Source organism: Peromyscus californicus, unplaced genomic scaffold (assembly GCF_007827085.1).
Source record: "Peromyscus californicus insignis strain IS unplaced genomic scaffold, ASM782708v3 Scaffold_4__1_contigs__length_199733344, whole genome shotgun sequence".
Lineage (NCBI taxonomy): Eukaryota > Metazoa > Chordata > Mammalia > Rodentia > Cricetidae > Peromyscus > Peromyscus californicus.
In genome coordinates, this window is record NW_026294562.1 from 168279890 (window position 1) to 168351978 (window position 72089).

The 72089-nt window shown below is 45.4% G+C and overlaps 2 protein-coding genes across 3 annotated transcripts in view; one reads left to right on the forward strand and one right to left on the reverse strand.

The window, feature by feature from the left end:
• Window positions 1-19658: 19658 nt before the first annotated feature.
• On the forward strand, window positions 19659-48735 carry LOC128124057 (MHC class I-like protein MILL1). Its single transcript, XM_052760292.1, has 5 exons — window positions 19659-19955; window positions 43131-43394; window positions 43617-43889; window positions 45517-45795; window positions 48641-48735. The coding sequence occupies exons 1-5, from the start codon at window positions 19859-19861 to the stop codon at window positions 48733-48735; spliced, it is 1008 nt and encodes a 335-aa protein (XP_052616252.1). The 5' UTR covers window positions 19659-19858.
• A 19317-nt stretch (window positions 48736-68052) lies between these two features.
• The window catches only part of LOC128125601 (carcinoembryonic antigen-related cell adhesion molecule 3-like), a 12728-nt gene continuing 8691 nt past the window's right edge, over window positions 68053-72089 (reverse strand). Inside the window, exons 5-7 of one of the 2 annotated variants that reach the window (XM_052763184.1) lie at window positions 72045-72089; window positions 69366-69713; window positions 68053-68336 (exon numbers count right to left, since the gene is read on the reverse strand). The exon at window positions 72045-72089 is cut by the window's right edge and continues 300 nt beyond it. In XM_052763184.1, the coding sequence (XP_052619144.1) occupies window positions 68053-68336; window positions 69366-69713; window positions 72045-72089 (677 nt within the window). The remainder of the gene's footprint in view (window positions 68337-69365; window positions 69714-72044) is intronic. The other variant, XM_052763185.1, reaches the window with a different exon arrangement.

Below are 72089 nucleotides of genomic sequence, written 5' to 3' on the forward strand. Positions count from 1 at the left end.
AACTTGCCCCTATGCTAGGAAGCTTCCTTTTGACCTAGCTCTTCAACCTATTTTGGGCAGAGAACATGGGACATTGTATCCACTTCTGGAACTACTTCAAGCTGGCATTGGGATATTGTAGTCAGGGCCCCCAAAACACTTAAAGAGTAGTCAAAGGCTGGACGATGGGCCATTTGTCAGAAGCATGTGGCTATCTGACACATCTGTAGAGACAAGGAACAATCACATTGACTGGGTTGGTCCATGTCAGCTTTTAGCAAGTCATAGTCATCCAGAGCAGTGTAGTCAACAACTGAAGCTTGGAGATGTCTGCCAGTCAAGTGGGAACCTGTTGAGACAAATTTAAGCTAAGAACAGAAGTTAAAATTTATGAATTTATTTGGAATTTTTAGGCCTATATTTTTAGTAATTGGAAAGAGCAGGAGTCCCAAGACCAGGAGGGAGAAAAAAATATCATCTTTAGGAATAGACAAGTGGGGAAAATTTAAGCTCTACTTTTCTGGGGTTCTTCTGACCTCTATGAAGTGGACCCAAGTTTTATGACTCTTTTAATCCTCTGAGACCTATATTAATTATATTACAAAATAACATAAAAGTTTTAGATACATTAGTATTACCAATCTACACTGAAATCCATATTGTAGACAAAGCAGCTGATGAGTATCTGTAAAACAGCAGAGGTGGATTCACATCTTTGAGTCCCTGCAATAACTGTAGATTTGGGTTAAAAGCATGTGCACTTTCCTTCTGTCCAGAGAGTCAAGTATAAATTGGACAGAGTTTTTTTGCCTGATGAATAGCACTTTTAACTTTATATTTGGCTGACAATCAAAATAAATCTAAAATATTGAGCTTGTGACCGAACAGTAAGTAGTCATTGCTTAACCAGCTTATCGGAACTCTATTAAATATTAAGCTCTGAACTGTTATATCATAGAAGGGGAGAGCAATACAAAACATTTTTCATAATCTAAATCATTTATTTATATCTTTACAACTTGTATTTATATTTTGAATCATTTTCTGAGATTCTCAAAGCTTATAAGCTTTTATATCTTTAACCCTTTATGATCTATTTAAACTTTTATATCTTAGGACATTTTCTTTAAAATGAGCTAAGCTGGTTATAGCCTTGTGGAAGATTCTGGTTGTCTAATTCTGTCAAGCTGACAAAGTTATAGCTATCCTAGCTGACAGTATGATCAATAAATTTGAGTGCAGACCAAGCAGTTTCTGATTCTATAAATGACAGGGACTAGTCCATATCCAAGTCTCCATAGTGTTGGAGGCATATGTATCAGAACAGCATTAATCTTCTTTGGCCATCAGGCCCATAACGCAGAGTTTATCCTGTGAAAGATGGACACAAGGAAGACTGATCTTATTATGTCTAGGCAAATAGAGTGCAATCAGTTCTCCAGTGTCCTGCCTGCTGCTTGTCCACAGTCTGGGCCACATCCTGGTGGTAGGTGTTGCATTAGGGCATGTTGCCCTGGTGTCAGCATTGCCATAATCCAGGTGGAGACATTATGGTGTCCCATACATATTTCTTTGGAGACCTTGGGTTACAGCTAGGATCTGGGAGTCTGATACAATAAGCTTTTAGATCAACATTTTAAATACCATATTCTATAGACCTCTAAAGTATGAGGGCTGTCCAGGTATATCTGAATAGATAAACTTTGTTTCTAGTTACTTGTTTTAAGCTCAATGCTGAAAACATATGCAAGAGATTGAGTAAAGGTTATCCCTGTAATTAATTATATCACTACTTAGCATGACTACAATTAAAGAACTTGATTAATTATAAGGTGACTGACTATTTATTTATGTTCTCTAACAGTCTATAATAAGTAGCCTTAAAAATAATCTTGAATTGAGGTTCTTCTAGTATCAATAGGGGTTCAGGAAAGAAACCAGAACAAAATAGCCATATGTTAATGGAAGGGTCCTAAGTTCCTTTTAGTATCAATATAAAACACTTATATGACTCAGTTTATCCAAATAGCTTAAGCTTAACAAAGTTATCAAAGACAAAGAGGCTAGACATATATTCTTTTCTGGGGGGGGGGGGAGCTGAGGATCGAACCCAGGGCCTTGCACTTAGCTACCACTGAGCTAAATCCCCAACCCTAGACATATATTCTTAAGCCTGAATAGACTCTGAGTAAGGAGAAACATTCTCCAAGTCACTGGTTCTCAACTTGCCCAATATTTCATAACTGCAGTTTTGCCATTGTTATGAATCTCAATGCAAACATCTGACATACAGGTAGTCCTAGGCTACCCCTGTGAAAAGGTTTTTCAACCCCAAATGGTGGTGACTCATGGAGTCAGAAGCTGTTCCAAGCCCTTTGTCTAGATCATTGTCTTGCTGCATCATAAGAAATGAACATCGCAGTTTCTGTTGACTGTCACCTAGGTGACTCTTAAATTACAAAGTTTAGCTGCCAGAGCAAGGTACATTCTTGTGTATAAAAGCACTGAGGTGCAGCTTTAATATTTATTAAATACCTTATTTATTAAACACATATAGCCATCTATTTAGATTCTCTAGAAGCTTGCTGTTGAACACTTGGCATAAGTACTTACATGTAAATCTCTAAGTTAGCTTTTGTCAACCTGAATAGATCTTATAACCTTAGTAAAAGACATTTGCCAGCCATATGGCTGCCTACATCATGATGAGGTCACCAGTCAAGATGGAGGGAAGACATATGGTTGCTGTTTAAAACATGTTTTTTTTAACAATAATTACTTGAACACATATGCACAGTTGGATCCAATTTACATACACATACATACAGTTGAAGCTGGCTTACATTCACACATAGAGTTAAATCCAAGTCACATACATGCCCCCCCACACATCCATTTTTAACATAAACAGTTTGCAGATAGCTACAATAATTTAAACAAGAACAGAAATACATGCATATATCATAGCAAAAATAACTCTAAATGTGCATCAACACTTGTGCCGAAGTGAAGAATCTATTGTGTCTGAATGATCAAAAGAGCTCTGGCTATAGCATTATAACACAGCTACAGTAGCTTAGTGACCATAGGCAATGGCACTCCATTCTGCCCCTGGAGCCAAACCTCAGTCAGGTTTAGCAGGCAGACCCAGGGCAGGTCTTGGGAGACCCACCCATCAGCATGGGAGATGGAGTGCAGCATGGGAACAAAAGATTGTTGTTAACCCCAGATTTTCAAGTGCATGAGAGCGGCAGACGGGAAGGGACTACATGAAGGGTTCTCCATCTACCCAGAGTCCAGCAGTGCTCATGGATCAGGTGTGCTGTGAGGTATGTGAGGCCCCCACTGGCTCCTCTCTGCTCCATGCCACACTGCAAAGTCTCCACCCTGCAGCTCCCCATGTGGGAGCCAGCCTTGAACCTGCTATACCTGGTCTCTGCAGTGCTCATGGCCCACCGTAGCTCCCAGCTGCTCAGCAGCACCCCGGGTTCCCACAGCAACCCTTGGGCCACCTGAGTCACCACCCACTCAATTGCTGCACCACAACAGTGTGCTCCCCTGCCTGCCTCCACTGTCTGTGCCACAGTCAGAGAATAAGGAAGCAATGGGGATAGGAGTACTCTTAGTCTGTCCCAGTTCAACCAAAGGGTCTCTCTGTCCCTTCTGCTGGCCATCTGGCCCTAAAGGCTGTCCACTGGAGTCACAATGCACACACAAGCCCAGGTAAAAAAACATGCATACTCATGGCCACGTTTCACACACATTCACACATTCATATAGGCAGTACATTCCAACAGAAAGGCAATTTTCCCAGGGAAACAATGTCAGCTGATCACAAACAGATGTGGGGCTCTCCACCTAACTATAGATCTGAGGACCTCTGTCTTCAATCAACCAGATGTGAAGGTCTCTGCCCCTGTACCAAGGTCTGGAATATCGTTCAGTCCTTTGTGATCATGGTCCTCTGGCATGTCTGCCCCTTAACCATTTCTGATCACAATCACCAAATTTAGGCATGCCACAGAAACAAAACCAAACAGACATACAGTGAAGACAGACACTTAGAGACACACTTACCAGCTGATCAGGGACCCTCTGGTCCAGAGTCTGTCCATGGGGTCATGGGCAGTCCAGGCCAATGAACCTAATGTTGTACCTGTGTGGCAAAACCCTCAGAGACCACTAAGGAGCCAGTCTCTGATGTAAGCACATAAGAGTCTTTTCATTGTCAGGTTCAAACCTGGACCACCACCTGGGGGATGAAGGGAAATGCAGCAGCAACAGTGGACTCAGGCGTAGGAGAGTTTTTAAGGGATAAACTGCCAGCCAGGAATTACATGCCATGGCATTTTGGGATTGGGTGAAGGGATATGGGGCAGGGTGATTTTTTTGAAAATATTGGTCTAGACAAATGTGGGAAACCACATTTGAAACTAATTGGCTGCTTCTAGGGTATCAGTTCAAGTTTCATTGTCATGGCACATTTCTGAGGTTCTTCCTAGAACTCAGTGTAGCCCCTGGGCACCAGGTGGTCTAAGACAGTAGCCCTCCCCTAAGATGAAATCTGCAAAGTCAAGTCTAGGCCTGCATATTGCCTTCAAATAAACCAAAAAACAAAACAGTACAACATATGATGAAGTGTTTCTTTGCACAAGTAATCCCACAAAACAAACAAGCAAGCCAACAAAAGTCTTGTGTTTACACCTATTCTGTGAATCCTAAGGGTCTTTCCTGAAACTGGAGAATTCAGGATTGGGCTGACGTGAAGGTGGTGAAAGCCCTTAAAACTCCCAAGGTGTGGAATATGAGAAGCCTAGAAACTGCCCCACCCCTGCCTTGATGTAGAAATTACAGCTCAAGGTCCCAGAATCTTTACTACTGCTGCTCCTTTCTGCCCCCTGCTCTTCTGCAGCAGAAACAGAACCATGGTGACTGGGGTTTTAGGTAAGGAGGTCAGGATAATGTAAGTAAATTAGTTGCAACTCTGTGGGGTTGGTCCCGGGTTTCAACACCAACAATTTCAGTAAATTTGTTGCAACAACTCTGGGGAAAGGTGTCCTGACTACCTGGGGAGTCAGGCAACACCTTGAGCTGATTAGGACAGTTCTGATGGCTGAAACTGCAAAGAGACAGTTCAGCCCTGGAGGGTGAGGTATCCTGGACACCTTGAGCTGCTCAGAACAACAGCTCTGTGTACCATTGTGGGTAGCCATTCCAGCTTTCATCTGGAAGTTCCAAACCCCATTGAGGCTTCGGTAACTGTCACGGCTACAAGGCAGGGCCAAGAGAGGGCCCTAAAGACCCGAGATCCGGATGTGCTACCCTCTCTTGGTTCCTGGACCCTGGACACTGGAGATAGACAGAACAGAGTTCTCCAGAGAACACTGTCGGACTGCGCTACATCTTTCCCAGACCCTGCAACCTACCTATACCTTCATTTGTAAGTTAGCCACTAAATAAACCTCCCTTTTAACTACGTGGAATGGCCTTAATAATTTTACCAATAGCTCTGCCCTGAAGGTGTCCCGGACACATGGAACTGTTCAGCACAGTTCTGATGGCTGGAACTGCAAAGAAGCAGCCCAAACCTCGAAAGGGAAATTTTTCTGATTTCTAGAGAGAGTGAGGTCTGGAACTGCTTCAGCAGGGAAGGTATCCTGACTGTTCGGGAAAGTCAAGGTATATCTGGTGTGATGGGGGATGGTCTCCCCGCATGATATAGCAATCCTGTTCTTCTCCTGAAGAGCCACTACAGCTTAGCTTTGCACACACACACACACACACACACACACACACACACACACACACCACACCACACCACACCCCCAGGCCCTATGACCTTCCATGCCATGGGATTTGGAGTGGGTTTATGGTGTACCACATATAGAATCCCTTCTGTGGAGTGGACCTCCAATCCAATCAGAGAGCATGTTGGTTACCGAATACCATCTGTGCCATTATTGCTCATCTTTACTGGCAGGTTGATTCTTGCGGGATGAAAGAATATATTATAGAGATTCAGCTGTGTATTAAAGCTATACTTTGACCAGCCAAGGGTCTGTCAAAAGGCAAGCCATTTATTATGGAGTATTTGGTGTTATCCAGTTTTTAATATTTCAGCTGTCTTCTGCTATGAAATTCTTGAGTGCCCAAATGCTGTAGACCATTTGACAAACAGCTAGCTTCTCAGACACTGTTCCACTAGGTACTAACTCCCCTGCTGAGCCTAGGAGACTTTCAGGCTCCTAAATGCACAGCTTTGTTTCTTGGGCAAATGAAGCTCAAACCATCCCCTTCCTTCATGCCTAGAGGCATGGCAGAGAGATTGATTGAGGACTATAGGGCGTTTTACATAACCAGGTGTGCTGTGGGATGGTCTGTAGAGAGCTGTACATGGCCGCGCCGCAAAGATGGCGCCGGCATCCGGCTTTCGCCTTCCCCATGACAGGTGCTCCTTATTTGGCTAAGGCTAGGATCTGGCTTGCTTCCGCACACCTGGACCTAATCTGGCTTGCTTGCGTATGTCTGACCCTATCGGCATTGTCCTCGTGGCACTACGGGGTTGATTGCCCAGTGGCTATAAAGGGCGTGAGCTGGCTTTCCCCAGGGTCAGAGAGAGAGAGAAGATGGCTTTCCCTGGGGTCAGAAGATTGTCTCAAGGTTCCTGAATAAACTGCTTGGAGAAGAGCCTGGTGTTGCATCTTCCTTGCTGGTCGAGGCGGACATGAGAAGTGGTGGCCCATATGGGGAACCTTTAAGGCTCAGAACTCTTCGCAGTCAGGGCAGTGCACTGGTAAGTCCCCAGGTAAGGTGGGGATCCGCGACAAAAGCGGGAAAATTAAGTAGAGCCGCAACAAAAGCGGATGGGAAGGTTAAGTGGAGCCGCGACAAAAGCGGATGGGAAAATTAAAGAAAGTGAAAGCAAGTGAAGGCAAAAGTGCTGCTAGTATCATGGGCGCAACTTCTTCGCACCCAATTTTTCTGGCTCTTAACGAGCTGCTACTTTCAAAGAAATTAGTGCAGGTGGAGGTCAAGCAGCTTGGGATGTAGACATGCTGCTGGGACAAGGCCAATTTGCCAATCAACAAAATGGATATCCACAGCAGGTTTATGACCAGATAAATCAACTAGCAACAAGGGCATGGAAGTCCCTACCTAATAAAGGGGAAGTGAGCGGCAACCTTACTAAGATCCTTCAGGGACCTATGGAACCTTTTTCAGATTTTGTGGCCCGCATGGTCGAGGCTGCAGGCAGAATCTTTGGGGACCCAGATGCCGCGATGCCGATTATAAAGCAGCTAGTTTATGAACAATGTACCAAAGAATGCAAGGCTGCGATCACCCCTTATAAGGACAAAGGTCTAGAAGTATGGATGAAAGTGTGCAGAGAATTAGGGGGACCTCTAACTAACGCAGGCCTCGTGGCTGCAGTTATGCAACTTAGTAACAAGAAAGGAGGGAACACTGGGGCATGTTTTCGGTGTGGAAAAATGGGCCATCTCAAACGTAGCTGCCCTCAAGGAGAAGGTAACTTCTATAGTTTCATTAAAGAGTATAAATAAGTAGATGTTAATATGTTATATGTGAGTTTGTAAAAATGTGTAAATGTTGAGTGTGAGTTTAGGCTTAAGCACATGTTATATGTGAGTTTGTGAAAAGGTGTAAATGTTGATTGTGAATCTAAGCTTAATGTATATGGTGAAAAAAACCTGAGATACAGAAGTTAGTGTCCTAGCAGACTGCAAAGCAGGCAGTCTGAGCGGTTTTCAAAGGCAGAAGCCACTAAGAATGGTGGACACCAGAACCAGCACAACAAGGTATCCACAGCTGAGATCTGTGGAAAAATCAATGCAACACAGAAAAACCTGAGCTAACAGCAAAAACGGTGTGGTTTAAAATTACTGACTCTGCAGATGGGAGTACAATTAGTGGAGTCTGATTTTAAAGGCCCTTTGAAGCCAGGCACGGTGGGTTTATTGATAGGAAGATCCTCCACCACCATAAGAGGTCTTAATCCATACAGCCCTATGAAGGGCATGGTGAAGTGGAAAGATATCCTCACGGGTAGTTGGCATGGCCCCGATCCCATGCTGACATGGGCACGAGGTTCTGTTTGTGTTTTCCCACAGGACCGGCTAGACCCTATCTGGGTACCTGAACGATTGGTGCGACAGGCCCCTCAGACGGAGAGATGTGATGACACCCCAGAGGCTGATGTGCCTAGCGGGAGCAGCTGAGGATCGACTACTCTGGGCTCTTATAAAAGCCTGGCCATACCCTTTACCCATAACATCACATTCTAGTGTATTGCTTTATTTTTGAGTTGACTTGCTGCAGGAACAGAACTCAGATCCTGCGCAATGAGATCATTGTGGTCAACTCCACCCATGTGCACCTGGCCTATCACATTTTTAAAGGAGTGGGCGGGATTAGGTGCCTTGGCAGGCCTACTGGTGCTTGTCTCCCTGATGTGCCTGTGGTGCATTGTTTGTTTAAGGGTTTCTCAGCAGCGCAATGCAGCCATGATTATCCAAGCCTTTATAGCCATAGAGGCTGGACAGTCTCCCCAGGCCTGGCTGGCTGCATTAAAAGCTTGATCGCTCAGGATGCGAGGCTAGTGCACTGCACTTGGGTCTAGCTGTATTGCAAAACCCAAGAAAAGCAAGTCTAATTGCATGTGGATTGATGCCCTAATTCCCACCTCTGCAAAAAAGGGTATCGGACAGGTCAAGTGTTCTCTGGGTGGATGACACCTGGACTAACACCAGTACAATGTCCAAGTTGTATTTTGGCAGAGATTACACTTCTGCTTTTGCCTGCTGCTTAAAACAATAAAGGGGGAACTGTAGAGAGCCGTGCACAGCTGTGCCACAAAGATGGCGCCAGCATCTGGCTTCTGCCTTCCCGATGGCAGGTGCTCCTTATTTGGCTAAGGCTAGGATCTGGCTTGCTTCCGCACACCTGGACCTAATCTGGCTTGCTTGCGTATGTCTGACCCTATCGGCATTGTCCACGTGGCACCACGGGGTTGATTGCCCAGTGGCTATAAAGGGCGTGAGCTGGCTTTCCCCAGGGTCAGAGAGAGAGAGAAGATGGCTTTCCCTGGGGTCAGAAGATTGTCTCAAGGTTCCTGAATAAACTGTTTGGAGAAGAGCCTGGTGTTGTGTCTTCCTTGCTGGTCGAGGCGGATGTGACAATGGTCTGTATGTCAAATGTGTTGCTCTGATTGGTTAATAAATAAAACACTGATTGGCAAGTATCCAGGCAGGAAGTATAGGCGGGACTAACAGAGAGGAGAATTCAGAGAACAGGAAGGCAGAGGGAGACATTGCCAGCCTCCTCCATGACAAGGAAGATGTAATGTACCAGTAAGCCACAAGCCACGTGGCAAAGTATAGATTAATAGAAATGGGTTAATTTAAGACATAAGAACAGTTAATAAGAAGCCTGAGCCATTAGGCCAAACAGTTTAAATAATATAAGCGTCTATGTGTTTATTTTCTAAGTGGGCTGTCAGACTGCTGGGGATTGGCGGAACCCGGAGAGAAAACTCTCTAGCTACACAGGTGCAGTAAGGACTGGAGCAGAATTCCAGAGGGGGACAAAATTCCAGAACTGGCCAGAGAGAGGAGAGGGAGAGTGAAGGGTAAGGCAGGAACAGAGGACACAGAACCGCATGGCCAGAGAAAAGAGGAAGACAGAGGTTGAGTAGAGGGTAAAGCAAATCTCTTGTAGAGTTTATCAGGGCCAGGGGTAAGGAGCCAGGAAGGATACAGATGGAGGACCATGAAACAGAGAAAGTAGACGAGGTCAAAAGTATAGGAGCTTACTAAAACTATGAGGACAGGAAAACTGGGCACAGAGAGGAACTGATTATAAGGACAGAGCTGAAACTGGGTAGATAGAATTGACTTAGAAGAATAAAGTGAATGGACTAAAGAACTCATTGTGCTTAGATATCCCTCAGATTAGTATCTGTGGCCGCTTGTAGCATCTGTTCTGGGCCCTGATAGAAATCTCCTAAAGACAGGCACTTGGGAGGAATTCGTTAGTTGATATCATAGGTGGATCCATAGATGGGTAAGACTTTTCTCCCCAACAACCTGCATAGCATCTTCTGGCACTATGAAAGCTACCAGGTAGAAGGAGGCTTCAAACACAGCTCCATCTCCATGGCTCTGTACCATGTGACTATGATGTGTGATGCCTTTGGCAATCAAGTGTTATCACCTAGTTCTTTGGGCAACCAAGAGCAAGGACAAGAGCCTGTGTTGTTTCTTGAGTCCATAGGGGCTCCCTGATCAACCAATCATGAGCAATCCTACTCCTGGCCCTGGAGTTTTTGTTCTATAACCCATCACTTCCAGGAGAGCTTTTTCCAGCCATGTAGGGTACCTCCCTTCCAACTTTTAAGTTTGTTTACAAGACTGTAGGTTTATATGGAGCTTTTTCTTCTTTTCTCTTTCTCATTTTTATCATTTTTTAATGATAAAAATGTATGACAGTCACATTAATTCACTCACCTAACTCCTTCTAGATCCGTCACAACTTCCCATTTACCTACATTATGGACTAAGGGATTAATGGTTCTAACATCCAAAGGCAGTAGATGACTATAAAGGAACAGTCTTTTTTTGGACACAGAGGGGCACTTCCACATAAGGACTCAAGCCAGACAAAATCCCAACATGGAAAGAGTAGGCATGCAGTCCCAACCATAGCTCAGAAGATAATGTCAACTGATAGTTGCTATGAGAGGGAGAGCCAATTTTATTTAAGGGTACAGCACCTAGTGGATAGACCATTGGCGTCCAATGTGGTGGCAAGAGTTTCCACCTAAAAACTGAGAAAAAGGATTCTAAAACGGAGCTAAAAACAGTTCCTAATTGTCTCTCTCAAATGAGCGGCAGCTGCTGGTTTGAGCTACTGGCGGGTTCCTAGCGTGTGCGCTCGACCTGCCACCATATGGCAGGAATGAGGCCTCTGCAAGTGGCACATTAAGCTGCATTGTGGATTTAGCCTTTGCTAGTACAAAACAAAAAAAAAAAAAGGTTTCTGGGCTACACGCTGCTTGGATAAAAGCATAGACCCATGATAACTCCCAGAGCTGGCGGAAAACTACAGTACCGCCGCCGCCATGTTGGGAAGCTGAGGTGGGCGGAGCCAGCAGCCACAGCTGCTGCAGCTTAAAGCAACAGATTCACAATAAGACAGATTCAGATGTAATAGTTTAAAATGTGTGTAAAAATATACGTAGGCTTAAAAGAGACAAAAAAGGTGATATATACAGTATAGAAACAAATACATAGTTTTAAAAAATAAAGTCTTTAAAGAGACAGTAAAATTAATATAAAAAATAAGCCACGTGAAGATGAATATTACACAGAGAATCTGGATTGTGTTGTCTTTGGGATTCTTAACTACAGAGAGATATTTGATTGTAAAGGAAGCTGAGTTAAACCAATATGCATATTTTAAAGGTACCTTGACTTCAAAATTTGGATATAAGGATATGTTGCTTTGGAAAGGAGATTCTGCTTTTGTTTCCACAGAAAGCCAGAGGCTATGGATTTGTTCCAGATTAAGATACATCAGGTTTGACCAACCAAGACCCCCTGAAAGGTCTCCGATGACACCATGGCCCAGATGATCCAACATCCAGAACCGTTTCAAGGCAACTGGCTCAGACGAATACACCCTCATGGACTACTCCATAATCCTAAAATGTTCTTTGTGTCCCCATAAGATACAGCGCCCCCCTCCAGCAGGAAGTAGTAAGAGAAGCTACGCCCAAATTCCCAAATATACCAAGCTGACTTTGGAGATGTGTAAAGGTTAAAACCTTCCTTTTTAAGAAAAGAAAACGGGAAGTGCTGTGGGATGGTCTGTATGTCAAATGTGTTGCTGATTGGTCAATGAATAAATCACTGATTGGCAGTGGCCAGGCAGGAAGTATAGGCGGGACTAACAGAGAGGAAAATTGAGAGAACAGGAAGCTGGAGAGGGAGACACTGCCAGCCGCCATCAGGACAAGGAAGATATAAAGTACCGGTAAGCCACAAGCCACGTGGCAAGGTATAGAATAATAGAAATGGATTCATTTAAGCTGTAAGAACAGTTAGCAAGAAGCCTGCCACGGCCATACACTTTGAAACCAATATAAGTCTCTGTGTTTACTTGGTCGGGTCTGAGTGGCTGTGGGACTGGCAGGTGAGAGAGATTTGTCCTGACTGTGGGCCAGGCAGGAAAATTCCAACAACAGACCATATCCTTTTTAATACCCTCTTACCCTCACATCTGCCCCCCCATTTTCTCTATCTCCCCACCCTTTCCTTCTTAATCCTTACCACTATCTGTATCCCCTCTATGTTTTGTAGACATATATAAACAAGTAAATGTATAAATACAACCACTTCAGTTTGTTTAGTGTTGCTTGCACGTTTCTAGGGCTGACCACTTGGTGCTGAATAACCAATTAGGCATCTCATCCCTGGGGAAGTCTAATTCTCCATCTCTCAGCAGTCATCAACTGCTTGTAGCTCTTCATCTAGGGGTTGGGTCCTAGGAAATTTCTCCTATATGTGTTGAGAACAACTGTGGGTGTCCTTGTTCAGGTCTTGTTTGGAGAGCCACTTTGTTGAGCTTTCATGGGTGCAGGTTCCATGTTGTGTCTAGAAGATACAGTCTCACAGCAGACTTCCTGAATCTCTTACAATATTTCCACCCCCTCTTCTGTACCCCAGGGAGGAAGGGGAGCCAAGGCCTCCTTGGTCCAGGCTTTTGGTTTTTTTTGATTGCCACCACTCTTCCTCTATAATCCCTGGTCTTTGTCATACTGGAAGCCTAGGGTACAGCATTGTCCACCAGTCCAATCCCAAGGGCTAGAAAGAAAATCAATGGTTATTCCTTGAGTAGGAGCTCTGTTCTATGAAGCCATCAGTATTGCATTTAGATAATTGAGTTTCCTCCCCTCAGGGGCCACCAAGGTATTCAGTCAGCCTGGACAAGGATAAGAAGCAGATGTGCTCTACAGCATAGCACAGAGGATTCTTTCAAACTACGGGTTGGGAAGGAGGCTAAACTGCTGGGCAGCACCTGTTCTGTGCTTGAGGCTTATTAGATAAGGCCAGATACATGCTGAATATTTTCCATCCATATTGGCATATTTCTTTAAATCAGAAAGGTGTAGTGTTTGGCTACACCCTAATCACAGGACCCAGCATGCCTGTGGCTGCAGAATTCCAGGATATCAGCAGCATCAACCACCTGCCTGTGGCTCACAGCTGACTCTGTGCCTACAATCACCAGTCATCAGCTGCAATCACAGAACAAGTGGACAGTACATCATGACCTGGATTGTACAAACACTGTGATAGCACACTGTGAGCTGTCAGTCTCAGGGGGGCAGTTCTCTCCTCTCCCTTCACAGTTTTGTTAGAGGAAGCTCTGTTCTCTGTTCTCACAGAAGCTCAGACTGCATCAAAGAGGGAAAGTACTTTAAAGGCGACCTGTCAGGGTTCTGAACTGTCCTGGGTTGTGTGACCTATTTAAGACTTCAGTGATGGTGTGGGATCCCCCATCCCTGTCAGAATGTCACACAAACTCTGCTGATGACATTGATGACAGTACTCATCTCAAAAGCTGTCCGTTGCAGAGCTGGAGAGAAAGCCAGGCAGTTCAAAATGGCTTTAGTGCCGGATTCCATGTGTCTTCAGAAAACTTAGAAGTAAGATTATCAGAAAAAAGTATGCCGTGAAAGTAGGGGTGAATGTTACCCTGTCTGCTGGTGGAAGTGAAGTGAAAAACATTGCACAAAGCACCCAAATGCTGAGTTCTTACTACAGCTGAAGCGAAAGACAACACTGAAAACGGCCATGGTAACGGTAAGTTTGACTCTGCAGTGAGGAACCATGGACATTTTGGGCCTGGGGATGTGTCTCAGAAGGTAACATGCTTGCTGCACAAGGAGAGGACCTATTTGGAGCCCCATTCCATGTAAAAGGGTGAGGGTTTGTGTTGTGTGGAGCGTTTGAAGGAAAGTCACTCCAGAATGTAATTTTAAGCTCTCTGGCAACAGAGGAACAGTGAACTGTGAACTGAACCTTGAACTTCCATCCAGAGCATATTTGCTGACTGTACACAAATGTTGTTTTTTGGTTCATACGAGTTCCTCATACCAAGGTCCCTTTGATCTACTCTCTATGTTCTCTGAAGGAAGTCATCACCAATGCCACTTCAGTCCTTACTGTGCACTGTTTGCAGGACCCAATAATGCAAGATGTTTCATCTGTGCCTGATTAGTCTTGTGACTTAGTCATACAACAGATGGAAAACATCCTCAGAAAAACAACTCTATAAATCATAGAAAACAATCACTGCTCTCTACAAGAATTTCCTCAAGGTCTTACTACCTCTAACAAACAACTAGTACATTTTACTGTTACTCTAGATATAGTGAAAACAACTAGTACATCCTAATATTATCCTAGACACAGTGACTCTATTAGATTCCCACTACATAAAAGTTAGGATGGGGGTTAGAACTTGTAACATCAGTGTAAGAGTGGAGCAGAGGCCGAGAGAGCCTGGAGAGGTCACAGCCAGCCAGGGTAGACAAAATGGAGACTTTAGATTCAATGGGAAATAAATTGAAAGGCAGTGCAGAAGCACCTGAAGTTGGCCTTGCCCTCCACGTGATCTCCCTATGTCCTACACACACACACACACACACACACACACACACACACACACACACACACACATGAATGCCGGGGACAATTGTAAGAGGGAGATTGCCTGCCTGAGTTAAGTTTCTGTTCTCCAGTATTGAGCCCCTTATCAGAAACTTGTCACATGCCTGGAGAAGTCCTGAGTTATTACAAAATAACATTTCTTATCTTTCTGCTACAGTGACCACTAGTAAGAATATTTTGCAGTTCGGTTGCTTGGTTGGGTTGCTTAGCAACCCGACAGTCCCCTGATTTTTTTCCCAAAGAAAGCTCCTTGCTCTACTTGCTATAAAACCTGCCTGAGAAAAATAAAATTTTGCAGCTTGATCATTGTACCTGTCTTGCTGTCAATTCTTTGTGTCTCTTGTCCCTTTCATTCGCCATTCCCCCTTCTGGGGTCTCTGTTGAAGATCCCTCTGGCCAGGACACATCAACACTGGTGAATAAAACACACATACACACTAACAATAGGCGTGTTTCCCGATGTCATAAGGCATATAATATCCAAATAACTGCCTCAGATACACATTCAGGCTCTTTGATGCTCAGTGTATGTGTCATGGCTTGAGAACTTGGCTTATGATGGACATGTCAGCTGTTGGTGAAAGATTCAAAGAACACACTTTGGGTTACAAATGGTCAGGCACTTTGTCAGTCACACCTACGTTCCTGAAAGCACTGGAGCCAGTATGTCACAAAAGTCCAGCTCAGAAAGACGAAATTGCATGTTTCCTCTCATACAAGATATCTATATATAAACTCATGCATGGGGTGTGTGTGCGTGTGTGCGTGTGTGTGTGAGTGTGTGTGTGTATGTGTGTGTAAATACACCTGTGTGTATATGTATGTGGATATATATGTATGTGTGTGCCTGTGTGCACTAAATGTGCATTTGTGTGTGAGAAACGTGAAAGTAGAAATGGGATCATGAGAGAGAAGGGAACAATCTATAATGTCTAAGCAATGGTTCTCCACCCTTTCACAAGAGTCACCTAAGACCATGGAGAAACACAGATCTTTAACTGTGATTTGCAACAGTAGCAAAATTACAATTATGACGTAGCAGTGAAAATAATTTTGTGGTTGGCATCACCGCCACAGGAGGAACTGTATTAACTGGTTGAAGTATTAAGCAGGTTGGGAACCACTGGTCTAAGGAGTGCTGTAAGGAATCATGTGACCTGAAAGCAGATGGAAGGGCTGCATAACAGGAGGGAGGGGATCAGAGCAGGGGCAGGAGAGACAGGGGAGGGCAGAGGGTATTTCGGGGTCAGGTAAAACCCTGGCATGAGGGAATCTCCCAGGAAGACTCCAGAGAAGACTCCTAGCAATAGCAGACAGGTAGCCTGAACTGGCCATCTCCTGTGACCAGATTGGTGCCTATCCCAGTTGTCCTAAGAGAGGCAGATCCACAGCCAAACAGTAGGTGGAGTTCAGGGAATCCTGCAGAAGAGGAGGAGGAAGGAGTGTAGGAGCCAGAGGGTCAAGGAAGCCACAAGAAAACTCACAGAATCAACTAACCTGGGCTCAGAGGGGCTGAACTGACAACCAGGGAGCCTGCATGGAACTGACCTAGTCCCTCTGCATACATATTATAGTTGTGTAGCTTGGTCCTCTTGTGGAACTCCTAACGGTGGGAGCAGGGGCTGTCTTGGACTCTTTTACAGGCTTGTGTCACCCTATTCCTCATTCTGTGTCACCTTGCCTAACCTTAATACATGGACAGGTGCTTAGTCTTACTGCAACTTGATATGCCATGTTTTGCTGATACTCATGGGAGGCCTGCCCTTTTCTAAACAGAAATGGAGGGGGAGTGGATGGGGATGAGCAGAGGTGAGGTAATGGAGAGGGACTGGGCGGAGAGGAGGGAGGGGAATTGTGGCAATTGGGAGAGGGCCCTCTGCAGTGAACAGATTCCAGAAAAGATATTAGGGTCAGAAGAGGGGAAGGTTGAGTCAGAAACCCAGATGGGAAGACTTTGCAAATCTGACTGACTAGCAATTGGAAAATTTCTTTATTTGTACAGATTCAAGATTTCTAAAGAGATACAGATGGCATCATTTTGTCCCAGGCATACTTCTCTGGTATGCCCAGGGTTATAGTTTAAGTACAGATAGAACAGATTTTATCATCTATTCTATATCCCTATTGCTAGAATTCTACTAATCATTTCAGCTTGAACAGCATAATAGAGCATCCTGTTCTCCAGCTGGCAGTAGTTTGAGGTTTCAAGATATTTTAGAAAACATCTGATTCAGTCCAGGTGAATCACCATGCTTTGAGCAGTATTTTATTAACTTTTAATGGTCAATCATATTACTTGCAAATTAGCCTAAGCCTGAGAATTTACTCAGGCTTAGGAACTGCTGTAGCTATTATTCAGTTCTTTATAATATTTAATTTATAGCCTAATAGGAATTTGCTAAATAAAAGAATTCTTTTGTTTCTAAATGAACAGCATAGCTACTTGACGTAAATCAATCTTTAGGAATGACAAATTCTAATTTAACCTTACTCTTCTTATATCCTATGTCATTCTTACACCACCTGTATGTGCTATTATGTTATCCAAGTCATTCTAGCTCTCATTGCTGAATTCTCTTTAGAGGCTTAATATATGTGGTCTTTCATCTTATAGATTATGTTCTAAGAAGTTCTAAGCATACTGTAAAAGGAGTTATGTGCTCTGATCTGCTATGGGATGTTTTTCTGCATGCTGTGCATATGTGTGGCTCCTATTGGATAATAAATAAAGCTGTTTGGGCCTATGGCAAGAAAGCTTACAGCCAGGCAGGAAATCCAAGCAGAGATACAGAGAAAAGAAGGGTGGAGTTAGGATATACTCAAACACACCATCCAAGGAGCTACAAGATGTCAGCAGACCAACACCACAGCCATGTGGCAACATATAGATTTATAGAAATGGGTTAATTTTGGGTTGTGAGCTAGCCTTTAATGGCTGAGCTATCCCTCCAGCCCATCCGGTCAAAGAGAGAGAAAAAGGATTCTACGAGCAAAGGGCATCAAGCTCATGATGGGGAAACCTACAGAAACAACCAAACCAAACTAGTGGGAACTCATGAAATTTAGACCAACACCTGTGGAGCCTCCATAGGACTGGACTAGGACCTCTGCATAAGCAAAACAGTTGTGTAGCTTGATCTGTTTAAGGGGCCCCTGGCAGTAGGATCAGGATCCACCCCTGGTGCATGAGCTGGCTTTTTGGAGCCTATTACCTATGGTAGGACACCTTGAACAGCCTTGATGCAGAAGGAGGGGCTTTGATCTGCCTCTGTAGAATGTACCAGGCTCTGCTGACTCCTCATGGGTGGCCTTACCTTCTTGTAGAAATGAATGAGGGTTGGGTGGGGAAGGTTGTAGGGGAAAGAGGAGGAAAGAGGGGGATCTGTGATTGGTATGTAAAATGAATAAAAAATTTCTTAAGAAAAAAAAGAAATGGGTTAATTTAATATGAAAAAGCTAGCTAGCAAGAAGCTGAAGCCATAGGCCATACAGTTTGCAATTAATATAAGCCTCTGAATAATTATTTTATAGGAGACTGTGGGACCTTGGGTGGGAGTGACTCGTCCAGACTGCTGGGCAAGGAAGGACCAGAGAAAGTCCAGCTACACTGATCTGCTGTCAATTCTCCTATCCTGCTCAACCTTGTCAGCCTCCTCTGAAGTTATAAGGTTCTATTTGTTCTTGAGTTTGCATATGAGCAGATACCAATCTCCAAGGCACAGAGAAGACTCCCAAGTGTGATCAACTAAGGTTACTTCCCTAAAAGCAGGGGGTAGTACATTCAAGACTTCTTCAGGAAGATACAGAAACAATTTCCCCAGAAAAGACATGGGTGAAGCATTACAGTAATAGCCCACCAAGAGTGTAACACACAGAGATTCCAATCAAAAGTAAAGGGCCTCAGGTCAACTATCAATCATAGTGTGTGGCTCAGCTTTGCTGGAGCTTTCTCAAGCAGCTGTGCTGGCTTCGTGACTTTCTCTGTTCCCCCAGGAGATGGGTGTGCCAGGGAAGTAAAATAAATGACACATAAATACATAATAAATAAATAAATTCATTTATTAAAAACATTCTGGGATTAAAGGTGTGCAGCACCACCCTTACTCCCTGAGTTTCTAAACTAGTGAGAAATTATATGAACTGCCTACTGTCTCTCCTGGGTGTGTGTGTGTGTGTGTGTGTGTGTGTGTGTGTGTGTGTGTGTGTGTGTGTATGTGTGTGTGTGTGTGTAAAATATTTTTTTACTTTATTTTTCTGCTTTAAAAATACTTAAGTCCAGGCTGGGCAGGTTCTGCTCAGCAGCAGTGGGTGGTGAGCTCAGTCCCAGGGGCTAAACCCAATCCAGACAGCATTATAGCTAAACCCAAAGATCAAACAACAATTACCTAAATTGTTTCAAAATTCCCCATCTTTCATGGCTTTATTAATTCTCAACAAGTTATTAGCAAAGAGCTTACATCATTTGCTTTAGTGGTTGCAGAAGGGAATCCCAAGCAGAAGTTGCCTGAGTCCTGTGTAAGCATGTGTGTGTAAATAAATATTTGAGTGGTCTATGGAATCTTGATACAAGAAGTGGATAATGAATTGCAGGTTTCTGGTTGATGAGGGGTTTATATGTATTCCAGACTCCTGATTAAAATATTAAGAAGAACGTGTGGTAGTAGCACACACCTTTAGTCCCTGCATTTGAGAGACAGAGTCAGGAAGATCTCTGTGAGTTCGAGGCCAGCCTGGTCTACAGAGAGAGATCCAGGTCAGGTCCCAAAGCTACACCGAGAAACCTTACCTCAAAAAAAAGAAAAAGTCAAGAAGAAACCTTCCTGCTTATTGCAGAGATGCAGTGGGGATAGCTGTAAAGGAAAGCTTTAATGCTTTCAGGGAGAGGAAGTAGAGGATTTGAATCAGGGCCGCCTGACCCCACAGCATTCTCACTGTATCAGCGACTCTCACCTTCCACTGAGCCCCACACCAGCTGTTCTCCCACCAGCCAGCTGTTCACCTGCTGCCAGATCTGCTCCACCCTCTGTGACACACTTCAGTTGTTGGCATCCGGGGCTGGGTGGACCCAGAAGAGAAGCGTGTCTGGCTTTGAATCTGCAGAGAACTCAGATGATTCATGAAGGCAGATGAAGACCATGTTGTCCTTGGAACCCAGAGCCCTAGTCCTAGTCCAGCTGTCACTAAAGTACCTGCTCCTGGAGGAGCTGTTGGGCACCTGTGCGGGTGAGTGATGGGCAGGGAGAGGGACCTCCTATGTCCCTGTGCTGTGGAGGGCAGCATGAGGGAATTTGGGGCGTGTAAATATGTGTCTATGTGTCTGTTGGTATGTGAGTGTGTGTGTGTCTTTACATGTATGTGTCTCTGTGTGTCTATGTGTGCCTGTGTATGTGTGCTGTGTGTGTATCTGGGTCTGTGTGGTGTGTGTCTGTGTGGTGTATGAGTGTGTCTGTGTATGGGACTGTGTGTGTCTGTGTGTGTGCTTGCATGTGTCTGTGTCATGTGTGTATGTGTGTTTCTGTGTCTGTGTGGTGTGTGTGCTTATATATGTCTGCGTAATATATGTATTTGTGTGTTTCTGTGTATGCGTCTTTGTGTGTGCCTGTGTGTTTCTGTGTGTTTGTATCTGTGTTTCTGTATGTTGTGTGTGTGTTTGAGTGTCTGTGTGTGTGTGTTTGAGTGTCTGTGTATGTGTCTTGTGTGTGTCTGCATGGTGTGTGTGCTTCTGTGTCTGTGTGTCTGTGTGGTGTATGTTTGTATGTCTATGTGTATGCCTATGTGAGTCTGTGTAATGTATGTGTGTTTGTGTGTTTCTGTGCATGTGGTTCTGTGTGAACGTGTGTCTTTGTACATGTGTCTGTAACAGGGACTATGGGATTCCAGCTCCTTGAAAGCCCTTTCAGGGTCTGGGAAGAATCTGTGACCAGCTGATAATCTAATCTTTGATGATATTAAATGAATCTATGTACATGTAACCCTTTAGTTCATACGCTTTATTCTTTTTTGAGTCAGTTTTCTCTCTACACGTTTTCTTTTCTGTTCTTGTAGTTAGCTCCTCTCTGTCCCTTCTCCTCCTGTCCTCTCACAACTCTAACTCTTTTCCATCTCCATCCTCTTCTTCATCTGTCCTGGCCAGCGGGATCTTGAGCAGAGACCCTAGAAGGGGGAATGGTGAATGAAAGGTGTAGAGAGCCGTGTACGGCCGCGCCGCAAAGATGGCGCCGGCATCCGGCTTCCGCCTTCCCGATGGCAAGTGTTCTCTGGGATAATCAACTCCTTATTTGGCTAAGGCTAGGATCTGGCTTGCTTCCGCACACCTGGACCTAATCTGGCTTGCTTGTGTATGTCTGACCCTATCGGCATTGTCCACATGGCACTACAGGGTTGATTGCCCAGTGCCTATAAAGGGCGTGGGCTGGCTTTCCCCAAGAGGAGGAGGAGAGAGAGAAGAAGAAGATGGCTTTCCCCGGGGTCAGAAGATTGTTCAAGGTTCCTGAATAAACTGCTTGTAGAAGAGCCTGGTGTTGCGTCTTCCTTGCTGGTCGAGGCAGACGCGACAGGAAGGGATAAGAGACACAAAGAATTGACAGCAAGACAGGTATTCTGATCAAGCTGCAAAATTTTATTTTTCTCAGGTGGGTTTTATAGTAAGCAGACCAGGAAACTTTCTTTGGGAAAAGATCAGGGGACTGTTGAGTTGCCAAGCAACCCAACCAAGCAACCTAACCACAAAACATTGTTACTAATGGTCACTGTAGCAGAAAGATAAGGAAATGTTAAGTTATTTTCTAGTAACTTGGACTTGTCCAGGCATGTCAAAACTTTCTGGTTAGTGGCCCAATACTGGACAACAGAAACTTAACTCAGGCAGGCACTGTGGCATGCCTCTTAAAATTGTCCTTGGCATTCATCCTCGTTCTTCTCCATCATGGTTCCTTCCCCTCCATCTCCCAGCACTGGTCTCCATCTCACCGGCAGCCTGACTCTTCCAATACCAAGCAAAGTTTCCAAGCTCCCTACCAGAGCCGTGATAGCCAGCTTCATCCGCAACCCAAAAGGGGAGTGAATAGAGGTAGATCGATAAGTCCTGGAATAAGTCGGAAAGGGAATTTATGTGCTCAAAATATATTCTTATAAGTGGTTAGGTGAAATGTTACGAGTCTGTCATAAATGTGCTCAAACTACAATCCCACATGTGGGTAGTCTCTAAGTCACTAAAACAAAACTTCTCTTTTCCTATGCCACCATACACTGGCAGGGCGGGGTCACTGCCAGAGCTGGGAAGTCTGCCTCACAGCTACATTACGCCTCGGTTGCTGTTACGGCCGAGGGTGCTTGAGAAGAATATCAGATAAATACACTGTTAGGAGTTCTTGGAAGCATGCATAGCATATAAGAAAATCATTGCAGGAATCGGCTAATATGTATACAAAAGCTAAAATATCACCAAGACTTCTTAAGCCATGGATTGCCCTTCGGAAAAGTCCTTGACCTTTCCAAGTAATAGCTTTTGTGATAGAAGCTGGATTCCATTACATTTTCCTGCAGCTTGCAGCATGTCTGTGTGTTTCTCTGTGTGTGTGCCTGTGTGCTTCTGTGTTTGTATCTGTGTTTCTGTGTGTTGTGTGTGTGTCCATATGCTGTACGTGTGTCTGTGTGCTATGTGGGTGTCTGTGTCTGTGTGTGTGTCTATGTGTCTCTCTCTGTGTGTCTGTGTTTGTGTATCTTGTGTCTGTGTAGTATGTTTGTGTCTATGTCTCTGTGTGTATATGTCTTTATGTGTGTCTGTGTGTGCATGTCTGTGTGTCTGTGTGTGTGTTTCTCTCTGTGTATATGTGTGTATTATCTAGTTGAGTCCCTGGAAAGATGAACATCTGGGAGCCATTTGGAGGAACTTTCATGTCTAAAGGACACTGACTTTGGGAGGAAGTGTCCTTGGCTGTCCTAGCATAGTGTATAATCACAGACTCCTGGGAACTTGGTGGGGGCAGGATGGCCAAAGGTTTCCCAGAGCTGGAAAGCTCCGCCCCCAAGAAACAATATAAGCTCTGTATCCTGTCCAGTTTGTCACTGCTTTTCACCCTAGCAGAGACAAATACTCTGCTGGATTTTTCCCTCCCAATAAATCTATTGAGTGAGGTCTGTTGTAATCGCTCTTTTGCTGGAGCAGGGCAGAGCTGTAAACCCCTCCCCTGGAGCAGAATTCTTACACTTGCATTAAGGAAACCATTCCCAGAGCAAGGGCTGTTAACACTTTGCCGGGGAAACCATGGACAGACTCTGAGCCAAGTTCAGGGATTGGTGAGATTTCAAGTCCTGAACTTGGTTAGGGGCAGAGTGTGTTTCTTTGGCTCTGGTCTTGGAGACAGGGTGTTCTTTCACTGGCCCTTTTACCCTACAGTGATAACCACAGCCCAGGGAGGCGTTGGGTCCCCAGTGTTATTTACAGGGCACAAGAGAACATGAGGCACAACAGAACCCACTATAAGAGAATTTATTAGGGAAAGGAAGGGATAGACATGAGTAGGTCTCCCAGAGAGAAATGTGCAGAGAGGGCAGGGTGGAGTCTGCTTTTGTAGGTCGCCTCAGGGATGCACATATGGGCTTATATAGCTATGCCACACATGCACATGGCTTACGTGACCACACTTTGCGCAGATTACTTGACCATGCTATGCACAGATTACATAGGATGTAAGGCCCTGGAGTGACTAAGCATTTTGCCTGACTGCTGACACCACACGTGCGGTCATGTGACTCCAGAAGTGGCTAGGAATAGTAACATTCCACCCTCTTTGTTATTATAAAAAGTAAGGGATTAGGGGTGGTGGGTGAATGAGAATTGGGGCGTCCTGTCTCTTGGAACTGCTCCCAGCTGACTTGGTGGGCATCAGTTAATGGGGGCGTGGGCAGGGGACTTTTTCCAAGGTAGCCAGTTGTCCTGAGATAGCTGATTGTCTTCACTGCTGTTCTGAGCCCTGGGCAATCATCCATTGTTGCTTGGCTCTTACAGCTTGGGCCTGACAGGATGCCGGTGAGGCACAAGTTGAAGTTTAGAAAATATTTTTTCTTAGATCCTGGTACTTGGTGGGGGAGGAGACGAGGGGCACCCTAAGGATGAGGGAGGGGGTCGCAAGACCAGGAAAGTTTGAATGATACTTATCTGAAGTGGATCTGACCTGTCTGGGTGGGTCCAAGTCAACTCCCTGGAGCTCAGAAGAATTTTTAAGTTTACGAAGGAGACAAATTTAGACATATTAAGAAGTGACCAAAGGGAATTTAAATCCTGAACTTGTAGCTATGATATTATAGTGTTGAGTACTCTGATATCAGAATTTTATTGGTTAGTGCTAAAATTATGGAGTCATGTAGCAAAGAGAGAGAGGAATCTGGAACTGCTTTATTTTGTTTCTGTTATTATCAATTAGGCTTCCTGTCTTCACCTAAGACAAACCTTAAGGCGTCTGTTTCTTTCATTATTGCCCTATCACGTCAGCATCCAGGAGACACAGGTGATGGATTGCTGAGGGCAGCTAACAATAACAAACTTTGATGTATTAAAGTCTGTTTTGCAGAGTTCAGACCCTTTGGAGTCTGGGGGTGTGAATAATTCTGGAGTGTTACTGTTTCTTACCACCGGGGTGTATTTGATGGTCCTTGCATCTCCAGCTCTGTGGCTGATGGTGGTCCTATAATAGTGAGCTGAGTAGTTAATTCGAAATTTGAATATGTTATTAGAGATGGGGGACGGGGTGGGAACTGATGAAGCAGAATGTGATCAGTAGAGACAGGAGAATGCAGAGGGGGAATCAAGAAGAGAAACATATGGGGTCCCCAATCCAGTGGAGTTGAGTACAGTTGTGGGATGAAGCCTTATTCTTCTGGAATTGGAAACAGGCAGTTGATCTCTGTGTCCTCTAGAACTTAAGAGAGCAGGGCCCTGTTTACATCACTGTGTATGAGGAGGAATGACCCTGGGGTAGGGGTGAGGTAAAAGGTTTTAAGAGAGATAAGTGAATCCAGTGAGGAAAGATCTTGAGCTTAGCAGCTATGGAGGTCACAAGAATTACCTTGAAGGGTCCATGCCATTTAGGGGGAAGTGGGGAGGGGTGATGGCCTTGGGTGGAAGAAGGACATGATCCCTGCTGTTGACTGGGGATGGCCTGGGTAGGGAATGGTCAGTCCAATTCCATAGGAGAGAACAGAGTGATAGAGTAAGGGGGTGAGCGGGAGGTCAGGGTGCGGCAAAGGTTTGAATAGGAGGCCAGGGGTTAGAACTGGCCTCCCATACATGAGTTCCAACAGTATAATTTAAAGGGGTTGCGTGGAAAGAGCCCAGAGCCTGAAAAGAGCCAGAGGCAATAGTTATACCTAGTAAAGGTGAAGTTCCTGTGACGTCTTAGTAAGTATATTTTTAAAGGAGTGGTTGGTCCATTCTACCTTCCCTGAGGATTGAAGATTGTAAGGGATATAGAAATGCTTAGGGATGTTAAAAGCTTTAGATAGGGTTTGAGAAATCTGGGAGGTAAACTCTGGGCCATTACAGACTGGAGAGAGGCGGAGATCCCAAATCGGGGCATAATCTCCTGGAGAAGGAGGTCAGAGACTGTCTGAGCCCATTAACAAACAAACAAACAAACAAACAAACAGGAAAGCCTCCACCCAGCTCAAGAATGAATCCGCTAGGACAAGGAGGTATTTGACTCATCTGGCAGTAGGCTTATGGGTAAAATCGAGTTGCCAGTCAGTCCCTGAAAGGGAGCTCCTAGCCTGGAGAGTGAGAAAAGGTTGGCTCTGATATTTGGAACTGGGATCGAACTTTGGCAGATTTTACATGAGGCAGTAACAGTTCTTAAGAAATGCAAGTCCAGCCGGGCGGTGGTGGCGCACGCCTTTAATCCCAGCACTCGGGAGGCAGAGGAAGGCGAATCTCTGTGAGTTCGAGGCCAGCCTGGTCTACAGCGTGAGATCCAGGAAAGGCGCAAAGCTACACAGAGAAACCCTGTCTCGAAAAACCAAAAAAAAAAAAAAAAAAAAAGAAATGCAAGTCCTCGGGGGGTGGGCTGGAGGTGGGCCTTGACAAAAAGAGACAGAGCCTGACAATTAGGATGAAAGAGCTGGTGTACATAGGACAGAATTTGCCGAGTGTCAGGGGTGGCTGTGAGGATGTGGGTTGTTATGGATTCCCTGTGGTGAGTGGGATGGCTTGAGGGCCGTTGTCCTAGCTGTTTGGTTGACCTGATTATTCTCCTTAGAGATGATGGAACTGTCAGTCTGATGAGACTGGCAGTGAATAATTCCTATAGCTTTGGGGGATGGGAGGCCTTTAGCATGACCATGATTTGGCCTGAATTAGATATGGATCCTCCTGGTGGTGTAAGAAGCTCACACTCTTTCTAGATAGCAGTGTGGGACAGGAGGATATGAAAAGCATATTTAGAGTCTGTGTAAACAGACAACTGGAAGGCACAGGTGAGAGCTATTAGGCCAGCCTGTTGGTTAGCAGTGTGAGCGGATAGTGCCTTGGCTTTAACCACCCCGGTATCTGACACTATGGCACAGCCTGCTTTGCAGGTCCCCTCATGTAAAAAAGAACTGCCATCTGTGTACTGATTTAAGTGGCCTGAGGCAGTGTGCCCTCCTGCACGTGGGAAGGATGGGGCAGTAGTTCCTCTAGGGTTTCAGGGCAGAAATGAGATGAGTAGTCACTACCAGGCTGAGGGGAAAGACTTGTGACATTAAGGGGTGGACAAGTTTGGAACGCAGGTGTGGCATCTTCCACTGGTACCACTTGGAGAGAAAGAGCTCGGGAAGGAGGTAAAGCTTGTAAGCCTTTATAAGTTAAGAGATGGGACAGGTTGTGGTGGGAGAAGATAATGGTGGGTGACCCAAAGGAGCTCAGCAGCTGCTAAAGCACACATGCAAGGTGCCCATCCCTGAGTGGTGAGGTCTAGTTTTTTTTGAGAGGCATACTACAGGCACAAAGGAGGGTCCCAGCTGGTGTCCTAGGGCTCCAAGGGTGTACCCCTCCCTTTCTGTTACATAGGGGGAGAAGGTCTGGGGTGTGAAGTCCTGGGGCCTGGAGGAGAGCCTGTTGGAGCTCCCAAAAGAGTTTAGTAGTGGGGTGAAGGAGGGGTTTATGGAGGGAGCCAAGAGCTACCTCATATAAGGGGCAAACAAGGAGGGAAAAAGAGGGGACCCAGGACCATAGGAAGTCAGCTATTCCCAGAAACGATAGAATCTCCTGTTTAGTAGAGGGGACTGCAAGAGACTAGACTAGGTGATTTCTTTCTAAAGTTTCTAAATAGCCTTGGGCATTGGGGTAATGCTTAGACAAAAGTAGGTGACCTGAGGAGTGGACAGCTGGACCTTGAAGGTAGGACTCTATAACCCCAGCTGGACAAGAAATTTAGGAGAGCAGAGATGTTGGTTTGGCTAATTTGTAATGATGGGCTGCAGAGCAGAATGTCATCTACCTACTGTATTATCTTAGAGCAGGGAGGGACAGAGAGGGTAAGTGAGAGGCTAGGCCTGACCAAATAGATGTGGGCTGTCTCTGAATCCCTATAGCAAGACAGTCCAGGTCAGATGCATGGACAGGTGAGTGTCAGGGTCAGTCCAGGTGAAAGGGAAGGTACGTTGAGACTAGATGTGTTGAGACCGAGGGATGAGAGGAATAGAGAAGAAAGCATCCTTGAGATCCAGAATTGAGAAATGGGAGGTTCCTGAGGAGATAGAGGAGAGGTGTAGTGGGAAGTTTTTCTCTGTCTCACTTGGTCTGCTGCCACTCAGACCCAAGTAAACACACAGAGGCTTATATTAATTAAAACTGCTCAGTCATTAGCTCAGGCCTACCACTAACTAGCTCTTACATTTAAACCCAGTCCATTTCTGTTAATCTATATGTTGCCACATGTTCCATGGCTTTACCTGTGTGTCATTACATGATGCTTCCTGGATGGTGGGCTGGCATCTCCTGCATCAGCCTTTCTCTTCCCAGAATTCTCCTTGTCTGCTTATCCCACCTATACTTCTTGCCTGGCTACTGGCTAATCAGTGTTTTATTAAACCAGTGTACAAGGGCATTATCCCACAGCAGAGAGGAGTGTATGAGGATTGGGTATCACAGGATAGAGTGGGATCACTGCAGAATTAATGAGCTGGAGGTCTTGAACCAGGCAGTAGGTTCCATTAGACATCTTAACTGCAAGTACAGGGTTGTTAAAAGGAGAAGAGGTTGGGCAAAGTAGCTTTTTTCTTAGAAGGTCAGAGATGATAGGTTTAAGTCTCTTAAGGTTCTGCAGTGAGAGAGGCTACTAAGCTTGAGTGATGTACTGGGTAGGGTCCTGTAACTGGATAATAATGGGGGAATGGTGCCTAGCAATAGAAGGGTTTGGGGTGTCCCAGACTAGCAGTCTACCTGAAAGGCTGGCAGGGAAATGACACATTAGAGCTTATGGAGTAGGTGGCTAGGAGGAGAGGAACTGCTGGTGAGTCAGGCAAATGAGGGAGCAAATGAAATAGAAGTTCCTACCTTGTCTAAAAAAATCTCTTCCCATTAGCAGCACAGGGTTAATTGGCACAACCACAAAGGTGTGGGTAATAGGGATACCCCTGAAAATACAATTAAGTGGTAGGGACTGATGACGTATATAAGACTGTCCCCCTACCCTGACAATAGGGAGACAAGAAGAAGAGGTGGGTCCCCAAACTCCCTCAGGATCTAGTAAGTTGTCCAGGTGCCCACAAAGAAGGAAATGGATCACCCTGATACTGAAATGGTACCCAAGGCCCCCTGTGGGAGATGACAGGTGTCAGGTCCGAACCTGGGCACCTTCAATTGTCCATGGCCAAGCCTAGAAGGTCACCTGGAGGGTGCTCTGTGTTTGATGTTCCCATGCCATGAGGTGCACAGGGGAAGTCAACTGAGCTATGTCCCTCTTGGTGCTACTTTGGACACGGACCAGGCAGCACACACAGAGCAGGACAACTATGAGCCCAGTGGCCCTCTGGACCACATTTAAAACAAACAAGGACCTGGGGGTACTCAGGCAGTCGCCGCAGGTGGTTGGATGGCCTTGGCAGCATTTGGTATTTCTGTTTAGGGGCTTTCTCATCTCTCCCATGGTACATCTTAAAAGTCAGCACTAAGACTTTTGCCTGTGGGGTCTAGGATCTTCTCTCCAGACATTTAAGCTTAGCCCTAATGCTGGGAAAGCTCTGTGGAAAAAAAAAAATGGGTCATAAGGAGCTGTCTGCCCTCTGGGCTCTCAGGATCTAGATTAGAATATTGTTAGAGGGCCTTTGTAAGTCATTCTAGAAATTGAGGTGGATTTTCCTGTCTGTCCTGAACTTGTCTTGAAGCTATTCATAGTTTACTGGTTTGTGGGCAGCCTTTCTAAGACCTGCTAGGAGGCAGGTCATAAACTGATCCCTAGCTAGAGAGCCACCCGGGATATTATAATCCCATCATAGATCCCAATAGGGGACCACCTCAGCCCTGGGAAGATATGCTGCATTAGTCTGGTAGACCTTGTCTGCATGTATCCTAGCCTGTTCCTGTAGACGAATTTCTATATGGTCTTCTTAAATAAAAAGCACAGAACCAAATGTAGGGTTAAAGTCTTAGATCAGGGAAATAGGGAAAGCCACCAACCAACCTTACCTCACCAACTCTGCAGCTTCCAAATGTGAGTTACTTCCTGTCTACCCATGCCTTTATTGCCTTGCTGTTCTGCCCTCTCATTGGCTCTCTTAGCCCAGCTACTTCACTTCCTCTTCCTACACAGCTCTGTCACTTTCTGTCTGTACAGACCTCCAGGTCTCTATGGTTGATGCTGGGATTAAAGGTGTGTGTCACCATGCTTGGCTCTGTTCCTGAGTGTGGCCTTGAACACACAAAGACCCTGCCTGCTAAGTGATAGGAATAGGGTGTGTGCTGCCTGACTTTTGTATTTACTATGGTGACTGGCTCTCCTCTGATCTCCAGGCAAGCTTTATTAAAACACAAATAAAATATCACCACATTTCAGCACAAATAAAATATCATCACATGTTCCTAAACTCGCCTGCACTCCTCAGGAAGTAGGTTGTTTGTTAGGATCATGTGTATATCATGAAAGGTGAGATTATAAGATTGAGTCATATATAGGAATTCTTTAATAAAAGGAGTAGAATTAGATGCATAAGAACCCAATTTTTTTTATCTGAGAGAGTTCTGCCAGTGGGAAAGGGACATGGACCTTAACCAGTCCATCCACTCTGGCTTCCTCTCACAAAGGGAGGATGGCTGCCAGGTCGGCCTGACTGGGGTGGGGCTCCTTAGCAGCTCAAGAAAGCATGACAGGAGGAATAAAGGTGAGAGCCAGAGTCGGGCAGTTGAATCGGCCCAGGACCAGAGAGGAAGAAGGGGCTGGGGGAGTCAAAGGAACAGTCCCTGGAGGAGAGGAAGGAGCAGGGGGTCAGAAAGGCTCGGTTCATTAGCAGGGTCTAGAGTAGTAGTGCGGGGTTCCTCTGGTTCGGGTTGCACAACTAGGAGCACACGGGCAGGTGAACAGGAATCAAGGAGAGAGGGTTTGGAGCTGAGATGGAAACAGGCTGGGATGTAAGGTAACTCTTTCCATTTGCCCATTCACTGACAGAAGTTAGATAACTCCCATAAAATGCCAGGGTCCAAGGAGCCATTATGTAGCCATTTTTTATTGTTATCTAAGGGATATTGAGGCCATTTTTTAGTGCAGAGGCAGATAAGCTTAGAAGTCTGTAAGTAGGACATTAAGCTGAAAGGTTTGAGGGTTTCTAAAAGGCATCCCAGAGGAGATGTGGGGCTTATGGGATTGGAGTCCTTATTTCCCACGGCTGTGGCAGAGAGAAGAAAAAAAAATAAATGATATCCCATAGTTTTTATATCTCAGGTGTCCCGGAGATTAATCAAGGATCAATTAAGAATGGCACAAGTCGCTCAGTGTTCCATCGAGAAAAGAGCGAGGGCTGGGGTGGTAGCCTGAAGGACAAGGGTCCAAGAAACAAGACAAGAATGAAAAATGAGGCCTCCGACCACAGTCATGGAGAATGACCAGGGGTGATAGTCAGTGATAAAGCCTGATGTGTGGAAATTATGAAGTTGTCTGAGTTAGCGTAAGATTGCAGGGCAATGCAGGGCACTGCTCTGGGAGTCTGGAGTCTGTGCAGCGGCCTCTGTGTTTCACTGCACCTCTCTTTCTCCATGCTGTCAAATCCCCTGCTATAGTAGAGGGAAATCCAGAAAAAAAAACAAGTAGGCTTTTCTTGTATAATATTAGAGGGACCAGCCTTAATATTATACATCCCAGGGGCTCAGGAGAGAGAATTACAAGCAGCGAGGACTATTTTCGGGAAATAGAATCTCAGCACACCGAGCTCTTTAGTCCATTCACTTTAATTCTCTGGAATAACATCCTGTTTTCACAGCTTCAGTTCTGTTCTCACGCCTACCTCCTTTATTGCCTGATTTCTCTCTATATTTATCTACTGCTCCAAGTTCTATCTTAATTCTCTCATCTTAATTCTGCCTCATCTAGGTCCTTTTCATCTCATTCTTACCCAGCTAGTACTTCCCCATCTGGCTCTTCCTCATCTTCCATCTCATCCACATGTTCTCTCTGGTCAAAATCCTCCTTATCTTTTTCTGTTCTCCATCTCTCTGTTCTCTCCAAGTCTCTCAAGTGTCCAGTTATAAACCCAAGCCATAACAATCCTCTGGTTGAGCAAGGTCACCAGGCTTGAATTCTACGGGGTCATAAAGGTAGGTAAGAATTTTCCTCAGGCAGTGACCACCATGCTTCCAGGGTCAAACAGAGGGGTGATAAGAATCACCTAGAGGGGCAGTAATTGTTTATTATCATTTGCAACCCAAAAGAGAAGTGACTAATGGGGAAATGAATTAACTAAAGGCTAAATTTGGGAAATATCTAAGAAGAGGGATCTTATGTGCTCCACTATAGTCTTAAACATGATTGGTAGAAAATGTTAAGAATCTATAAGTTGCTAGAAATGGGAAAAAATACAACTGTCTTTTTTCCTGTGACTCCTGTCTGTCCAAGCTATCTGCCATTTTTCTGCAGGGTGGGGGAAAGTGTGCTCAGTTGGTAGGCAACCTGTGTACAGCTAGATGCCTCTGGTGATAGTTAAAGGGAGATCTGGAACTAGAGGTAAGATTTAGGAGAGGAGGAAGTTAAGCTTAATTGGCACATCTGCCAGGCCTTCTCAAACAGGTAGTCTGGACGCTTAAGTCTGCTCTTAGAGAGTACAGTGGTATCTCTGATAAGGTACTTTCCTCCGTCTGGGCATGGACCTGGCTGGATGCTGCCAATGACGCAAAGTACAAGGAGGCTTGAAGTGGGGTTCTGGCTGTGCATAGCTGTCGGCGCAGAAGGTTATCTAAATATTCCTTTAGTAGAGGGGAAATGGTGTCCAATAAATGATGGGAAAACTACAATAGCACACAAGAAACTCATAGCAGGAAACAGCTGATAATCAAAAGCCAATATCACCAAGACTCCTTGAGCCTCAGCTTGACCTCTGGAAGGCCCTTGGCTTCTTCCAGGTATTAGCTTTGTCATAATCAGCTGAAATCCTATGTTGTGTATTTTTGTGGCTTGCAGCAGGCTTTTTTTGTTCAAAATACTTTATCCTGGGTCTCAAGCCCCTTCAGCTTCCCAGAAATGAAGTGCAGAAAGCTTTAATGATCCTGAGTGTGATGAATTAGGAGGAGCACTTGGCTCCCCTAGAGGAGTAGGAGCCATTTCAGGGGATTTTAAAACCATATCATTAAAAAGAAAACGTCCTCCTCATCCTATGAGGCATCAGGAAGTAAAAATAATTCAATAATTGATGCTGCTTCTTTGTTCTCAGGACTTTTATTGCTATTTTTAATTTTTATATTTTGTTCCCATGTTTTGGAGTAAACCAGCCATATTTGTGTGGGTGTTGAACTACAATTTAACATTGTTAACCAACTTTATGACATGGGTCTAATCAATCTCCTATCAAATCCCACAGTGCAAACACATTAATATGAAACGCATATCACTCTTGTAGGTGATATTCTGTCTTTAAACTTTCACCTAAGCCGGGCAGGTGGTGGCACATGACTTTAATGTTGAGTTGAGGACCAGGCATGGGAAATAGAGAAAATGGGAGCTAAATAAGACAAAAGAAATAGTTGATTCCTTATGCCAAACAAGTTTATTAAGAAGTGTAACATCTTATACACTATTTGCAGGATAAAAATGGCAAAGGTCAGCAGAGAGCTAAGTCAGATAATGTTGGAAAAAGAACACAGGATACTACAGACACAGCTCCCTTAGGACTGATAACCACTACCCAGAGGGAAGAGTTGGATCCCTGGAAACTGCAACCTTGACTCCAAGGCACTGGCTCCAGTATAGTTCCAGCCTTGCCAAGCCCACTCCTGGACAAGGTCACAACCCCAAAGTTCCCTTTGTCTTTCATCAGGGCCTCTGAGGAAGTCTTGGATCGATCTGGCTCCTCACAATATTGTAGTGGCCCTGTCTGTCTCCCACCATGGAGATGAAGGGGACTTATGGCAAGTGAAGGGACCAAGCGAATGGGGCAGTGTGGGGAGGATGTGCACAGGAGAATCCAGGCAGGTGTAGGCAGGGCAGCAGATGGAAGTTAAGGGGGCAGCTGAATCATTCTGACAGGCCTTCCACGGTCCAAGTTCTGCTAGAGTTTACATAAGATTGTTTAGATATATGGAAGATTAAACCAGTCGATCCCAGAACCCAGGAAAGCCCAGTTTAGTTTTCTCAGTGGTAAATTTTTGAGGTTTTACTTGATTGTCAATGTCTCACTCTGTGGAAACCCTAGAGCCTGTCATCCTCCTGCTTCAGCCACTCAAGTGCTTGTGAATCCACCCCCAAATACAAGTTCATTTCTTTTAAATTTGTTAATGTATTTTTATGTGTATGGATGCATTGTCTACATGTTTGTATGTCCAACACATGCATGCAATGCCTTCAGAGGCCAGAAGATGGTGTTGGATCCCCTGGAACTGGAATTACATGTGGGTGCTGGGAACCAAATACCATTTCTTTTCTAGAGCAGTCAGTGTTCTTAACCACTGAGCTGTCTCTCCAGCCCTTAGGTTAATTTCTTAAATATTTTAGAGAGCTTGACAGGTTTTTCATAATTCTTTTTTTAGTTCAATGATTTTCTGTTTTCTTTTTGTTTTGTTTACCTTCTTAATTTTTTATTATTTTTTCATTTATTTATTTGGGAGCACAGCTCATGCTGTTCATATCTACCTATGAGACACTGAGGCATGGAATAATCTGGTTTCAATCTCTCAAGGCAGAGCTGACTATAGGAACCCATGAACTTATCTCCCCAGGACCCCACACACTGTGCTATGAACTCAAGACTTGGTCTCTGGAGGGCTTTGGGCAGACCCAGTTCTTGGCCCTGGGATACTTTGATGATGAGCTCTTCCTGTACTACAAGGTAGAGAGCAGGAGAACAGAGCCCTTGGGGCCCAGCATCAAGGGACATGTAGGTGTAGATGAATTTCTAAAGGTCTTATTAATAAAAAGAAACCCAGAAGCCAGATATTGGGGTGAATGCTGAAAGATAAGCAAGACAGAACAAGCCACAGCTAAGCTCACCTTGCCAATTCCTCAGCTGATCTTGTTTCCTCAAACTGGAAGCCTCTGTGTCCTCATCTGAATGGATCTCAGCTGAACTGCTGCTAAAAGCCTAAAAGAGTAGCAAACTTAGTTCCTGGTTCCTCACACCTTATATACCTTTCTGTTTCCTGCCATCACTTCCTGAGATTAAAGATATATGTCACCATGCCTGGTGGTTTCCAGTGTGGCCTTGAACTCACAGAGATTGAATGGATCTCTGCCTCCCAAGTGATAGAATTAAAGGTGTGTGCTACCATTTTCTGGCCTCTATGTCTGTCTAGTGGCTGTTCTGTTTTCTGACCCCACATAAGTTTATTAGGGTGCACAATATATTGGGAGACACAATATCATCCTATTTCCCCTTTTTTGTCTAAGATAATAAACAAAGCTTATAACTATATTCAATAAGTATGTGCAATATCTACAGTCAAGAATTAAATTAACAATGTCCCGTCCATTAACATTTGACAAATTCAGACAAAAAATCTCATCATTTATCCTATTTTAGTGAGTCCAATACAAAGTTTATATATAATATGCAAAACTCCAGTCAAATGTAAAATATTTAAAACTAGTAGTTCCTTTTTTAAAGTAGATTCAATAATCTACCTTTTTATCGTATCCATATTCTCTCTTTTTTCTTTTCTGAGTAGATTTAAAAATCTAACTTATATCTTCTCATCTCTATATCTTCTCTTTTTTCTTTTTAGAGTAGATTCAATAATCCACCATTTTATCCTATTATTTCTATATCTTTTTTTCAGAGTAGATTCAATGATCTACCTCACATCTATATCCTTTATTTTTTCTTTTTTCTTTTTTTTTTTTTTTTGGTTTTTGGAGACAGGGTTTCTCTGTGTAGCTTTGTGTCTTTCCTGGAACTCACTTGGTAGCCCAGGCTGGCCTCGAACTCACAGAGATCCGCCTGGCTCTGCCTCCCGAGTGCTGGGATTAAAGTCGTGTGCCAAAACTGCCTGGCTTTCTTTCTTTTCTTTCTTTCTTTCTTTTTTTCTTTCTTTCTTTCTTTCTTTCTTTCTTTCTTTCTTTCTTTCTTTCTTTCTATCTTTAAACCAAGAATCCTGAATCTAATCTCTTTTGTTTAGCTTTTCTTTTCCCCTGACCATTAACAATTAATAAGAGCCCCACACCTTGGTGGTCACAGGATGCACCCTACCTGCTCTGAACCCCACTGGCAGATGAGATCCAGAGACAAGAAGATGACTGGTCCCTATCTGATGTGGACCAGGCCATCACACCCTCCAGGCAACTTTGGGCTGTGAGCTTTAGAGAAACCTGAGCACTGGGGGCTTCTGGCTCCTTGGCTACAATGGGCAGGATTCCCTCACCTTTGACTAGAAGACTCTCACATGGAGAGTGGCTGTGCTCTCCACCCAGCAGACCAAGCCCTTCTGGGAGATGTGTGCACCCAGAGATGATCAAGTTAAGACTTACTTGAAGGACATATGTCCTGCTCAGCTCCAGAGATACCTAGCTTCCTTGAGGAACTTTCTGCTAGATATAGGTACTAACTGTCACCAGGGTTGGTTCATAGCACCTAGGGGAATATTCCTGTGGCCAAGAGGCTCCTTCCCAAGGTACTTGTGGGAGTCCATGGGGTTAGTGTCAATACAACTTTTCGTGAAGTGAGTATTTGGTACAATGTGTGGGGGGGGTCTCTGGTACTCTCTGAGAAGGTGGCAGGCAAGCTCTTGAGGTGGTAACAATGGGAGAGGTATGTATGAAAACAAGCAATGAGAAAGGGAAGCAAAAGTAGTATCCCTTACACCAGGGAGGTAGAGAGGAGCCATGATGGGTGTGGGGACCAAGTGAAAGGGGAAGTGGGGGAGGCTTTGCAGAAGGTAAGTGTCTGGACAAGTGTGGACAAGGAGTTAGTAGACTCAAGGACATTGTTTCAAATTTACTCTGGGTTTACCGAACATGTTGTGGTATGCTCACACTCCATTGTCCAAATTCTACTACAGTTGGAATAAGAATGTTAAGAATGTTGGGTTTTGTTTGTTTTTTTCCCAATTTAATTTCTTATTGATTGTTTTTTGGGATTTCATATTATGATCTTGATATCACTCATCTCTCTTCTATCCCTTCCCTTCTGCCCTCTACCCTTCAACCTCCTCACCTAGATAAAACAAAATAGAATTCAAAAGGAAAGAAAAGAACAATCTCATCATGGAATCTAGTGTGACACAGTGACTCACATTAGTCTACATATCTTACTTGAAAGCGTTCATTGCAATGAGTTACTGATCTGGTTTCAAGATTTCTGGGTTTGCTACACCATTGACACCGGGTGCTCACTAGGGCTCCTTTTGGATATCCTGTTGTTGTCCTGTGTCATGGAGATCCTAAAACTTTGGGTCTGTAGGGCTGGCCCTTTCACACGCTCCCACAGATCATAGAAGGGGTGGATGATGAGATGGGCCAACTCATAGCCCTGGGTCTGGGCCTGGGTGATTGCTGGTTTGCTCAGCCTGCCAGATCTTTCTCATCTGGGACACCAGGGTTTCCTCTCCAGCTCCAACCTGGCTAGCTCACCCTATGTAGTAGTAAGCAGAAATGGGCCAGGCCTGTTGTCCATCTCATGTCTTCCAAGCTGGCTTGCCAACACCACCACCACCAGGGCCAGCTCTACTATGTTGCCTAGGAGAGGTGTAGGGACCACTCTTTCAAGTGCTGCAGCCACGGAGGGGCAGGGCCAGCTCTTGTACTCTCATGACCCAGGAGCCAGCCCTCTCGCCTGCCGCAGGCAGCAAGGGTTGAGGAGTGAGGGGAAGCATCTCTTCTCTGCCCACACTGCACTATGACAGGCTAGTACTGGGGCCATCTCTCCAACACTCATGCCCTCAGAGCTGGCACACCAGACCCCCACCAAGAGGGGAGCTCTACTGTGTTGACCAGGCAAGGTGCAGGGCCTGCTCTCCTGAGTGCTGCAGCCAGAGAGAAGTGTCACGCCAGTGCACTGGTCCTCATGACCTCAGGGACAGCTCTCCAACCTGCCACAGGCTGCCTAGTTCATGATGCCTAGGTGAGGTGCAGGGACCTGCTCTCTCCAGTGCTACAGCTGGTGTGTTTAGGACCAGTTCTCTTACTGTTGCAGCCAGTGAGGGGTGGGTCACACTCTGGGCAACCCTCTCCTCTCTGCTTTGATGGTAATAGGAACCACAGATATGACCATGACTGCAGCTGGGCCATGGGCACAGACGTGGCCCTTGCAGGCAGCTCAGGCCCAGATATCACCATGGCCCTGGGTGGTAAGCAGGTCACTGACCTCTGTATACTCCTCAATCCTTTCTGGATCTGCCTCCATTCATAGGACATGAACCATTCTCTCTCTCTCTCTTTCATACCCCACCATATATTTGGCCACTATAATAGAGCCTATCCATTCAGGTCGGCTCCAAATCCCATCATGAGTCCTAACTTTCAGATGCTACAGGTTTCTTCAGTGGAATTCCCATCTTATATACTCTTTAGATTTTTCACTGTGGTTGTAGGGACTGGATGCACAGCCCCATGCAAGCTCTCTCTCTTAGCTCCAGCTCCTTATTTCTTCGGATCAATACTCCAGTAAAATTCTTTGTCCTTTCATGTATTTCATATGTTTTTTGCTACTTTCTTTATATACACACTTGATCTTTTCAAAGGATTTTTCTGGAACTATGGAAATGATCCTGTAATGTTGTTATCTGCTTTTTACTCTTTTTTTTAGTGGCCCACCACCCAGCTCCCAAATAAATTCACACATGCAGGTTTATTATTACTTATGAATGCCTGGCCTTAGCTTGGCTTAGTTTCTAATCAGCTTTCCTTATCTTAAATTATCCCATCTACCTTTTGCCCCAGGGCTTTTCCCGTTCTCTTACTTCTGTAAATCTTACTCTTACATCCTGGCTTGTTGGCTGTGTAGCTGGGTGGCTGGCCCTTCATGTCCTCCTATTTTCTGGCTTGCTTTCCATCCCCCTTTCCAGATTTCTCCCTCTATATGTTCTCTCTGCCTGCCAGTTCTGCCTATCCTTTCTCCTGCTCTCTACTGGCCATTCAGTTCTTTATTAGACCATCAGGTGTTTTAGACAGGCACAGTAACACAGCTTCACAGAGTTAAACAAATGCAACATAAACAAAAGTAACACACCTTAAAACATTCTAGTACAATCCTGTGATTTTTTTTGTCTGTAAGCCCGTGACTAGGCTTTATAATATTTGTTAACTTACATATGCTAAACCATTCCTGTGTCTCTGTAATAAAGTCAACTTGATCATTGTGGAGGATGTTCATGATATATGCCTGTATTTTGTTTTCAAGTATTTTATTGAGGATTTTGCATGAGAGTTCAATAGGGATACTGGTCCGTGATTTGGGAATTTTGCTGTGTATTTACTTGGTTTGTGTATGAGACTGATACACAAACTATACACTGGCATAGACCAAGTTTGAGAATGCTCTTTATGTGTCTTTTTTTTTAATTTAAGAAGAATTGGCTCTAGATGTTCTTTAAAAATACAGTAGAATTTGCTGTGAATCCATATGGGCCTGGACTGTTTTTTTGTGTGTGTTTGTTCATTTGCTTTTTTCAGAAGGATTATCATTACTTTTTTATCTCCCCTTTATTATGGTTATATTTAGGCTATTGATCACTTCATGGTTCGACTTTGGTGGTTTGACTCAATCTAGAAATGTACCCCTTTTTTTAGATTTTTCAACATCATGGAGTAGAGATTTTTTGAAGTAGTCCCTTATATTACTTTGAATCACATAGTATAGTCCTTTGTCCAATCAGTTTTACTAGCACATGTTTATTGCAATAAGTCATGGATCTGCTTCAAAGCCTCTGGTTTCTGGTACACCTTCATCACTGCAGCCCCACTGAAACTCCCCTGGGATATCCTGCAGCAGCTCTGAGATCCCGCGAGTAGCTTTCCACAGGACCAGTCACTTCAGGAGCTCCAGCAGGTCCTAGAATGGGCAGATGTTAGGGTGGGCCAACCCAAGGGCCAGCTGTGGGTCTGGGTTATACCTGAACTGGGCAGTCTGGGCCACAGGGGCCACCCACCTCAGGTGTGGGAGAGAAGCCAGGTCTACTATTTAAGTATTTATAGCTCTGAAGGGAAAGGCATCCCAGCTTTCAGAAGCCAGGCTATACCTATGGCTGTGGTCTGATAGTGGATGGTTTACCCACAGGAATGTAGCAATCCTGGTCTTCTCCCAGAGAGCCTTTACAGCTCATCTCTACTCCACTCTACTAAGAGAGCTTCCCTGTAGAGATGTCCCTTGCTTCTCTGCTCAAGTGAAAATTGCTACTTCTCTGCCACACTCTGCTGGGGGAACCCCTCCCCTCAAGAAATATAGCAGTTTGTGCCTGCTCCTGCAAAAATTGTTACTTCTCTGTGCATCTCCACCCCAGTGAAAGAAGACCTTCACCTAAAACTCATTCAAGAGATTTATTGGGAGGGAGGAATCCAGGCGAGTGGCTGCCTCTGCCAAGGTGGAAAAAGGCAAACTCCCAAGGAACAGGCACTGGGCCTATACAGGGCTTCTTGGCGGCAGAGTTTATGCACAGTGAAGATTTTCAGGGTGGGAATTGATCAGATTTCAATCATGCATCTTGGACAAGCTCAGAGATTGGCTGATTTCATGCTCAGGGGTTGGTTGGTTTCATGCTCAGCTGATCAGGGGCAGAGAATGTTTCTTTGGCTCTGGTTCAGGGACAAAGTGTGTTTCTTTCACTGGCTCTTCTTAACCTTCTGGCTCTGTTTTTAGGGCTAAGGTGTGTTTCTTTCACTGGTTCTGGTTTTTGGCTCTGGTTTCAGGGTTAGGGTGTGTTTCTTTGTCTGGCCCTTTTACCCTATAGCCTATGCCCATTACATTAAAGTCATTTCTCCCTCAACTGCGGTGAGCGGTGAGGCCATCTCTCCCAGGTGTGGAGCCAGTTCTCCCGTGAGGGTTGGGACCAGCTCTCTTGCTCAGTGTCCAGTGAGGGGCAGGGCCAGTTTTCCCAGGCCCACCAATGGCAGGGACAGCTCAGCCTGACCTTCTGATTTTATCACCCATAGGTTCCTATGCCCCCTGAAATCCTACAGGCCACAGACATCAACACCAACCCCAGGCACAGCTGGACCATGGACCCAGACATGATCCTCAGCAGCAGCCATGTCTGGATGTCACCATTGCCCCAGGTGGCAGTGCAGTCCACTCAGATTGACATGGCCCCAGCAACACTGTGGCCCTCAGACAAAAACATGTCCCCAGAACTCAGGTATCTGCATGGATTTCCTTGGTAACAGGAGCATTGAACATTAACACAAACCCTTGCTGCAGTGGGGCCACACTCATGACATGGCCTTCAGAAGCAGCTCTGGCTGGGACATCACCATTACATTAGTAGCACCACAGGCCACTCAGATCTGCACGGTACCAGTTGCAGCACAGATTGTTCTTGGGCACCAACAAGGTCCTGGTCAGCTGATCAGACCCAAGGTAACCACATAGACCAGTTGCAACAGGAGCCACATGTAGCTAGAGATTTCCTGTCTGGCCCACAGTCAGGACAAATCTCTCTCACCTGCCAGTCCCACAGCCACTCAGACCCGACCAAGTAAACACAGAGACTTATATTGCTTACAAACTGTGTGGCCATGGCAGGCTTCTTGCTAACTGTTCTTACAGCTTAAATTAATCCATTTCCATTAATCTATACCTTGCCACATGGCTCGAGGCTTACTGGCATCTTCACATGCTGTTTCTCATCGTGGCAGCTGGCAGTGTCTCTCTGACTCAGCCTTCCACTTCCCAGCTCTATTCTCCTCCTTGTCCCACCTATACTTCCTGCCTAGCCACTGGCCAATCAGTAATTTATTTATTGACCAATCAGCAACACATTTGCCATACAGAACATCCCACAGCACTTCCCCCATTTTTTTTTTCAAAAAGGAAGGTTTTAACCTTAACAAAGTAAAATTACATATAATTTGGGAATTTGGGCGTACCTTCTCTTACTACTTCCTACTGGATGGGGGCGCTGTATCTTATGGGAACTCAAAGAAAATTTTAGGATTATGGAATAGTCCATGAGGGTGTATCGTCTGAGCCAGTTGCCTTCAAACCATTTTGGATGTTGGATCATCTCGGCCATGGTGTCATCGGAGACCTTTCAGGGGGTCTTGGCTGGTCAAACCTGATGTATCTTAATCTGGAACAAATCCATAGCCTCTGGCTTTCTGTGGGAACAAAAGCAGAGACTCTTTTCCAAAGCAGCATATCCTTATATCCAAATTTTGAAGTCAAGGTACCTTTAAAATATACATTTTGTCATAACTCAACAGCTTTTACAATCAAATGTTTTTCTGCAGTTAAAAATCCCAAAGACAACACAATCCAGATTCTCTGTGTGATAGTCATCTCCACATGGCTTATTTTTTATATTAATTTTACTGTCTCTTTAAAGACTTTATTTTTTAAAACTATGTATTTGTTTCTATAACTGTATATATCATCTTTTTTGTCTCTTTCAAGCCTACGTATCTTTTACACACATTGTAAACTATTACATCTGAATCTGTCTTATTGTGAATCTATTGCTTTAAACTGCAGCAGCTGTGGCTGCTGGCTCTGCCCACCTCAGTTTCCCAACATGACAGTGGTTTACCACCAGCTCTGGGGGCTATCGTGGGTCTATGCTTTTATCCAAGCAGCGTGTAGCCCAGAAACCTCTTTTTTTTTTTTTTTGTACTAGCAAAGTCTAAATCCACCATGCAGCTTAATATGCCACCTGCAGAGGCCTCATTCCTGCCATACTGCAGGTCGATCGCGCACATGCTAGGAACCCACAAATAGCTCAAACCGGCAGCTGCTGCTCATTTGAGAGAGACAATTAAGAAGTTGTTTTTAGCTCCGTTTTAGAATCTTTTTTGTCAGATTTTAGGTGGAAACTCTTGCCACCACGTTGGACGCCATTTGTAGCTAGAGATTTCCTGTCTGGCCCACAGTCAGGACAAATCTCTCTCACCTGCCAGTCCCACAGCCCCTCAGACCCGACCAAGTAAACACAGAGATTTACATTGGTTACAAACTGTATGGCCGTGGCAGGCTTCTTGCTAACTGTTCTTACAGCTTAAATTAATCCATTTCCATTAATCTATACCTTGCCACATGGCTCGTGGCTTACCGGCATCTTCACATGCTGTTTCTCATCCTGGCGGCTGGCAGTGTCTCTCTGACTCAGCCTTCCACTTCCCAGCTCTATTCTCCTCCTTGTCCCGCCTACACTTCCTGCCTAGCCAATGGCCAATCAGTGTTTTATTTATTGACCAGTCAACAACACATTTGCCATACAGAACATCCCACAGCAGCCACAGACATTGGATCAAACCCTGGCTGCTGGAGGGCCACAGACACACACACGACTCTCAGGCCCAGATAACACCAGGGCCGTGGCTGGCAGCAGAAGACACCCAGAGCACCATGGCTTCGTGGTGCCAAGGCTGTCAGACACCAGAAGGCCATTTTACATCTCTCTACTACAATCTCTCCTTCTCTCACTCTCTTCACTCCTTTTCTCTTCCACGCTCTAACAAAACACTCCTCTTGGCTTCTCACACTCACACAGCAGCACAGTACAGTCTGAGCTCAGTTCCTCAAGGCAGAGCTGACTGTGAAAACCATCAACTTGTTAATTGTGTCATCTTTCTCTTCCTCTCTCAGGAACCCATACTCTGCACTATGACCTCATGGCCTTGTCTCTGGAGGCGTCAAAGAAGTCCCAATTCAGAGCCCAGGGATACATTGACAATGAGCTCTTCCTGCGCTATGATGGCTACAGGAGAAGAGAAGAGCTCTGGGGGCCTAGGATCAAGGGACATAGAGGAGCTGAGATCTGGACAAGAGAGACTGAGGACATGCAGGAGAAGGAGGAGCAACTCAGGAGGATGCTGACTGAGGTCATGACCCAGAAGGGCCAGCGTGGAGGTGAGTAGGCCGAGACAGAAGCACACAATTCAATTCTGGTCTCTAAAGTCAGGGTTGGGGGTTGGACACAGCTGGGATGAGTGATTAAACTAGTGATGCTTCTGTGAGGGATGCAGGACCCGAATCCTGAGAGGTCACAGGATGTGCCCAACTCACCTTAAGACCAGAGGGAAATAAGGTCCTTAAAAAATAAGGTGACAAGTCTCTGCCTGGTATGGCCAGGCATTCACACCCTTCAGGCAACTTTTGGCTGTGAAACCCAAGGAAACAACACTGGAGGCTTCTGGCGCTTGGGCTATGATGGGCAAGACTTCCTCACCTTTGACCAGAAGAGCCAAACATGGAAAGTGGCCGTGCCTTCAGCACACTCATCCAAGACCTTCTGGGAGAGGCATGGCCCCAGTGTGGAACAAGTTAAGACTTTTCTGAATGGCATATGTCCTGACCGTCTCCAGAGATATTTGATTTATTTGGGGAGAGAATTGATGGATACAGGTACTGACTATGGGTGCGCGGGTCCATTCACTGAGTCTGACTGCATCTTGCCACAGTGCTTATGAGGTGCTGGGTTCTCAATAAATTAGACAAGCATCACATAGTCTAAGGTGACACTCAGATAGAGTGTGAGTGATCTCCTCCAGAGCCTCTGTTGTGCACCTTAAGTGGGGAAGCTCAGGTGTCTCTGACATGAGTGCATAGTTATAAGTCCCCAGATGTCAGTAATCTTAGATTTCACTTAGTTGCCCCCACTTTCTGTCCAGTGGCTCTTTGGCCCATCAGTGCCTATAACTTCTTCTACATCACACGCTGGATCAGCTGGCCTCTAACAGTGAAATCTTCTTGTCCTCTCAAGTTCTCCAGATAGATGCGGACTGACACCCACAGAGTATCAGGAGCCTAAGGAGCTGTTTGTGAATGTCATACACTCATTTGACCACAGGTGGCCTGACTCTTAGGGAGAGGAGGCAGGAGGCAAATGTCCACAGGGGGACACTTCATAATAACTGGTTTGTTTCTGCCCTCAGATTCTCACCAGGAAAGGATTTTTAGATCCTCATCCTCACTGAGCTCTGCCCTGTCTTTCAGCAGGTCTACAAGTGATAACTGTGACCCACCACAGTTCTACAATGTGGTGGCACACTCTGACCTGCTTTGTTTGTTTGTTTGTTTGTTTGTTTGTTTGTTTGTTTGTTTTTGTTTGTTTGAGACAGGATTTCTCTGTCCTGGAACTCACTTTGTAGACCAGGCTGGCCTCGAACTCACAGAGATACACCTGCCTCTGCCTCCCAAGTGCTAGGATTAAAGGCATGCACCAACACCCCCCCTCCTTTGCTGACTTTTATAGGCACTAGGTTACACATGGTACACATACATTCTTGGAGACAAAATATTTATATACATAAAATAAACTAATCTAAAATATTTAAAAGATCAAGTTTCATATTTTTATTTGGCTTTATTTTATTATTATTTTCTTTATGCAGAGTCTCATAATGCCTCTCACCCGCACTCACCCACTGCCTGCCTCTTCCTTTCTAGTGTTATGATAATGGACCTGTCTGAGATCTGAAGTGTGAGGTTTAAAGCTTTAGATAAATCTTGTAACAGAAAATAGAGGTTGTCCTGGGATATTAGTGGAGGAAGAAAGATACTGGTCATCAGTTTTTGGATAAATCCAGGAACAAACAATCATGGCCACAGTCAGCTGACTGTACTTGGAGAGTCCCTCACCTGTCCCCTAGAGACTGCGGAGCTGGCTTTGTCCTAGAGAAGAGGCACAGCCCACCACGGTCTGATCTGTGGCCCCTATAAACACTGAGCCTCTGTCCTCTCAGTGCCTGTTGTTCATCTGTGACCTGTGCTGGAAAGAGGGACTGCTGACCCGTGACAGCAGGGACACCATGTCCTCTCATCATCAGCATGTAAAGAAGGGACTGACTCTCAAGAGCATCAAGGGCCAGTGGAGCTGAGCCCCAGCCTCCCACAGTCCTATAGCCACTGAGAGCTGTGCCATCCAGTGGGCGCCGGGCAGTGAATGTGAACAAGACGATTCTTCTGGGCGACACTCCATTCAGAGATTGAAAGGTCCTCATCTTAACTGACCCGCTTTATCATCTCTCAGGTTCCCCAAACATGACAGTGACCAGCAAAGTGCACAAACTGGGCAAGATCACCCTGACATGCTGGGCTTTTAATCTGAATCCTGCTGTGGCCACCCTGGCCTGGCTTCAGCATGGGAAGCCGGCACAGCAGCATACCTTTGGGCCTGGGACCATCCTGCCCAGCGGAGATGGGACCTACCAGACCTGGGTGTCTGTTTGGGTTCTTCCTGGACAGGAACCACACTTCACCTGCCGTCTGAGACACCGCAGCAAGAACATTGAGGTCCCTACACTCCTTGGTGAGAAAATAGGGCAAGCATCCCTCCTAAGAGGGTGGGAGGCATGGTCAGGAAGCCCCTGTGGAGTACAATCACTCAGCTTTTGTTGTGACTTCCAGAACCTCAAACCGGGAAAACTGGTGGAGCCACCAGCTCAGTTTCTGCTCTTGTGGCTTCTGCTTTTCCTGCCATGTTGGTATTTCTAGGCCAGGCCTAGAGCAGCAAGAACACACAGGACAGCAAGAGACCAGGTGAGCATCCCTGCAGGGTGTGAAAGAGGGTGACAGGCCTTTTCTTCTCTTTGTAAATTGTACAGGTAGAAAGGTAGTCACATAAGCGACTTTTTGCCCCACTGGTGAAGGGAAGGACCCCAGGACCTGTTAACCTTTCCGGCTCTTGGGAGGCAGTGCCCCTGGTGGATGTACGGTGCTGCTTCCCATGTGTTCTTAGATACATTGGAAACACAGGGACAGAAAAGCAGGCAGGACACCCACAGCAAAGTCCAGATTGTGGCAAACCACAAATGTTCCCGTCTCTTCACCAAATATGTAGAAAGCAAAGAGCCAAACAATACAGAGGGAGACCTGGTAGCCCAAAAGATGACTGAGAGGCAGGCAATTCACCCGATGATGATGAGGTCTATTGCAATTAGCATCTTGATTCAAACATGGAAACTTCTCCTCAAAAGATATTCATGAATCATCTGGTTGAGACAGTGTATGTATACATAAATACAGACATTTAAAGATTTTGAGGATATTTTAATCTCTGTGGTGTCTTTAAGTCCGTATTAATAATCAAATGGATCTTTAAGATCCAATACAGGACTTCTGGTCTATCTTCTAGGTTGAACTACTCTCTTTCTACCTTCAGCCATACCAGCCTAAAATGATCACAACAAAATTTGTTGAATGTTAATACTCCTTCACAATAAAAGGAAGTAAGCCGGATTGCCGTGGCACATGTCTTTAATCCCAGCACTCAGGAGGCAGAGCCAGGCAGATCTCTGTGAGTTCAAGGCCAGCCTGGTCTACAGAGCGAGTTCCAGGACAGGAACCAAAACTACATGGGGAAACTCTGACTCAAAAAACCAAAAAAAAAAAAAAAAAGGAGGTGAGCTGGCCCCCCAACTAATTTTATTTTAAAAATAATAAAGGGAGATCGACATATACTACTATAGTGGTTTTAAAAATAAAATTGCTATAAAGATAAGGAGATAATGTATAAAAAACTATAAAAATATAAAAATTATTTAATGCATAAAGATTGATGTATAAAGATTATATGGATAAATGGCTTCAGAATGGGAAACTAAATGGCTTTTATAAGTTACAAAAGTCGAGTAAGTTCTCTAATGTATTTAAGGATCAGACTTGAAAAACGATATATATGATATTAGTTTCTAAGTTCTAAGATTAACAATTACTAAAAACTGTCTGTAAAGTATGTCCAATCAAGGTGGGGGTGGGGTCGGGAATCAGGTGGGGTGGTTTGGGGGAGAGTACTGAAAGAACCAATGGGGAAGGGGGTATTTCAGGGTCAGTAGAAACCTGGTGCAAAGGAAATTCCCAGGAATCTGCAAGGATGACCCCAGCTAACATTCCCGGCAATAGTGGATACCTACACTGAATTGGCAACTTCCTGTGACCAGGCAAGACTTCCAGTGGAGGTATCTGGATCCCAACTGAACTACATAACCTCTGACTTACATTGTGTTCTGACTATGTAATGTGCTGAGGTAAGGGTGACATAGAGATTCTGGGAGTGGCCAACCAATGCCTGGTCCAGCCTCAGACCCATGCCAAGAGAATGGGTCACCCCTGACACTGCCTAGAGATAGGACCCAGAGGCTGGATGGCCCAGAGACCTAGGATATAACCAAACATTACTGTAGAAAAAAATATCAAAATAATGATGCCTAGTGATACTCTGCTATACTCATGCCTAGCCCAATAGTCATCAGAGAGGCTTCATCCAGCAACTGGTAGAAACAGATGCAGAGACCCATAGTCAAACACTAGGCAGAGCTCAGGGAATCCTGCTGAAGAGAGGCAGGAAGGATTGCAGGATACAGAGAGGTCAAGGACAACATAAGAAAACCACAGAATTAACTAACCTGGGCTCATTGGAGCTCACAGAAACTGAGCAAACAACCAGGGAGCCTGTATGGGACTGACCTGGGCCCTCTGCATAGATGTGACAGTTGTTTTGTTTGGTCTTCTTATGGGACTCCTAGCAGTGGGAACAGGGCCTGTCTCTGACCCTTTTGCTGGCTTTTGGAAACCTGCTGCTCATATTAGGTCACCTTGCCCAACCTTAATACAAGGTGAAGTGCTTAGTCTTACTCTAACTTGATATGTTGTTGAAAGGGAGAAATTAGCAGCCATCTTAAAAGATGTTCCTTCCCCTACCCCCTTCTTCCTCCAAAGGTATTTGCTGACCAACCTTTTTTTTTTAATTGACCAAAAGTTTAACTCGAAAGAGAGTGTAGGAATGCAGCAATAAATCTGAATGTGTCAACAAAAATAGGACATAGGGAATAAAAATGTATGTCTCTATAGACACCCTGAACCCTGTTAGCAATTAGTAACCTTATGTCTCTACCTCGTCCCTAGCCGCCGAGATATGTAACATTCTGCATGTGAACCTTTCTTATATAAACCCCTTAAAGTGAGTGCTCGGGACCTTCCCTCTTTTCACCTACTGTAAAGTGGTGTTGGGAAGGTCCCTGCCTAGGCCGGAATATAGGAAACCTATTGTTCTTACATTGGAAGTCGGCTCCTTGGCGGTCTTGTTGGAGGGGAGGGGGCTCACGCATGGGCATTACACTGTGTTTTGTCATTATCCCCTGTCCTTTTCTGAATAGAAATGGAGGAGGAGAGGATCCACTGGGGGACACAAAAAGTGATTCGGGAGGGAATGGGAGGAGAGGAGAGAGTGGAAACTCCAGTCCCAATGTAGAATTAATTAATTAATTTTTTAAAAATGACTGTAATGTAAGTCAAATCAAGGTTTATTTTTAAATATCTGGCTTTTAAAACATTAGATGACATTTATAAGTATCAGAGTGACGTAATTGGTCTTCTTCAGTGGTTCTCAACCTGTGGGTCATGACCTCTTTGGGGGTCACATATCAGACATCCTGCATATCAGATATTTTCTATTATTTATTTATTGTTTTTTTTCAAGACAGGGTTTCTCTATGATGTTCTGGTGCCTGTCCTAGATCTCACTCTGAAGACCAGGCTGGCCTTGAACTCAAAGAGATCCACCTGGCTCTGCCTCCTGAGTGCTGGGATTAAAGGCGTGCACCACCACCACCCAGCTCAGATATTTTCATTGTGATTCATAGCAATGTGATTCATAGTCATTACAATATGAGGAACTGTATTAAATGGTTACAGCATTGGGAAGGCTGAGAACCACTGTTCTAGATGTTTCCCATGTGGGGCCTGCACTGTTCTCTCTAACTATATTGGGATATATCCACCACTCCTATTTATTATTGGTGTACAGATGTGTCCCTCTGATCTGAGTGACCTGTTAGGCCTATGGCTTTGAGATCTACTAGGGGTTGGATATATTTTTTTAGACATTACCAATTCATTCATCACTTGAGTTTTCCAATCTCTAATTACCCACAGGTTACCCCATTGGACGAACATTTCCCAGTTTGCAGTGAGAGTCTGGTGACCTGGTTCGAGAGTGGAATTCCCCCTTGGTGTGCTCCTGGGCTCTAAAGAACTCTGTGCCTCTGAATGAACAACCTGAGGTACTGGTCAACTGGCTGACTTGTCCTGAAGATGCCCATGGGATCTGGATGAAGACAACTTTCTAGGACCCCTGCATCGCCTACACCCTATTATAGCGTCTCCTGAGGGAAAGGTTCTGCCAGAGCTTTGGTGGTTAGCCACAGCCCCAGGCAGTGGGAACATTGATGGGACATTTGGAGAGAATGAGAAATTACGACATGGACATAATTTTATCATTGGAGTCACTGCCTGTGTTAACCCTTCATGTGTGTTACTGACTGGGGGTTCCTCTATGTAAGAGGGTGGGGAACACTTCAAAATGACCTCTATCAATTGTATCCCCTCTATCAATTGTAAACACCACCTCCACCCCGTGCTCCTAGTCAGAGCCTCTCTTGCTTCCACAGCCTCCCTTAGTTATGGCTCCTGTGCACCTTGATGAGACACCATGTGATTTTGAAGGACGGATTCTCAGGGAGCTACATTAGGCTCTTTCTAGAGAAAGGAAGGTTTTGAAAAGCCCAGGAATATGAAAAACCGTACGCCTATAGCCTATCTGTGTATTCTGTGGCTGCTAACTGTCTCAGAGCAAGCTACCTGAGCCTTTCTCCTACACTCTCCCAGATGCAGAGAAGTAGTTCGAACAGACCCCATGGCTATGTAAACATCTTGAACTAACACCCTGTAACCAGAGGTTGTCAATTCTGACTCTGAGGGTGACTCAAGTCAGTTGTAAATCTTAACCCCTGCACCTCCCAGAGGATTAGCAGCTGTAAATCCTGACCTCCAGAGTAATCTCCAATGGCTATAAATTCCTATGGGATGACTCATCCCTAACGGGCTTGAAGGCCAGCCGGCCCAAACCAGTAAAAAAGATACTTTCTGAGAGCCAACCTGGGTCTGCCTAAGGGCCTTGCAACAGCAGCTGAGACATGATATGGAGATGACCTGGACCAATGAGAGGCAGCCACGTCACACCAGCTGATGCATAGTCATCAGACCTCCCCCCAGGGTGGGGTGGAGGGTATATAAGGCTTGCCTCTTCCTGTATAAACTGAACTTGTTGTTTCAACATTCTCCCAGGGTCTGTGTCGTTGACTCTTTGCTTGCTTGGCCCCCCTCCTCCAAAAAGGAGCAACAGCACAGGACCCTGCCACAAATTCTGACCCCAGAAATGCACTCCCTACCCTATGGTCTTCTACTATAAAAAGACATATGCAGTCATTTCTCAGGGTCACAGAGCCAAATAACTGTCTGTGGCCCTAGCTAGTTAGAAGTTTTTGTACCCCACGGTGATGGAATAAAGTTGCTTCTGTAAGGATTCTGTATGTGCGCAGCTCGGGGATGGGGTGGGGGTAGGGGGGTGGGGTCTCATCTGGCACCTCATTACATCATCAGCGGGCGACTGCGTCCTAGCCTAAAAACCGGACGTGCACCCCTACGCGCTCTTTCCGTCTCTGTCTCTCTCTGTGTGTCTCTCTCTGCTCTCAGTCTCTCTCTGTCTCTCTCTTTCTCTGCATCTCTCTCTCTGTCCTATCCCCTCTTCTCTCTAATAAAGCCCATTCTAACTGGTAACCATGGCTCATGACTCTTCCACTGCCGACCAAACCAGAGCCATTTACCCTTCAGCTTCTCCTCATCTAATTTTGGCCGCCTCATCCTCAATATTTGCACGATTCCCAGACCCAGCAGTTTTTAGGTGTATTTTAAGTAACATTTCTGCAGTAGTCACTGTTAGAGCTTCTGCAGCTACTTCCACAGTGGCCCTGACCCCACAAGTGCACATTGCCCATTTTATTAATCAGTTTGCTTTAATACTTCTGTGGCTTTGGCAACACAAGAATGTATAGGCACTACAAGTATGCCTAGTGCCCACAGAAGCTACAACAGGGCATTGGATCCCCTGGAAATGGAATTACAGATTGGATATGAGATGGAATGGGTGAACTGGGTCTTCTACAAGAGCAGTCAGTTTTTTTAACCACTGAGCCATCTCTCCAGTACTCCCAGGTAGATGTTTTCAGAGGCAGATCTGACTGGTAGAAGGTAGAGAGCAAGAACTTCCTGGAACTCTGGCTGGAAGGGACAGGTATGTTTGGCAGATCTGGGTTAGGGATATGGGATGCTAACTTTCTCCATATGAGATCATTGTTACTAATACTCAGGATCTAAGGCCCATCCCTGAAAGGGATACTTCTCTAAAGGACAAGATGAGCAATAGATGCTAAAGATGGGGGAGATCAGTGACACCTTGAGCATAGAGAGCCCTGTGTTAGATGCAGGATCTATTGGAAGTGACAAAGCAAAGCCCTCTCCTTCACGTTCCAGGAGGAGAGACAGATGGCATGTCAGAAAACATGATTTCCTGTCTAGTACATGAGCTGAGGAGTCCTGGAATTCTGCAGAAATTCTCCAGAAGCAAGTGATTTAGTTCTAGAGTCAAATCTAACTGTCTATTGGTTTTCACATCCTGGACAATACGTCCCCTTGAGCTGCAGATGACCAAGATTAACGTCTCTGAAAAACAGGTCCTCCCAGATCCACAGACACCTGAAAAGGCCTCCAGGGTGGAGACATGGGACACTTGGCTGCAGACAGATGGCTGGTGTTAGTATTCTGACCCACCCATTGGGGACCCACTCAGCATCCTCCTGACACCATCCTATGTTCCGTTTAAGACAGAATTCCTTCCCCTTTGCTCTCTCTCTCCCCCCCTCTCTCCAGAGGTAGTGCACACCTCTCTCTCTTTCTCTCTCTCCCTCCCTCTTTCTATCTCTCTCTCCTTTCTCCTTCCCTCCATTCCCTCTACCCTCCCTCCAAATAAACTTGCCACATGGACGACAAGTCTGCTGTGCGAGTAACTTTCCGCTGTCCACCACCCTGCATGGCATGTCTCACCCACCGCGGGGCACCTTGGTCTAAAACCTGCCAAGGCCTCCCACACACCGTATCATTACAGCTAGCTAGTGCTTCATATCTGCCACCTGTGACCTGTGTGAGCCTGGTGTTTGCTGTGTCTCAGGTTCCCAGTCACAGCACACATGTCGAATGAATGTTGCAATGTCTATAATGTAGCCTTAAACATGAGCAAGGACCTGAAACTAGGACAGAACAGCGGTCCACATCAGCAGCATCTGTTACTATTTGCCTGCAGGAGAGAACCCACTACACTTAATCCCCAAGGACATACAGTCATCCTGGGGACCTATATCCTCTATTCCTCCCTGCTTATGGACCATGACATTCCTGTGACGTGTCAAAAGCCCATCAGAACAGTTGGCTACGGACCTGAGAGCCTATGCAGCTGTGCTCTCCATGTTGAGACTCGGGACATGCTCAGGTGGCCTCGCCCAACTGTGACTCTCATGGCAGTGCACTGGCTGGATCCACGAGCTAGAAGATTCAGACAGCTGATAAATCGTTCTTCTGTGTTAGCTCTAACAGGTCAGATTCCAAGCCTCCTCACACTCCCCCAGCTCACCTGGAGTCAGGATTTTGGAACAATGACCTGGAGCCAGGACTTCCTGGTGGTCAGTGCCCCCTCTAGTAAGATTCCATAGTTCCCTCAGCCAGACCCTCCCTGAGTCCCCAGGTTTTCTTAGGGCTACATTTATGGTGAGACCCAGACAATCTGGGCTTGTTCTGACTCTGACTGAGCTATCCCACCACAGCAGGGTGAATTCACATGAAACATTCTGATACTGCAGTTTGTCTACTCTGGCTGTGTCCTGCACTAACTTCAAGAACCCCAAAATACTGATGGGAGTAACAAGGAGGGCTGGGGGAGGGGGGACACTTAGATCTCCTTGGGAAGGGGAAATAGAATAGGTTTTGTGAGTGGATTAGATTGCAGCAATCAAAGTCCAGCAATCAAAAGCCCCCTTTGACTGTCCTAATTAACATGCCCAATTAAAGTCAAACACCTTATGCTAACACAGCATTTCCCCTTGCACCTTTATAAACCACCATTTGCCTATGGTCCATGTCTGTCTCCTCTCTATCCAGAGGCAGTCCTTTGTCCCCCTCTGGGACAAATACTCCATCCACCTCTCTCTTGTTCCCTTCCCCTTCTCCCTCATCCTCTGTCTCCTGTCTTTGTCTCTTGCTCCCTGCCCTCTGTCCCTCTGGGGCAAATACATCTCCTTTGTGCTGAGAACTTGGTCTTGGGGTGTCCTGAGCCAAGACCATTCCCTATACTGGTGCAGAGAATCAGACCAGCCTACAGGATCCCCTGCTAATGTGTCTAACACTTATCTCTTTCTGTAAATGCAGAATTCTTGTAAGCTCCAGGGAGTGGACTTGGACCCTCCTCACACCTCACATGGGTCAAATGGACTCCAGATAAGTACTGCCAATCAACAGCCTAAGTTTCCTCATTCTACTGCCTGTTCCTGAGGGTGGGATCTCCCTCACCTTTCCCTGGTCTTGGGACTCCCCTTCCCCAATTACCAGGACCTAAGAAAAAAAAATCCCCTAAACTCCTTAACTTTATCTTCTTCCAGCATCCTGTGAGGTCCAGGTGTCCCCTCAGAATCTGCATCCCAGAGAGTTTAAAAAATGACTGGCCCCAGGTGGTCCAACCTCACAGACTGCTTCCAGGAGGCCTGTACTTTCCGAGCACCAGATGGTAGCACAGAGCCTGGACAGTGAGTGAAACAGCCAGCTATCCCAGGACTTAGCCAGCACCCCAGCTTCCTCAGGCCCCCCAAAATGCCATCGCCACAGACGACAGGAAGCAGTCTAGAGAACACAGTGCCCCCCTTTCCGCCTCACCAGCCGCCCCTTCCTGTTTCCCCACATTTTTATGACAAAAGGGAGGAATGTTAGTTCCCACTGCTCAGTGTCCTGCCTGCACTGCCGAAGCAGTTACATCATCGCCTGTCACCATGCTCACCCCTAAAAGTGTCCACCAGGCACAGTTCTCTCGTTTGCTGGTTTTGTTTCTTGCTCCTCTTGCTCGCCTGTCTGTCTGTCTGTCTGCCTGCCTGCTTCTCTCATGCCCCGACTCCTAGACAGCTTTATACTCTTTCACTCTCCCTCTCCCCCAATAAACCTGTTGTGCTTGGTGGTGTTTACTTAGTGGCATACCTTGGCCACACACACACACACACACACACACACACACACACACACACACTCCCCCCCCCCCCCCCCCCCCGCCACACACACACACACTCCCTCCCCCCACCACACACACACACACACACATTCACCTCTTTTTCTTAATCCTTACACACACACACACACACACACACACACACACACACACACACACACTCACCCTTAGCCCAGTTCTCAGGCATTCAGACCTTCAGGCACCAGCCTTCTCCATCCAACAGTGGGGAACTGGTGAGTTTTCCCCTGAACTCCCTGCATTCCTACGGATCTGATAAGCACATTCCATTCAGTTAGGTGTGGTTGGCCAGTTGGGAAGGGCCAGAATCCGGAGCACTTCCCCCTCTGAGAGCCCTGCTGATAAGTACTGGATTCTTCCTCAGACCCTCTAGGGTCATTCTCTTAGTGATGGAACCTGGGTGACAACCCCTCCCTCCCAGAAATCCTGTTCTTGCCCTCTCAAGAGATATTGGGATGCCCGGTCTGGTCTCTCAACCTTGTTGCTAGAAACGTTTCCTCCACTCAAAAAGTTCATATCAACGGTGCCCTTAGGCACCCAGCAGTAACTTTGGTGCCTGAACATGCCTCTGCTTTCTCTTTTGTCCGCTCCAAGTCCTCTGTGTGACTCTGAACTTTTCTACACTCCATTGTAAGCTTTTGCATTGTTTCGTGTCCTATTTACCTCTCTGCCCACTGCAGGAATACAGACTGTCAGGCACTCTGTGCCCACCAGCTGCCACACTGCCATGGCCCTGGCCCCCTGCCATACAGCCCATGCTGCTGCAGAGCCAGTCTGTGCCCAGAGCTTCAGCCTTGGCCAGGATGCCGCAGGCCACACCCCTCAGGGCTGAGCTGCTGAAGCCACTGCTACCCTTCCCACTGCCCACAGCTGCCAAAGTCCCCACTTCCTTTCCGCCCTCCTGAGCTCCAATAAAGCTCCTACAACCCACCTCCTTCTACCCATCCATCTGCCACTGGCCACACTCACTCCGATGTCAGCCCCGCCCACTCTGCATGGCCCAGTTCAGCCTGGCCTGGTGAGGAGAAGTCAATGCTCACTGGAGAAGCAAAAAAAAAAAAAAAGGTCCCAAATCAGTTTTTCCAACACTCCTTAACGACGAGCAACCCAAACAAATCTATGTCTTCTCTCCTGTACTCCTAGAAACTGTAGCTTCCTTAGACCCATGGCTGGGGCACAAGGAGACCTTTTCCCCACTACCTCTCCCAAGAGCTGCCTGCTAAGTCTGGCAGCTCCCTTCAGGCCTTCTGGGCCTCTGCAATGTCCCTCTGGCCCCTCGGCTTCTTCCTGGAAGTCCTGCAGCTTCCTTAGGTCTGTGTCTGGGTTGCTATGACCCTCCCCCCAACACACGCTGTCACCCCCAAAAGCCCCCTCCTTTCAGCCCAATGCACCCTCCTGTCCTGAAGCCAAATGCCCTTGCCCATCCTCCCCCCAGCCATCTGGGCCCCACTTGCTCCCATAGGATCCCCACCCACAGCTGTTACCCTGCTACAGCGGAGGCCAGCAGCTGCCTATAATTTACGATCTTCTATCTCACGCCTCCCTCTGCCAAGGCCCTTGCCACTTTCCCACCTTAACCCTTTCCTGTCCTGACACTGCCTACAGACAAACTGAGTCACACCAAAAAAAAAAAAAACCAAAAAACCCAAAACCCTGCAATAGTCTGTAATGGTGAAAGTTTACCACATTTATGGTCTATGGTTTATTTTCATGCTGAAAGATTTCCAGTTAAATTTTCAACTCAAACATTAAGGATCAAATTTAGCAGGGATAAAGCTACAAGTCCTAATCTTATAGAAGTTGTATTAACTTCTTATAAACTGTCAAAGGTAATTAAAACATACAAGTTAATAATCAGTTACCTTGTAAATAATCAGATTCTTTAGTGTGTTCAGAACTACACTCATCGTTATGATTAATTACTAATATAAGCTTCGTTTACCCTCCTGTTGTGTTTTCAAGGTTAACCCTAAAATCAGGAATATGTAATAAATACTTAGTTCTCAAGCTCCTCAGAGATCTGCTGAATATGGCATTTAAATCTTCCACAATAAAAAGAGACCCCCTCCTAACAACAACAACAACAAAACAAACCAAAACAAAACAACAAAAAACCTTCATGGTCTCCAAAGAAAACAGATGGAACAGTACACCATTGGCTCCCCCTGGCCTGTGGTAACTCTAACCACTGGGAAAAACTGCCCCATGCCTCACCTGCTGCCAGGAACCTGCACAAACTGTGGACATTTTAGATTAACTGCTGCACCCGGCCTGGGCAAAGTCAGTCATTTTCCCGCGTTCTTCCTCTACCGGAAAAATTCCTCTGAGCTGGTCTGAGGGTTGAAGGCCACAGCACTGTGTGACGGCCAAAGACAACACGTGGTTCTTGTCTGACAGCTGAAGACCGACTGCTTCTACCTTCTGAACCACACGCCTCAAACGACTAAGTCTCTGCTGTATTAACTAATACAAAAACTATTTAAATTATACTTCCCAGTCAAAGTTATCCTTCTCAGATCTCTGGTGGCATGATGACTAACTATAGCTTTAAAAGCAGCGAACACCCAGCTGCCTGGTCAGTCCATTTCGTATGTACAGTTTACCCTCCTGGCAGGCTTCACACTAACAGAGATTAGAATTTCTAATGGTTGTGAGAGACAGACAAGTAAATTGTGTAGGGTCAGAGAAAATGAGTGATACAAGTCATACAGGTCTAAGGAGGTCATTTAAAATATGTATAGGTCTGATATTATGAGTCCAAGAAAATGTGTTAAGGTCTAAAGATATGAAAGCTTAAGAAAGTGATTCATGGGTCTGAGAAAGTAATTTAAGGCATATGAATAGTTGTTCCAGGTTTATTTTCTTATCTCTGTGCTACTGTTGGAGTCCCACTCACCATCACTCATGATCAGAATATACAACCAGCCCTCAGACCCCTCCACACTCCTCCTTTCAAAGATTTTTCTCCCCATTCCCTCAGGCCCTATCCCCTTACTAGGGGAAGATGTCCTCTCCAGAACCGACATAAATTTTGCCTTCTACCCCAACAACAACTACCAGGACACCCCTGCACCCCTCCTCTTCCTTTCCTCAGCCTCTCTATTGGCACTGTCCCACTCTCCAAAAACCCCAAAACCTTTCTTGCCCTCTGCCCACATCTTTAGTCAACCCCATTGTATGGGGTGCCACATCCCTTTCCCTTGCTGTTCATCATAAATCCCTCTCTATAGTACTCAAAGACCCTTCTGCCTATATCTCCAAACCCCAATACTCTCTACTCTTAACCAGCCTCTGCCTAGGCCACAAACCCATCATTTCTACCCCACACCTCCTCACCCTACAATACTTCCATACTAACAGTCTAAAAACCCAACCAAACCATCCACCTAGTTCAGGACCTTTGCTCCATTAATGCTGCTGTCATCCCTTTACACCCTTAAGTCTCTAACCATTATGCTATCCTCTCCATTTTCCCTGACATCACCACTCACTTTTCAGTCTTAAATCTTAAAGACACTTCCTCCTCTATACTCCTGGGTGTCCACTCCTAAGACCTTTTTTGCCTTCACATTAGATGGATCTTGATACTCAACAATCTCAGCAACCGACCTGTACTGTCCCTCCCCAGGGATTTGGAGACAATCCCTGACTGTTTCGGTGAGACTCTTAGTAAGAACCTGGCCTGCCGTCCCCATTTTTCCTGCCCCTGCTTCAGTATGTAGATGGCCTCCTCCTCCGACAGCCAATCTTACACAGTCCCACTCCTCAGTTACCTTGGCTCCAGGAGGTACTGGGTCACCCAAAACAAAACTCAACTCTCCTCCCCCCAAGTCACCTGTCTTGGATTCTCTCTCAACCCAACCCATATGCACTTCATTTTAAACAACTTTGCCCGTCTCTGCTCCTTATCTCTGCCCCCAACAAAATCTGAACTGCCTTTCTTTTTGGGGATGGCCAATTTCCTACACTTATAAGTCCCTGAATAATCAATCCTAGTACCTCCTCTATACTAAGCTGCTTCTGAAACTCCCCACTCCCACCCCCACCCTGCAAGAGCCTCTCTGTCAAATAACAAACAATTCCTTAAACGTAAAACATTCTCCTTTCTAGTCCATCACTCCACCTCCCAGATCTACGCAGATATTTCCATCTTTACACTTCCAAAATACATAATCACTTCCTGGGACCAACATTTGCCCCTATCAAAGCTCTAGACAACACTATCTGCAGCTGACCTCCTTGCTACACACTCTTGACGCAGCCTCTTTGCTCAGCTCCAAAGCTAACAAACCCTGGGATCTCCCCTTACAGTCTGTTGATCCCCTCTCACAATCTAGTCCCACCAACATCTCCCTCAAGATCACCTGTTCCTGACCCTCCGTTATCAGTAAGACGATAATCATGCCAACATGACAGCCCATCAAGCTGCCCGTTCATTCTGCTTTTATGACTCACTCCACTTCCCTCCAGGCTACCCTACCACATAACCAAAATAGCAACATACCTAAACCTCCTGCAACACAGGATACTCTCTTAAGCCCTGCTTTGCATAGCCATCCTCACCCTCCAGTTTCTGTTCTTTCAAGATCCCCCATTCCCCACAAATCTCATCTATCTTCTCCTATTTTTCTTCTGGCCAAATGGTTGCCACACATCCATTGCCAACTGACTCCCCTAAATTCATTAACTGTCCAGACATCCTCAGATATCAAACACTCTGAACACATCCCACATTCCTAATTCAAGACACAACTAAACCCAAGCTATATCCCCTCCCATCTCTCTCGCACACACACTCATGGCCAAACCCTCATTTGGGTCATGGTCATCCAACAAACTCTTTCTCCTAAACTTCGCTGATATCTCCTTCAATGCCTCTCATTACTTTCTTTGCCCCTCTCTTCAAATCCATCTGTTAGTTGAAGTCCATCTTGTCACCAATACCCCAGTTGCTAATGCCCCACCCTCACTACTGACTGCTTGTCCCCTTGACCATCCAAGTCCCCTTTGGGAACCAAAGCCAAGTTCTAAAGCATTTATCTAAAATTTTCTATTATCAATAAAAACTCAGGAGTCCGATACTGGGGTAAAAACCTAACAGATCAAGAAAGCAGAAGCTGACCCTCTCTCTCCACCCTTCTCAGATCAAAAAGGCTCATGTATAGCCAGAAGTTTTCCTGTGTCCAGCAGCCACTCAGTCCCAAATAAACACACAGAGGCTTATATTAATTACAAACTGTTTGGCCTATGACTCAGACTTATCATTAACTAGCTCTTACAACCTAACTCAATCCATTTCTACTAATCTATGTATTAATCTATGCCATGTGTTCTGTGGCTTTACCTTTGTCCCATAACATTTTGCTTCCCAGGCAGCAACTCACAGCATTTGCTCTGACCCCACCTTTCTTATTCCTGTATCTCTTTTGGATTTCCTGCCTGGCTCTATTCCGCCTTGCCATGGGCCATATCAGCTTCTTTATTAACCAATGGTAGCACCACATATTGACAGCATACAGAAAGACCACCCCACAGCACCCATGAATCTTTCTAAGCTCCTCCTTATTCTTTCCTGTGTCTCTCTATCATATCCTGGACCCTCCAAAATCTCTATGGCTAATTCTGATCAGCTAGTCATTGACTCTGCCACCTGATTCAAGGTTAACTTTATTAACAGTTTCAATGTCACAATGTGATTAAATATCCTGCAACAAAGTTCTTTCAACCTTTTTACACCAACCCCAAAAACATGCTATAGACCATCCCTCTCACCCTTTACCAAAAGCCTCCCAAATCATATTCCTAAAATACTTCAATTTCAAAACCCACCTGAACACCTCAAGAGAGACTACTATGTTGTAACAAAAGCCTCTCAAATTGTAGTCTCCCCAACACAACTAGACCCTGTTTTCAGATAACAGTTGTTCCCCAATTAACCTTACATCACCAATGTAAATTGTCCTAACTTCTCTCAAGAACTATCAAACACATTCCAGATAAGTACTCCTGCCAACCAACAGCCAAGTTTCCCCCACCTACTGCCTATTCCTAGGGATGGCATCTCTCCCTCTTTCCCTGGTCTTGGGATTCCTCTTCCCAACTATCAAGACCATGAACCTAAAAGTTTCAAATGTACATTCAAGATAAAAAAAAATTTCTTCTAAACTCCCTAACTTTACCCTTGTCCTTAGTCTACCTGTTCCAACATTTTTCAAATGAACTACAGCAACTCCAATGATAGTTCCAGCTATTTCCTCAAAATCTACATCCTGGTCCAGCCTCACAGACTACACTTCCCTAGCATCAGATGGTCCCACAGAACCTGGATGTCAACTGACACAGCCTGCCTGTGACCAACAATCTAGCTTCCTTAGGACCACTAACAATAAGCACCCCGATTCAGCAGGAAGTAGCCAGAGAGAACAACACCCACTTACCCAACACCCAGTGACCCAATAATAAAACAAAAATGAGGGAATGAAGGGACTCTAGACAGCCTCAGCAGGCAAACATGGCTCTGGAAGGCCTTGTCCTCCCCAATTCCCTCTGCCTTTCTAAAAGACATTAGATTATATTACTAAAGCTAGCCATCAAAGTCTATTCTCTTATTTAGCCAATCCCTCCTCCTGAGACTGACTACCAACGTCCAGCTATGAAAGAACTGAAGTCCAGCAATCAAAAGCCCCTTTGGCTGCCCTAATTAGCATCCCCAATCAAAATAAACCAACTCATCCTAACATAGAGTTTCCCCTTTTACCCTCATAAAACACCATTTGCCTATGGGCCATGTCTTTCTCCTCTCCATCCAGAGGAAGTCCTTTGTCTCCTTTTCCTTGTTCCCTTCCCCTTCTCCCCAGTTCTCTATCCCCTATCTTTGTCTCTTATCCCTGCCCTTTGTCCTCCTGGGGAAAATAAATCTCTTTTGTGCTGAAAACTTGGTCTTGGGGTGTCCTGAGCTGATACCAGTCCCTACATAGACAACCCAGAGACACAGAATAAAATCAAACATGACTGGGGGAAAATTCAATGAAATTATTGCTAATGATATTCTGCTATACTCATAGATTGGTGCCTATCTCAATTATAATCAGAGAGGAATCATCCAACAACTAATGGGAATAGATGCATCCCTAGTACTGGGATTTTGATAGGCTATGACTCTTAGGGGTCCATGGTCACCTCAAATAGTACAATTTCATTATTTCTCTCTCTCTCTCTCTCTCTCTCTCTCTCTCTCTCTCTCTCTCTCTCTCTCTCTCTCTCTCTCTCTCTCTCTCTGTGTGTGTGTGTGTGTATGTGTGTGTGTGTGTGATATAATTTTAGGTAAAACAGAATGAGTCCCTTTGACTTTTTCAAACACTCTTAGTGGTATTTATCCCTCCTCCTTCCTTCTCCCTCTGTATTGTATTCATCCCCTTTACCAATTAAGACTGCCCTTTTCCCCTTTTCCCCCTTCATAGCACCCATGACCAGCTCCTTCTACCCCAATGGTCTCTTCCAACTTTCCTGGTTTCTATGGCTCTCCCTCTTATGTACACACATCTGAAGATTCCAAGGTGGTAACTGCAAATGGGAAAGAACATGTGTTGTTTGTCTTTCTTGGTCTTGGTCACCTCAGTATAATTTCTAGTCACACCCATTTACTTGCAAATTTAATTATTTCATTTTTCTTACCTGAATAGTGTTCTACTATGTATAAGCACCACACTTTAACACAAACTATATCATCATCCAAATAGATGCAGAAAAAGCCTTTGACAAAAATCTAACATACCTTCATGGTAAAAGTCCTTGAGAGCGTAAGGAACAGGGGAAGCACACTTCAACAAAATAAAGGTGACATGTGGCAAACTCATAGCCAACATCATCCAAAAGAGAGAAAATCTTGAAGCAATCCCATTTAGACCACGAAGCAGACAAGGTCCCCTACTATCTCCACTCCCTTTCAATTTAGTGCTGGAAGCACCAGCTGGAGCAAGAAGACAAGAGAGGGAAATTAAAGGGACACAAATGGGAAAATCAGAAGCCACAATATCCCTATTTGCAGATGGTATTATATTATACAGAAAAGATCCCAAAATTCCACAAGAAAACTTCTAGAAATGATCAACAATTTCAGTGAAGTTGCAGGATACAAAACCAACTTACAAGAATCAGTAGTCTCTCTCTCCAACAACAACAAACACACTAGGAAAGACATCATGGCTACACTCCCATCCACAGTGGCCTCAGAAAATCTAGGAATAAATTTAAACAATGAGGTGAAAGACCTCTATGATGAAGACTTCAAATCTCTGAAGACAGAGATTGACACTAAAGAGTGGAAAGACATCCCATGCTCATGGATTGGTATAAATAATATTGTGAAAATAATCATTCTAACAAGGCAGTTTGCAGATTCAATGCAATCCTGATTAAATCCCACTTCAGGTTTGGTTTTTTGTTTGTTTATTTGTTTTGTTTTTTTTACAAATATAGAAAGAAAATCCTAAACTTCATATGGAACTGCAGAAGACCCCAAATAGCCAGGGGTATCTGAGCAAAAAGAACAATGGTTGAGGAACTGCAATTCCAGATTTCAAAATATTACAGAGCTATAGTAATAAGAACAGTATGGTACTGGCACAAAAACAGACATATAGACAATGGAACAAAATGGAAGATACCAAATATGAATGCACATAATTACATTCATCTGATATTTGACAAAGATGCCAAAAGCATGCTCTGGAGAAGAGACAGAATCTTCAACAAGTGCTGCTGGGAAAATGGAGTGTTGACATGTACAAGAATGAACTTAGAAAAGTATCTGTCACCCTGCACAAAAATTAGCTCCAAATGGATCAAACACCTCAATGTGAAATATGAAAGACTGAAAATGCTAGAAGAAAACATCCCCAGTACCCACATGATGGCTCACAGCCGCCTGTAGCTCCATTCCCAGAGGACCTGATGCACTCATGACTTTGAGGGTGTTATACATATGGTTCACAGACATATATACAGGCAAGACACTCCTACACACAAAATAATAAAATAAAATCATTTTTAAAAGTTAATGGAGGGGACAGAAAGACATGAGTTTAAGACAAAAAGAATCAACTTGCCCTTGAGGACATTCCACCCCCTGAGAAGTCCTTCCCACTACCTGAAACTGCCAGGGACTGGAAGATATGATACTCACATTCTAGGATCTCTAATTGGACAAAAGAGATCAGGGAAGCAAGGAGGGGGTGACTTGGGAATGAACCTTCAAGTTGGGAATATTGGAATTTTCTGGTACCCAGGGATACAAACTAGGAGCTAACTACTGTATCTTTTCAGAAAAACCAAAGTATTTCACATCAAAGCTTGGTTCTGACAGTCCAGGGTTGTTGCCATTGGTTTTCTTGATTATGATCTTACTGAGACCAGTGGCAAAGCTATGTATTGGGTCTGATTATTAGGAATGATACTGGGGGTAAAAGTTTTGTGGAGGATGGCTGAGGCTCCCCATTGAGAAGACAAGAATATTGAGCAGGTCCACTGGAGGCTACATAGGAAGAGTTGGGAGTTTGCCCCTTGTGATAGTTTGAATGAAATTGTCCCCCATACTCTCAGGCATATAAATTCTTGGCCCCCAGTTGGTGGCACTGTTTGGGGAGGCATAGGAACCATGACCTCTTCAGGGAGATCATCATTTCAGGGAGATCATCACTCTTACACTGACAATCCTTGCAGCATTTCCAGTTCAATCTCTCTGGTCTGTGCTTGCAGCTCAAAAAGTAAGCTCTTAGCTTCCTGCACCTTGCCACAATGCCTACACCTTCCTGCTGAGCCTTGCTGCCATGATGGACCATAAACCCTAATAAATTACTTCCTCTACAAGTTGTCTTGATCATGGTGTTTTATCACAGCAACAGAAAAGGCACTAATACATGCTTGGATGAAAATTGAGGGGGGCGGGCATGGGTTTATGGTGTAAACAAAAATTCAAATGTGACATCACCAGAGGAATGGGAAGTTCCTGTTTTTTAGAAGGCCACAGTAACTCCAAAATCCATGTCAACATCCATTAAATACCACCCAAATGGAGGGCAGAAGTGTACTGAAGTAGGCGGGTACTGTGTGCCAAGCATAATAGCCCAGATTCCAACACCAGCACATTATACATACAGAAAACTCCCAACTATACTCCCATGTGTTAACTGAGCATGAGTCTGAAATGTCACATTTCTTCATCACAGGTGATATTCCTGAGCTTCTCCAGACAAAGCCCCTCCATGTCATTCTTGGCTCCAGGATGGACCTGGATGGATGTGAATAAACAAGAACAGGATGACATTGCCAACCTAGGTGTTCACATTGATGGGTCTGTGTCATGGGATGAAATGGAACTCAGCAATGTATCTCTGGCCATGATGGAATAAAATTAGCTCACAGTTAACATTCAGGTTGACTGGGTCACATTGTTACGTCCTCACTGGGTTCCAGATTCCACACTCAAAGGGTCATGTGTGAGTCCTGATGACACTGAGCAGAGTGAGAGTCCTGTTGCTCTCAGACAGCCTCAGCCTGTCACCTTCTGAGAGTCTCTGACCACTTATCCACCACAGGAGAGGTTATATCCTGAGTCTCGGGTTCACATGTTAATGCTACTGAATCCTCACCCTCCACTGGGCTGTAGTTGTTGCTGTTGTTGTGTGTAACAGTGCTGTGCAGACAACAGAGAAGGTGCCCTATGTGGGACCTCTGACAATTACAAGGGTCTCTTTCTACTAGTGTTGTAGAACACTCTTGTCTCCTCGCCAACTAGAATCTAAAGAAAATAAATGAGAAGGTGAATCACAGGCAGATGCAGGTGGACCTGAGGGCTCAGAGATGGTGGGGCCTCATGTGCTGTATGGGAGAAACACAGACTTCTTCAGGTGTGAGCTGAGTGACAGAGCTTGATGGTAGACAGACTTAGGACAGCCATGTAGCCCAAAGTGCTGTATCCCTTTAGAGTCATTGACCTCCCCTGCTCAGCCTGGGCCAATGCCCTCCAATGCTTATGATGTGATTTCCCGTGTTGCTTCCATGAGAAGCACCCACAGCCTGTCCTCAGGACTTGATGTGCGAACAGAAATCTCACCCACGAGACTAAGAGCAGGCCTGCCTTCAGCTCAGTGTGGTCCAGCTGGATCAGAACATGAACCATTCTGCTCAGATGTTTCATGATGGCTGACAAAAGCCACTGGTTCCCTAAGGACAAAGCACGAATCTAGGAATGTGAAGGGTCAGAGCAGGCTTTGAAACAGAACCACCTTTTTACTCTTGAGTTCTAACACCCCTCCTCTCATAAATATAGACCATGTAGGCAGCTGTCTTGAGGTTCAGGTGGATACTGATTTTCTGACCTTTAGAAACTAGGTGCAACACCTTGCTGAAACTAGCCTGAAGGGCCAGATGTGTTTGACATGTGTGTAGGTTAGTTTGTGTCATGTGATACAAGTTAGAGACACCTAGAGATATTCAAGGAATTGCCTCCATCAGCTTGGTCTGTGGGTAATCTAGGGAGCATTAACTTGGTTGTTGATTGATATGTGAGTGTCCAGTCTACTGTGGGTAGTGCCATTCCTAGGCTGGTGATTCTAGCCTGAACAGGCAAGAGCAAACCATGGAGAGCAAGCCAGGAAATACCATTCATCCTTGGTATCTGCCTCACTTCCCACAGGTTAGAATAATGATACAAAATGATAACAACTGTCGAGAAAATCAATGAATCAAAATCTTGTTCTTCAAAGTGATTAAAAGTACTAACTACCTTTAATTAGGTTAACTTTGTTTTTCAAAGATTAACATTATTAGCACTAGAAGTGAAATTTGAGACCTTACTGTCCACTCCTCAGAACACTAATAATTCCATGAGTATTCAATAGCTATGTGCCAACTGTTGGGTAAGCTAGATGAAGCAGAAAAATTCCCAGAAGCCCAGAACCTACAGATATAGAAGCATGAAGAGACACAAAGCTGACTTCATGTATAACTCATAAGACTGAGACAAAAAAGACATCTAACAAAAGTGGACAGTTTTTAATGATGAAAACAGCCAAACAAGGGGTAGAAGATACATCAGAGTAGTAGAGTGCAAGTAAAAACACACAGCCAACTCTTACTCAGTGGGGACACTGAGCTTTCCCTCCAAGATCAGAATCAATACAAGGATGCTGCTGTGACCACTTCTGTTTGATATTCCCTTAGGAGTCCCAGACAGAACAATTAGGCAACACAGAAAAATAAAAGGTGGCCAATTAATTAGCTGTAAAAATATGTCTGCAGATGACATGGACTTATTTGGAGAAAATGCTAAAGATTCTGCAAAAGTTTCTGGAAATGGTGAGCAACCCCACCTACCTGAGCTGTATTTTTGTAAACTAATTGTGACTATAAGTCATTTGATGTCCTGTTTTGTCATATGCACAGAGACAGAAGTAGATGGGGTTATACAGGGCTGGAGGGAGCAGGATGGGCTTAGAAATGCTTTTCAAATGGACAATGGAGATATCCACATGACAATATGAATGTGCTGTATGCTTCAAAATGGCTAAAGTGAGACATCTCAAAAAATACATTAACAGGAAAAAAAATTGTGTGCAAGGTTGCACTGTGAATGCCACACTCAGGACAGAAACACACCAATTGTCCCTTACACAATGGATTTGACTTCTGTGCATCAAAGCAACTGTAAGTCAAAACTATTTAGAAACCAGTTATGTCCTCATGGAAGCATGGGTAGTCCCTTCTCCTGTCACTCTTCCTCACTTCACACAGATGACTGGTGTGCAGGCAGCATTGGAGTTGGGGGAAACTATTGGAGCGTATGAGAGGATGTTTACCTCAGTGCAAACACTGCACCTTTTAACAGGGGACTCAGAGCACACAGACGTTTGGAGGGTTTTTGAAATTATTTCCCACAGCTTCTGTTGGCTATGTATTTGATCCGCAACCTATTAACCTTTTGCAATTGCACTTAGTCTATTGATGTGTTTATTTCCTTTGGAGACAAAAGTCTCACTTTAAATCATCGCCTGTCCTTGTACACATGTGTATCTCACGATTGGAAGCATGAGTCACCATGCTGGCCATACCTGAGTAGTAACTGACTTTTTTTTTTTTTTTTTTTTTTTTTTTTGGTTTTTCGAGACAGGGTTTCTCTGTGTAGCTTTGCACCTTTCCTGGAACTCACTTGGTAGCCCAGGCTGGCCTCGAACTCACAAAGATCCGCCTGCCTCTGCCTCCCAAGTGCTGGGATTAAAGGTGTACACCACCATCACCCGGCGTAATTGACAATTTTTACCACATAACTTTTCTCCATTTTGTACACCATCGATAAAGAAATGCCCTCACCCTGCTGTAGGATTAGAAGACAGGTCATTCATTCATTATGGCCAGCCTGACTGGGAGACTGGTCATTGAACTGACTGGGTTGGAGACCTCACACTTATACTCTCCAGCATCCTCCCTCCTGACAGGATCTATGCTGAGTCTGCACTTCATCGGGGACAGAGTCATCCTCTCTGTGAGGTGCAGACTCTGGTTATTGAAGATCCAACGGATGGAGATTCCAGTGTCAGTTGAGAGGCAAGTGAAGAGCACAGAGCTCTGGACTGGGACTGTGGTGTCAGAGACTCCCAGGAAGGGCTGTGTCACAGGCTCTGCAAAGAAACAGAGGAGGAGAACAAATGACAGTAGTCCTTCAGAGAGCTCAACCAGCCCCCCCCCCCCCCGCCATGGTTCACACTTAATCAAGCCTCCAGGGTAGATGAGTTAGAACTGTGACTATATTCACAGTTTTGGATCTGCCCCACCAGAGCCTATGAGACACTCACTCAGACACTGAGTTTGCTATGCCTCAGTTTCCCTATCACAGCAACCATGTTCATGAGTTAATGTTAGATATGACCAATGGCCTGACTTTGGGATGATAAGCTGCTCATATCAGTAGCACCTGTTACTCTTTGCCTACAGAAAAGAATTCCCTAGATTGGACCTCTGAGGACAAGGAGCTGCCTGGAGAACTGTCTCCTCTGTCTCTCCCCTTGGGAACCCTGATCTTCCTGTGACGTCTCCTAAGCCCATCAGAAGAGTTGGCTTACATCCTGGCACCTGTCCACTGAGACTCAGGAGAAGGAGATGGACAGGTAACCTATGACCTGCAGCTGTCACAGCAGTGCGCAGCTGGTTCCACACTCTACAGGACTTGGACAGTCAGTAAAGCCTTGGTCCCTCTCAGCTCTGACAGGAAACCAAATTCTAGCCTTGAGGAGATGCTCTCTAGGGTCAACTGAAGTTGACTCTACAACAGAAGTCTGAAGCCAGGGCTTCCCGATGCCCACCTCTCTGTAAGAAGCCCGTGGTTACCTTAACCAGGTCCTTCCTGTCTCCCACAGGGTCTTGCTCAGGGCCATGTGCATGGTGACACACAAAGAGTCTGGGCTGAGGCTAACTGACATCATGGGGCTGAGTTACCCAGCACACGTCCTCCTCTGCGGGTGGAGTTGGGTAAGGGATGCTGATCTACTTCAGGTTGTCTCCACATAACATGTGTCCTGCACTAAATGTTTCAGCCCCAATGTGGGGATGCAATGTAAAGGGGAGGCAGGCATAGTCCACACTAGACAGCCCTGTGTGTGCAAAGGACTTTTAACCCCACCAGTACCCAGAGCTCACAAAGAATCACTTACTGTATATGTGGATGTGCCTGCGTGTTTCTTGAGTTTCAAGCTGTATATTTAAGGTTCGTAGGGTGTAGAATCCAGTGTCCTTCTGGGTGGCATTGTGGAGCAGCAGGGATCCGTTGGGGTACACAGTCTCTCTACCACTGTGTGCAGGCCCCAGCAAACTTCTATTAGTGGGTACTGAGTACCATGCAATCGCATGGCTATTGACAATGGCTACCCCTTTGTACCAGGAAAAGGCGCGAAGGTTCTCTGGGATATTATGAACAAGTAGAAGAATGTTTTCTCCTTCAACAACATTAGGTGGGACTGATTCAATAGTGAGCTTGGCTGTGGTGATAGGGTTCCTGCAGGCTACAAGGGAGGCTAGAAAGGAAAAGAGATAAATTCATCAATATTGAGAGCTTTGTCTTTGGAGAAAAGATGAGGCCCTGAGTAGTGAGAAGCTCAGGTCCATCATTCAGTGAGGTGGATGGGAGTGTCTGTCCCACTCAGAGTGGGTAAGGAAAAGACCTTCAGGACCCCAGTGTCCCTGACTGTGTCACTTCCTCTGGGTAGAACTCTCTCCCCAGGTGTCTCCCTGCTCACTGTCCTACCAGGCCTGCTCACACCAGAATATGTGTGTGATGGGCGTGCCTTCTCTCACTTCTTGCTGTAAGACCCTCAGTCTTCACATTCTGACCTCTTTCACCTCTTCCCTGTCTGGATGCAGCCCACCCATAACTTCCCTTAGAGATGCTTCCTAGTCTGTCTTCCAGTCCACTAGAGCTGGGGCCTTGCTAGGAAAAGCTAGTTTGGTCTTTCTAGAAGGTCCAGTGCCTGGACAGGCTAAGACACAGGTCGGTGATGAATGAATGAATGCCCCAGGGCCTTGCATGTCCAGGAGATAATGAGATTCTCATGTGTGGAGCTACTGACACATTACAACTCCCGCTCACATTAAGTTACGCATTGTAAAGAGTTGGTGTGTGGGTGTGGGTGAATGCAGGTCAGGGCACCTAGTTGGAGGTCAGAGGTCAACTCGGTGAAGCCTTTCCTGTCTTTCCACCTGGGGAGATTCTAGCCATCTCTGAGCTCCTCTCCCTCCCCCACACCATCAAGCATTGTTCTCCTCAACTGGGAGCAGGAGCCACTTCCCACTTCCGGGTGGTGCATCCTTTGCAGGGAATTACACAATGGGTCTCCACGGTGGCACTTGCACGCCTGACTTGCCTCTGTGGAGAAGAGTTTTTTGCTCCAGCACCTGTCTCCATGCTCTGCTGTCTTTCTCCTTCTGTCTGAGCTCAGCCTACTCCCAGGCAGGGGCCCTTCATTGAGCAAGGCTGACTCTTGTCAGGGATGATGTCCAAGGACCTACTCTGACCCTGACATGTTTGGACACTCCTAGTGTCCCAATGACAACCGCTCACCCCAGGTCTGGCCTCTTCTCTGTTCTCCCAATGTGTCCTCTATGACACAGAACCCAAGCTGAGCACCGAGTCTGCCCTGTATTTTCAATGCCCTGAGAAGGTGGGCTGTACTCCCCACAGGAAGGTGACAGAAATGTCACCTGTGTGAGGAGTTTCATGTGGGGGAGAAGCAAGAGGTGACTTGAGTCCTAGAGAGAGGATGGTTGCTCCATCATACTAGGGACCGTTTGAGAGGGATCCTCCATCTTCCTGAGATGGCTAATCTATGCCAATGGTCTCTCAATGTCCTTTCTGGGGTGCAGCTGTTCTCTCTCTAGGTGACTTACCCACTGTAGGTGCCAGAAGGATGGGGTGGTAAACACAGGGTCCTCTGGTAGAAAGTATGCTTAGAAATACAGAAAGCAGCCAGTAGGTTTGAAAATGCTGTCAGTGACCTCTAGGTCTGTAGGGACAGGGATGGAAGCCAGGCTACATGTTAAGCTCATGGCTCCTAGAAATACTTTTCTAGATGTAGATTCTGTGTTCTTCTATAGCCACCTAATGATTACTAGAAGAACTGCACCTCATTTGTGGGAGCTGTCCAAATCAGCACCTCTGTTACTACTTGCCTGCAGGAGAAAATTCCAGAGCTGAACACCAGAAGACAATCACTCACAAGGAGGGTTTGTCTTCTGTCCCTCCATGTGGGGATCTTAACCTTCCAGTTTGTCTCATGTGTCCATCAGGACAGTTAGTTAATGACCTGGGCACCTGACCAGCTATATGTTCCCTGCCGAGTCTCTGAAGATGTCCAGATGAGAACCTCACCTTGGCTCTCACAGAAGCACACTGGCTGGTTCCACATGCCACTAAAGCCTTGTCCCCTGTCAACTCTAGCAGGTAGTAAAACTCAAATACTGACAGCAAGCTCCCCAGTGTCATCTGGCATCTAGCCAGGGACAGAGACTTCAGACAGGGCTTTCTGGTGCTCTCTGTGAGGATCCCATGGTTTCCTCAGCCAGCCTAGAGCTAGCTCCAAGTGTCTGGGTTGTAGCTAAAATTCTAAGGCTGAGTTTATCAGCACAGGTTCTCCACTCTGCAGGTAAAGACAGGTGAGGGGTTTTGATACATTACAGTTTTTCTACCCTTTGTGCATCCTGCAGTAAGGGCCTAAACCCCAGTGGGGGGGGGACACAGTGCAGTGGGGAGAAAGCAGGCACAGCTCAGTCCTGACAGTCCAGTGTATGAAGTAGGATAAGCCACACTCAGCAGTTGGAGACTGTAGAGAATCACTTACGGTTCACATGGAGCTGTACATGTGTTGTTTCAGTTTTCAAATTTC

Excerpts from the sequence above, each read along its gene's own strand:
- LOC128124057 (XM_052760292.1), top strand. The coding sequence starts at position 19,859 with ATGAAGACCATGTTGTCCTTGGAACCCAGAGCCCTAGTCCTAGTCCAG. Across the intron at positions 19,956-43,130 it reads GCTGTTGGGCACCTGTGCGG|GAACCCATACTCTGCACTAT; the intron begins GTGAGTGATGGG and ends TTCCTCTCTCAG. Across the intron at positions 43,890-45,516 it reads GAGAGAATTGATGGATACAG|GTTCCCCAAACATGACAGTG; the intron begins GTACTGACTATG and ends ATCATCTCTCAG.